We start from the raw sequence: 58,619 nt of genomic DNA, 5'->3' as shown, positions 1-58,619 counted from the left end.
AAACGCCATTAGGCGAGATTTTCTCATACAAACAACAATTGGGCATTGGCACACAGGGCGCCAGCTGACGCTGCCGATGTGGCTGGGCTGGGCGTGTGGACGGGGCAGGGGATGTGGCACAGTGGGTGTTGGACAGAATACTTTTCTGCTTCTGCTGTTTTTTGTTTTTGTTTCTGTTCTCTTTCTTTTATTTGCGCATTTTGCACAAGCTACGAGGGGGTTGGGCCTCGTCTCACCCAAACGAAAACAATTTGGGCAGCAAGTGGCAACATTTGTTGCTGCCGCTGCTCCGCTGCTCCTGCTGCTGCGACAAATTGAATGAAATCACGGCAATTTGGCTGGCACACAAACAAACCTACAGCTGTGACCAGACCGAGCATTCTCTAAAGAGGAGAAGAGGGAGGAAGGAAGAAAGAGAGAGAGAGAGAGAGAGGGGGGGGGGGGGAGGGAGAGAGCTAGTCCGCATGGTCAGTGCCGCAAATGTGGATGCATAATTGAATTATTAATTTTTATTTTAAATAACAGTGTATGACAGATACTCAGCAATTGCTGCCGCCCATCCTCCTCCTTCTCATCCTCCCGTGCATGAACGACCTCGGGCTGGGCACATTTATCTGACTGCGGCGTGTATCGTGGCGATAAAGAAGTTGTTTACTCAGCGCCAATTCAGCAGCAGCAACTTATACCATACCAAGCCCAGCCAGCCCGAAAGCCACCCCTTAAGCTCAGCCACCCACACCCACTCCTGTGTGCGACCCCCATTAGGGCAGCAGGTCAAAATGAAGCTGTTGCCCTGACTCTCTGTGTGTGGGTTTCTGCGACGCGGTATTGACTGACTTTTGATAATAAGCTGGCGGAGTGGGTAACAGCCAACAGTCAACTGCCAACTGCCAACTGCCAACTGAGTGCGAGCAGATAACACACTCCCACTCCCAGCGGCATTAAAAGTGCTAAGGATGTCGAGCGGCCCAGAGCTTGGGCGTCAATTTGTTTATGGTCACAAGTCTCACACTCACTAGCGCACGGACACATAGACACACAAGCAGACAAACTATGCTGTCATGTTGGGGGCCACCACCTGTGGCATCCCAAAATAGTTGCTCCGCGTCATCGTCTTATTGCGTCAGTCCCGATTGCTCGAGCCAAACAATAACAAGTTGAGACTGCTCGACTAGGAGATACCCTGAACCCTCTAAGCTGATATTCTACTCATTCTGCACTTCTTTTATCCACACATACATGCACACACTAATTAGCACGCGGTCTGCGAAGTAAGCAGCGACTTCGCTTAGGCTGCGCTGCAGTGTGGGCAATATTATGAGAATTTATTTGTTGATTAATTTCTTTTGTAGTAGGACTATCTTCTTGCAACTTTCAAAAAAAAGTTTTTATTTTTATACCCTTAACCAATTTTCAATGGAAAATCAGGGTATAATGGTTTTGTTGAAATGTATGTAACAGGCAGAAGGAGGCTTGGCAGACCTCAAAAAGTATATATATTCTTGATCAGGGGCACGAGCTGAGTCGATATAGTCCTGTTCGTCTGTCCGTCCGTCCGTATGAGCAAAAGAATCTCAAAAGATATAAGACCTAGAGAACTGAAATTTGGCATGCATACTTGTGTATACCATAGGTAGTACAATTTTATCATAGTTTTTCGTTAACTCATTTGATAACTTTTTTATCGAGAATAATCGATTGTTTTTTAGACCTTAAGACTTCAAATTTGCGTTGTATATAAAGTTAATGGATACAAAGATGTTGTAATTTACAGATTTTGGATACCACGCCCCCTTCGCCACCCCATTTGCAAAAAAACGCATTTCAAGTACTAGAGACTTGTGCTTTGGAATGTAGACACATTTTTACCATATGATTACGCTTTGAAGTTTCATTAAGATTGTATGTCTACAAAAGAAATTAATCAACAAATAAATTCTCATAATATTGCTCACACTGCAGCGCAGCCCAAGCGCAGTCGCTGCTTACTGCGCAGTTAGCAGAGCGCGTTGTTATACACGCGTCTGGATGCATGTGTATGTATGTGTGCATAGAAGAAGTGCAGAATGATTAGAATATCAGCTTAGAGGGTTCAGGGTATCTCCTAGTCGAGCAGTCTCGACTGGAGCCTTCTTACTTGTCTTTGTCTTAGCTTTCAGTTGAGCTTGTTTTGCTTTTATATGCTGTTTCCAGGTAAGCCGGCGGTCCAAGTGTACCCCCAGATATTTCACAGTTTCGCTAACTGGAATGGTAGTGCCATTGAGTGAAACTGTCGGACGGATTCCGCGTCTGAGCGAGAATGTGACTTGCACAGACTTTTGGGCGTTCACCACTATTCTCCACCTTTTTAACCATACTTCTTGAAGTAGCTTGGCTGCAACAGTTGGGTCATTGTTCGTAGCAATGATTGCGGTGTCGTCAGCATATGTTGCTATGTGAACAGCATTTGTACTAGGCAAGTCTGCTGTGAAGACAGTGTGCAGAACAGGGCCTAAAACACTGCCTTGACGGACTCCAGCATCAACAGTGCATATAGTGGACGATTCATCCTGTTCTTGAACATAGAATATCCTGTTTTCTAAGTAGGATTTTATTATTAAGAAGTACGGAGCGGACAACCCTTTTTTAATTTTGTACAGCAGTCCTACATGCCACACTCTATCGAAGGCCTATTTGACATCCAAAAATACTCCAGTGCAATATTTTTGCTTTAAAACGCATTTAGAATTTCCTGCGTAATGCGATGGCATTGTTCGATCGTACCATTTCCCCTTCTGAACCCAAACTGATGTTCGGGTATAATATTTAGCTCGTCCAGTACAAGTAACATTCTACTCAAAAGTATACGTTCAAATACTTTAGAGAACGTCACCAGCAAACTAATGGGACGGTACGATGATGCGCAGCCTTCCGGTTTGTTGGGCTTTGGAATCATTATAACCTCCGCGCATTTCCACTGACTTGGAAAGTATTCGAGTCGAAGCATAGCATTATATATATATGTCAGCAGCCGGATGCATTTTTTTGGGAGAATTCTAATAGTGTTTGCATAAATTTTATCGTATCCAGGAGATTTTTTCTTATTTATTTAGCTTTTTCATTTCCTCTTTTACCTCTGAAACAGTCGTTTGGCTTATCGGCAGGCTCATTTGACAGGCTGATTCCAGAAAATGATTTACCTCGTCTACTGTATCAGTATCGGTTTCCGCATTAGTCTTAAAAACTGAGCTTAAATGTTCTGCAAATACTTCAGCCTTCTCAAGATTGTTTCTGCAGCGTTGGCCGTTGCTGTCAGTAATTATGGTTGCTCATCTGGCAGGTCTCTTTAGATATTTTGTAGCTCTCCATAGGCTATAATCTAGGTCACTACTGTATGGGTCAAGATTTCTTAGATAATCTGCCGTCGCTTCATTTTTAATTTCCCATAGTTTAATGTTTAATTCCTTTGCAGCCTTGTTGAAATTTCTTTTGTCTGTTGGGCTTCGAGTTGTTTGCCATATTTTGCGAAGCCTTCTCTTAGTAGCTATTTGAGCTCTTAGTTCTAGAGGTAGGAAAGTTTGGGTACATAAATTTTCATCTGGTGGAGGTGTAAAGCTATGTCCAGCTACATGAATAAAGTTAGTCAATGTTTCAACTGCTGTGTCAATCTCTTCCCCTGTTCTTAGGGATATGTCTAGACTCGTTTTCTGTTCAAGTCAATTTTTAAATGCGCTTATATTAGTTTTGGCATTAGTAATTCTATAAGGCTTTTGCTTGAAGCAAACTGTAGAGCCATATGTCAAAATAATGGGTGAGTGATCAGAGCTCAAGTCTCGATCCCCACCAGGGGTGTTTTGCGTTGTAGTCGCCTCCAGCAATAAACTGTCTACCCAGTCCTTGAAAAAGTGTGTTAAAATTATCTAACTTGCAGGGATATCTAGGTGGCACATACACTGCAGCAACATGCATTAAATTTGTGCTGATGCTGTGCAGAGTTTTATAAATAAGAGTATCTTTAACTATAACGGCACTTCCCCCTTGTGCTCGGCCAGATGGGTGATACGCATTTATAATATCATACCCTTTAATAACTATGTAAATTTTCCTTGTAAAGTGAATTTCTGATATTAATAATATATCAATGTTGTTGTTTTTAATGAATAAAATTATTTCATTTCGATACTTGGAAAGCCCATTGGCATTCCATATAGGAAAGTGGTTAGCCGAGCTAGAAGGTCTGTCTATGGCCATGACTTTTCTCGCTTATCAGTAAGTCTATTTATAGATTAGGCGGCCGCTTCTTTGCTGTAAGTATTTCTTGTTGTTGTTGTGGTTGTTGTTTTCACGCCGTTATTCGTGCACTGTTTGTCCGTCTGCTCGATTAACGTTGTGCTACTGCCAACGCGTAAACTACGACCATTTTGTATATAAGTACAAAATATTCCCAAGAAATAATGAATAGAGCAAAGCAACGTTTGCCAGTTCAGGTAGTTTCAAATATTTCAATACTGTTTAATTATTATACTCATTCACGAAAGTGAATCAGTATATTGGTTTTGTGCAATGTCCGTCTTGCTGTCCGTCCGTCTGTCCGTCTGTCCGTCCGTCCGTCTGTCCGTATGAACGCAATCTATTTCGGCGCTATTGAAGCTAGAGACTTGAAATTTGGAACACATACTCGTGTATATCTCCGATTTATAAAGTGTTAAAATTTGTCCGATCCGCCCACTAGGGGCGTGGCAAATCGGAAAATGCATTTTCCGATATACCAGAAATCATGTTTGTTGAAGAGCTAGAAAGCTGAAATTTGGTATGTAGGTCCGCGTCGACCACCCAAGATCACGAGCTATGGCGGATATATCTCCGCCCATTGGGGGCGTGGCAAATCGGATAAAACTGTGTCTCCTAAAGTTGTAAACCTAGAAAGCTGAAATTTTGCATGTCAGCTAATGTTATGATTCTATAAAGTCTACGCCCATTAGAGGCGTGGCAAATCGGACCTGAAGATATAGTGATTTTTCGAATTCTGCTATATTTTTAACGCTATTGATGCCAGAGATCTCAAATTTTGTATATATACTCGGTCTGATCACCCAAGACCAAAAAGCTTTGTCGGATATATGTCCGCCCACAGAGGGCGTGGCAAACCGCAAAAGTTTATATCTCCTAAAGTATAATAGCTAGAAGCTTCAAATTTGGATAGTTGAGTTACTGGTAGCCTCCTCTACGATTCCCCAAAAAATAATTTTTACGCTTCTTTAGGGGCGTGGCATATCGAAAAATACCCTGTAATTTTCACTTTTTTTGAGAGTAAGCATTCAAATTTTGCAGTTAGGGTACTGTTATCTCGTTCTAAAAACTGACCAAAAATGAGGTGTCTACGCCCAGTTGGGGCGTGGCAAATCGTAAAACCCTGTATATTCTACAGTATTAGAGCGAAACTTAACTACTAAATTGTTGATGGGATGTGAATGAGTATTCCGCAGTCGGTAACGCCCGACTGCAACGTTCTCACTTGTTTTAAATTAGGTTACTTTCCGTGTTATAGAGAAACTACTTCATTAGGTACTTATTCACACCTTAAATATTTCTAGCACCTGCGATGAGCGCAAGTGCAAGTACGAGAAAAGCTCCTCTGGCGGCTCTCATGGCGGAGTTGTTGCACTTTTCCTCTGATTGCTCCACATAGTTGAGGTACTGGAGGTTTAGCATTTCGTTGAACTTGTTATGGATGAAGATCTTCTGCTCGTCAGTCAGGTGGCGATTACGTGTCCAGACTTTGGAGAGCGGAAGGCTCGTTCTATCTGAGATGCCACAGAACAAGGCGTAGGAAGTAAGGTCCGTTTCAAGCAACTTATAGGTGACGGTCTTACTGCTAGACTCCTCGATATTCCATGTGAAGATGCCATTCTTGGCATTATCATCCCAGAGCAACGACGTGGATTTCCTGACGCTATCCCATTTGCTGTTGGCGGCATCCACATACTCAAGCTGCAGCTCCACCATGTTCTTGTCAGTGGGGCTGTCTGGCACTGTGTAATTCAGGCATTCCATTTTATCCAGGTTATAGCCGCGAGCCGTCTCAAACCACAAGCCGGAAAGCTGAGCAAGAGATAGAGTATTAAATAGTCTCTCCTACGAATACGGTGCTCTAACTTACGCCTTTCAGATCTACTTCAGTGCCCTCAAACCGAGGGCAGTAATAGAATGGAATCTTAAAAGTAGTACTCTCTGTGGTTTCTGGGATATCCGTTGTTTGCGCCCGAGCAGAACTCAGCGTACAACTTAAGAGGATCAGTACTATGCAAATATTCCTTTTCATTTCAACTGAGACGAGTACTAATCTATTCCAGGTTCGTTCGACAACTGGCCCACGCTGGTAACAAAATCGGAATATACTTACCTTATAATCGCTTAACTGATAAGCATTTATTTGGTTTTTTTTATAGCCACTTCACGCATGACAACATAATACACCGAAAAAAATTCACTCATAGAACATTGGAATCAATTGATTTATTAATTTACAAAAATTGTATAAGCTAAAATTTTATGAATAAATATTATATGTGAAATTATCTAAATAGAATATATTAATTATGAATAAATATATTGTTTTGATAAAGTGGAAATTTTTAGAGTAATAAAATAACAAATAATAAAGCTCTAGTCGAAGTTGCCCGACTTCGAAATCCCCTGAACCCTTCGAGCAACTGATATTTCAATAATCATTCGCACATGCACACACACACGCACACACACAGCCATACGCATGCATGCATAAACACGGAGATATAGTGATTATTTAAATTCTGCTATATTTGGGGCTGACCACCAAAGAGCAAAGAGATATATGTCCGCCCACAGGGGGCGTGGCAAACCGCAAACGTTTATATCTCCTAAAGTACAATAGCTAGAAGCTATGGATAGTTGAGTTACTGGTAGCCTCCTCTATCGATGCCCCACAGATAATTTTTGCGCCTCTCTATGGGCGTGATATATCAAAAAATACCCTGTCATTTTTACATTTTTGGAGCGTAAGCATTTAGCTCGTTCTAAGAACTGACTGAAAATAAGGTGTCTACGCCCAGTAGGGGCGTAGCAAATCGGGAAAAACTGAATTCTCTACAGTAGCTAAGCCTAGCTACTAAATTGCTGATGGGGTGTGAAAAAGTATTCCGCAGTCGGTAGCGCCCGACTTCAACGTTCTTCCTTGTTTATCTTCAGTTTATTAAAAATAATAATACTTCAAAAAAATTAAGTATGCTCTAATAGGGGGTCCCCAATCAGGAAATACATTAGACCTCGACCGATCTGAGTTTATACTATATATTACAATAAATATATGCATAGCTTAATAGAAATACAAAACCCAGGGAGTTGCACTTGTTACTCTTGACATACTGCTCCACCTCGCATAAACGAAGTCGCATGGCTGTACCAAAGCACCGCTTCACTTTGAAAAAGCAATTCGTCGCAGTCGTCAATCGAGGTCGAGATATGCCCCAGTTTAGCCAGAGAACACTATCCCCGAACTGAAACAATGGAAAAATAAAAAATACGGAATGAGACGAAAGTTAAAATAGGAAAAGAGTCTTATTCCAAGCTGACAAGGCTGACCTGGCTCGCAGACCTATAACTGATTATTAATGTGACTGACATCTGTCTGTATAAATAGTATTTATCTAATTTCATGGGAAGCGACAATAAATAAATAATTATTACCTTTATCAATATAAATGATATTTGCTCGGTTCTTGAAATTTGATAGCACAATAAAAGAAGATTTGTTGATATTCCGGTATTTGAATTAGTCACTCCGAAGCCACAGCAGTTTTTGACTAAATTTTTATTATTATACCCTGAACCCATTGAAAATGGGAAATCAGGGTATGATAATTCTGTGAAAAAGTATGTAACAGGCAGAAGGAATCATCGCAGACCTCATAAAGTATATATATTCTTGATCAGGACGACGAGCTGAGTTTCAATTGTTATTTTCAATTGTATACTGATTCTAATCTCTAATCAATAAATAAAATTATACGTTACAAAGCAAGTATTCCCTGATATCTATTATAGTCTTATTACAAATGGAATTTGAAGTGAAACAACTCAGTTATTTTTACTGTGTTTTGTATTTAAGTGAATAATAAAGTTAAAGGAAAAGAAAGCTACTGTCGATTAGCATTGCAATGACAGCGCTCAACTCATCGTAACAAGTGGCCAAGGTACAGTGATTCCTCGTTGCAGGACTCAGCGGTGGGCCTGCCCGAGGAGACGCGCAAAAATTGTCACCGTCAGAGACAGAGGCAGCAGGCGGCCAGAATTGGACACGCTGCTAGTTGTGCTCCTTTAAGTCACGAGGGAGCTGTAGGTGGGGGAGGCATTGAAGGCCCCAGCCGCGTCTGTTGCTGTCACTGACGGAAACTGAAGTGCGGACAAAGCAAAGTCTTTGACGCGGCCAAGACCGGGCGCATGTCCTCAGCACTTCATGGGATGCGCTTAAAAGCGGACAGCATTCATATTTCCTCACTTAATGGGAGCCGTCAAATACATTTTCTGTTATTCGCTGCTGATTCAGTCAGCTGCATATTGAATACAAAATTGTAAGGTTCGATGATTAGATTAAAAACGGAAAGCCCCGATAGTGAATGACTCATTGAAACAGCCAAAGGCTAATTTACTAGTTAATCATACCAGTCGAGGGTTCTCTGCTCTGTAGTCTGTTTCATATAATAAAATATATATATGCGACACATAGTGATGTACACTAGATATACACATACAAGACGCTACCAAGTAAACATAAATGCGCTTAAATTATGATCGGCCCCACATTTGGACTGCTTATATACAAGACGCGCGGGAATATCCGAGTCAGCGTTTGACCGCTTGGCAAGCCAACGGCTGTCGCTTGTATACTTTTATATACATTATATATATATATATATATATATATATATATATATATATATATATAATAAGAATAATAGGAAATATGTATATGTACTTTAGCTTAAGACTTCATTTGATTTCCAATATACATTCATTCAATAAAAACTGCTTAATAAACGCACAGGTTTGAGCTCCTGAGCTTTATTTATATTCAACAACTAATGCAAATAGCAACATCTACAGCTCTCTTCTTTGCTGTTTCTTTCCGAGATCTATCTGCGTCTATCTTTTTCTCTCTAATTATTTTATATTTTTTCCCTTCTCTTGCTTTATGATGATGATGATGAATATCTCCGGAGAATATCAATTTCTAGTAGAGGATACCCTACTTTATAAAGATTTGCATATTTTAAAATTGTGAAATATATTGATTGATTGTCATATTGAATCACACTGTATTGCCAGCTTCAGCAGTTTTGTTTTGTTCTTTGAGCTCGATCTTATATAGTATAATATAGATATTTGAAATGAAGAGAGATTTGAATTAATCGTCTAAGTGGATGTCAATTTTAGAAGACTTTGTATAGTCCACCTGCTTCGCTGCAATATCGAAGCTGTCATGTGCTCTGCAATATACAAAGGATATTCACAATCGGTTTGTTGTGCCGGGCGAAATCAACTGCCAGTTGCGATAGACAGACGTTTGGGTTAACCCACAGACAGCGGCCAACGCAAGTTGTCCAAAGAGCAAGCAGGCAGCAAATATTCTTATCGTTGTTGTTGTTGTTGTTGCTTTGGTTGCTGTTCGTGTTGTTGTTGTCGCTGTTACGTTGCGGCGAGTTGAGCCGCACCGAAACAAAAACTTGTGGCAGCATTAACAACAACAAAGAGCCAAAACTAAACTGCAAGGACAACAAAAAACGTTTAAGAAGGATGCGAGCGTGTGTGAGGGCTCAGCAATAGCTTGAGGTACAACAACAGCAACCGTTATTAAAGATTTTGAATACCTAATTATGAAAATGTCAGACGCAAATGTTTTTTGGGGGGAAAAGCACATAAGCAAAGCATGAGTAGAGTGAACGAAAGGCAGCAGAGAGAAATGAGTGGGCAGGAGAAAAAGTAAAAGAGAGAGTGAGACAGAGAGAGAGAGAGAGAGAGCGAGAGCGAGCTGCTGCTGTTGCTGCTGCTGTGGGTCGTCGGCTGCTGCTGCTTGCGTATTGTTGTTGTTTTAACTATTATTGCGGCTAACAGCAGCAACAACAGCGAATTGTGTTTGTGATGTGCCTGGCAGCCAAAACGTTTCACTTCTCTTTGCTTCTGCTTCTGCATCAGCAGCAACAGCACCAGCACCAGAACCAGCAGCAGCAGTTGTTGCTGTGCTGCAGCAGCACCAGCAAAATATGAAAAATTTCATTTTCATGTCACTCAATTGAATTTCCATTCAAGTTTTTCTTTTATTTTCCGCCTCTGCTACTGCTGCTGCTTTTTTCTTTTGCCACTGACTGACGACGAAGGCAGCCACAGCGCTGCTCTTGCGCCATTTCACATTTTCGCCACGTATGTGTGTGTGTGTCTGTATGTGTGCGTCTGTATGTGTGCGTGTGTGCATGTGCTTTGTATTTTTGGCTTTTTCAACTAAATTAATTGCCTACGGAATCGTAGTTAGTTTCCAGCGACCATTGTTGTTGGTGTTGAAAGCTCAAATACAAATACGAATACAAAATGTCAGCAGCACACACACACGAGCTCGAGCTATACACACAGTCACTCACACCTACACACTTATACACACACTCACACATGTGACTAGCCGACAATGGCAAGCCAAAAGTCCTTTTGCGAGTTTATGGCAAAAATAAATAAATTTGGGTTTATCTCAATGGCATACAAGTCATTTGCAGCAGAGTTTTTTCTGCTTTACATATGCTAGGCCTCGCTTGCTCCTCCTCTGGCACCCACCTCTCGCTGTACCAGTTTCTCCCCTGGTGCCTTCTCCCAAGGTGACACTCAATTGGGAGCCAAGAGGTGGCCAAGAGGTGGCCAAGGAGGGGCGGGCGGGACAACATGGGCACAATTGAAGCATGTCGAATGGATCTGTGTAACTGGACAGGGACACGAGCATTACGTCAGAGCCTCAGGTTAGCACTGAACTCCAAGGCTGCTTCCTTTGATGAATTGACCAAAATGCCAAAGCATATCTCTGAGAATGTGCGAGTGTTTGCGGGAGATCTCATGAGTCCACAATCAGCTGATCTACCTGGACATTCTTGCATCTGTCAACAGGCATTATACATATATTATCAGGTATTGATATATACATATATCTATTTGAATTTTTCTTGACATTCGTGTCAATAGATTCACCAATTAAATTATTTATGCATTTAGATAAACTAATATGGTTTGATATGCATATTTACCTTTCTTATCATTCTTCACACTAATCTCAGCTCCACCCATATTTGAATATGACAGTCGAACATAAGACAAGTAAGAGTGTTCTAGTCGAGACTGCTCGACTAGGAGATACCCTGAACCCTCTAAGCTGATATTCTACTCACTTCTTTTATGCACACATGCATACACATGCACGTATAATCACGCGCTCTGCTGACTGCGCTGTTAACAGCGACTGAGCTTGGGCTGCGCTGCAGTATGGGCGATATTATGAGAATTTACTTGTTGAGTAATGTAGTAGGACTATCTTCATGAAACTTCTGAACGTGATCATAAGGTTAAAATGTGTTTACATTCAAAAGCACAAGTCTTTAGTACTTTAAATACATTGTTTACAAATGGAGAGCAAAGGGGGCGTGGTACACGAAATCTTCGTATTCATTAACTTTGTATACAACGCAAATTTGAATTCTTCAGATCTAATAGTGTTCAAATTAGGCTGAAAAAAAAAAAAAAACGAAATCAATTATTCGATTATTCTTGATAAAAGCTTATCGGATGAGTTATCGAAAAAATATGATAAGCATGTACTGCATATGGTATACACGAGAATGCAGCATATAGCTCTTATTACTTCTGAGATCTAGGCGGACGGACAGACAGGACTATATGGATTCAGCTTGTCGTCCTGATCAAGAATATATATACTTTATGTGGTCTGGGCTGATTCCTTCTGCCTGTTACATACTTTTCACAAAACCATTAGACCCTGACTTCCCATTTCAATGGGTTCAGGGTATAAAAACACCAAGATAAGATACCAAATCAATATCTAGACAAAATATATTCTCCAATATGTTTACTCATCGGGCTTATATTGACAATTGCTTTGTGTTTCAGATAAGATTAAAACGCTTCGCTCGTGCCGAAATTTCTGCTAGCTGACATAGCTCGAGCAAACGCTATTAAAGACTTTTAAGGCCATACCCAGAATACACACACATACAGAGTTGTTGTGCTTTGGTGTGGCTTTTGTTTAGCTGCTGCCAACTGCAGCGACTGCTTGCAATGCTGCTGGAATCCAGCTGAAGGCGGCTTTCGGCTCGATTTTCACTTTTAAGCACATTTATTCAGAACAATTTAAATATAAATAAAAAATAAATTTAAAAAACTGACCAGCCGCTCCGCATTGGCGCCTGCTGCTGACAAGCTGACAGTCCTTGCCCCAGGCATGGCCGGCCCCACTCCGTTCCTCCACTCTGCTGACTGTCGACATTTGCAGTTGTCATGCTCTTGCTTGAGTAATTAAATATAATTTTCTTTTGCGTTTTACACGGTCAACAACAATGACAGTTGCTGCTGCTCAGTCAGCTATCAAATGCAGCGCCTGATGTCCGACAGCGGGTTGCTGCTGTTCCTGCTCCTCCTCCTGCTCCTCCTGCTGCTGCTGCTGCTGCGGCGGTGGCTATGGCTGTGGCTGGCAGCAGCTTTGACAGCAAAGGGATCTATGCGTAAGCGAGCCTTTAAGGCATTGCGCATACGCCGTGTACAGCGAGTCGTCAATAAATTTTATCAAATATTTGACAATGTTTTTTACAAGCCATAAATTGTGTGTGTGTGAGTGTTAGTGTGAATGCGGGAATGTGTGTGTATGTGGGCAGCTGCAGCAACACTGACAGCAACATCAGCAGCACTCGCATCAATTTTTTGTAACATGTTGCCAAACATGGCTAAAGCTACGCCCACGACGCCCACTCCCCACAGCTGCGGTGGCCACTTAAATGTCGTTATGTTGTCGGGTCACGCACGGCGCCATGTTCCATGTCCGAGAAGGGAGCAGCAACAGCAGCAGCAACAGTAACTTTATTGCCGCAGCAATTATGCGTACCTAATAAAAATGTGTGTGTTTTTGTGTTTTTTATTCATTTATTTTACACAACTATAAGCAGATTTGCCAAGAGAAGCCATCCTTTCGCTTCTATTGACCTCAACCATAATTGTTAGCTAACATGTAGGTTTGTGTGTGTGTCTGTGTATGTGTGCATGAGCAGAAAAACATTCAAATCGACATCGACAGCTTAGCGATTTATGAATGTTAAAATAATTAATGCGTTCGATTATTTCAAAACGTGTTTCGGCATTCAAATGAATTCACGAAATTCGTCGCCTCATGCGGATTAACCCATTGAGGACTAGAGCAAAAAACAATGCAATATAATAGGGTGAAGCGAGTGATGCTTTTTATCTTATCATCTCCAGATAACATATTTTTAGCATAGCATCTCATTAATTATTTCATATTTAATTAGATACTACTCGGAATGCACTGGCCAATTAGATTTGGTACCGAATCAGCCAATTTGGGTATAATGTTTTGGTTGAAATGTGTGTAACAGGCAGAAGGAGGCGTGGCAGGCCCCACATAAAAGCGACGTGCTGAGTTGATTTAGCCCATCTGTCCGTCCGTCCGTCCGTCCATCTGTCAGTATGTTTGATCGCGTCGATTTCAGAAGATATAAGGGCTAGAGACCTCAATTTTTTTTTTATTTTTTAAATGACCGTGTTACCACTCGGATATCGAGCTTTGTTTAAAAAATCGATAACTTGCCCCATTGTTTTTGTTATCGATAAAACCCTTATCGGAAATTATTTATAAAAGTATATCTCTACATCTTTAACGCTATAAAGCTTATAGCTTATAGAGCTTCGATTTTTGTCAATATTTACCCCCCATCCCTACATTCACCCCCTCACCAACATATTTGTAAAAGGCGTATTTCAAATACTAGAGACTTGTGCTTTGGCAAATACATGCATATCCATGTTATAATCACAATCAGAAGATTGTCCATGGACAAGAAAAGTTATTAAACACTTAAGTCTCATAGTGAGCGCACACTGCAGCCCATGCGTGTTTAGGCGTGGGTGCTTATGTGTGTGTGTGTGTGCTTGAGTGTGTGTGCGTGTGTCTTGTGTAAGCAGAAAGATGCGAAAAACTATTGAAATAGCTATTGCTCGAAGGGTTCAGGGGATCTCGTAGTCGAGCAGTCTCGACTAGAGCTTTCTAAATTGATCTATTTTCATTTGCCTGTTAAGAGCGAATGGTAATTACGGATGTCTTATGCTGAAGCTAATATATAAAATATATATATATATATATATATATATATATATATATATATATATATATATATATATATATATATATATATATATTTTGTATTTTGAAGTTGTATGTGAATAAAGATTTACTCTTGCAATTTATTGTTGATATTTTGCAATCTTGCTGTCTGGTTAACTGTCTGAGTTTGTTTGACAGTTTATCTGTTGATTGTCTGCCTATCTCTGTCTCTGTCTCTCCCCTCTTTTCCCTGTCGCACGTCCAGTTGTCTACCTGTCTAAGCAGGGACAGCATGCTTAAGCATGAAGTATGTATTTATATGAATACAACTGTGGAATAAGCATGTGTACCCTGTATCGCAGTACATAAGGGCTATGCTGATTGGAGTACAAGCATCTGGAAGCTTTGATTACTTATTTCAATCTATTGCAGTTATGAGACCTATATGAAATCAGCATATATGATATGAGGTCTATACAATCAGTTTCATTCATCGGAATCTATAGTTGCCAAAGGGTTAATCTGTAAGCGAGTGTCGCTCTGTCGATTCGCAAATATATTTTTCAGCAACAACGGCAAACGAACAAACTGCGCAAACAATGTGGACAACAGCAGCAAAACATAATAGAAGAAAGACTGAAAAAAGATGAGAGAAACCAAATATGTTAAGCGCCATTTAAGCGGCATCGTCCTGATGCCTGCTGCCTGCTGCATGAGATAATACCCTGCTCTGAGCTGATGTGTGTTTGTATATTTTTCTAAAAATTTGCACGCATTTCATTGTTGTTTCTGTTGTTGTTGTTGTTTGTTTGTTTGTTTGTCGCACATGTGTGCGGTTCCCAGCAGCAGCGCCCCAAAAAGTATGCAAAGCAAAAAAGCGGCGGACGCCACAAACACACCCGCACACCCACTCACACATTTACTTATATACAATTGTGTGAGTGTACTGAAGTGTGAGAAATGTGGGAAATGTAAACGGAATTGTTTTGCTTGCTCAGCGTGTGTATGTGTGTGTGTGTGTGTGTGTAAGGGGGGGGTGTGGCAAAGGGATAATGACAAGCTAGAGGGGAAGCATACAAGCTCCCCCATACACACACATACGCTCACACACACATTGCATTGGCAGGCGCAAGGTGATGACGTCGACGCTGACGTCGACTGCGCTACGTTGCGTGTCTTATCTACAATGCGGGAAAACACGCACGGAACCGAAGCAGGCGGGTTGACAACAGCAACAACAAGAACAACAACGAACGCAAAGCTGATTCCTGATGGTCCTTTTGCACTCAGAACGGGATGCGAGTATGGGCGACTGTTTAGTTGAAGCAATCACAAAGGATTTGCATTGTGGTCGAAAAGCGTTGTGCCATTGGCATTGTCCTTACCGCCTTGGTGTTTGCCATCGCAAATTAACTGAATGTCGAAAGTGTGCATTGTAAATGTGCCTAATAAGACAGATAATGCATGACTCCATCCCCACTACGCACACACACATCGAAATTATCCCTCTCTGTCTGCCGTGTCTTTGGGCACAGTCTTGTTCTTGGACTGAATGGGTGAATGAACAGCAAAGTGGGCATTCCAGTTAGCAGCAATCATTGGGAATAAGCTGTACAATTCAAGCATTGATTAATCCTTGTATTTTGGAATTATATATATAAATGAATGCCCTAAGGGGCTCAGCATTCATTAGCCCCAATAAAAGCTGACTCGAGTTGGCATGACATATGATATAAGATAATACAATGACAAACCAGTTTAACATTTCTAAAACGTTGAGCTCTATAAGGTATATCCCTTTTTATATTAATCTGGAAGCTCTGTATTCCTTATTATTATAAAGAGGCCAACAGAAGTGAATCACTGAGCTAGGTGATCCTACGAGGACTATATAAATCAATAGCGACTACGACTTTATAACACTTATAACACTTTATAGCAAAGCGACATTGTATAAAACAAAAATATACTCTTTCAGAATATGAATGAGAATAAAATATAATGCAGGAACATATAAATATTTATATAAATATATTGTGTGTAAGCATGGCAAGAGGCACGAGAAGAGCCAAACTAGCAAAGACAATTAGAATGAAGAGAAGCGCGCAGATTCGTAGTCAAAAGCCGTAGAGGAATTGACCGACAACGTCAACAAGTAAATCGAGCATTTACAGCACATTCCAAAGAGGTCATTGGTACATTGAACAAAGAATGCCCGCACTGCCATGCCTTCAAATTTAAAAATGAGCCGATCGGGATGTGCTGCTCATCAGGAAAAGTAATACTCCCAAAAACTGAAACACCGCCGGAACCATTGACGGCTTCTTTGGAACTGGTCCAGATTCTTCGCTGTTCTTGCAGTTAATGCGAAAATGCAATTCATGTTTTCAACTTACATCGTTTGGAGTAACGGAAATAGTTAAAAATACTGCTGCAAATGGTCAACAATTTAATTCCACATTCAAAATCAAAGGCCGATCGCGTGGATGCCCGTTGCAACTATAATAACTTCAATTCACCTTTTGCAACGCGCATCGTCAGCGAGCTGGACGCTCTGTTCGATGAGTACAATGATTTGTTCAGACCTACGCGACCTGCACACAAAATTTCGTGAGAATCGGTCGAACCGTTTCGGAGGAGTTTGGCAACAACACGACACGAGAATTTCATATATTGTATAAGATAAAACATACTTCGGTTGCTTACAACGGTTTCGACTATAACTGCATCGCCACACACTTATAGTAAATGAGATATTTTGTATTTAAGTACAAAATATTCCATAGAAATAATGGATAGAGCAAAGCAACGTTTGCCGGGTTGACTAGTCTAATATAATATAATATAACGTGCTTAGAGACTATGAAAAGGACGTTCAAAGCGAAAGATTAGCCAAAAATTCACGTCTATGCTTCAGTTCGAAGCATTTGAGCTCGATATTTCTTGGCGGTCCGCCAACAAATTTATCGAGTTGGAATACTCAGCTGATTGGCCGTCAATGTTTTACTCATTTTGGCACTGTAAGTATAAATCTCGAATTTGCCTAATATTCAAATGTATAGGTTATAAAAATTGTTTCTGGCAACGGAAAAATCGAGATCTCTTGCAAAAATACATTAATTTAGAATTTATACGTACTGGAAATTTGTTGCCTAACGGAATTATAGTCAATCACAGCTCACAATGACCTTAACAGAGAGCTGTTAATTTACAAGAAACCGCCGCTGCTGTTGAAGCAGTGCTGTTATGCTGCTCAGCTGATTCTGTAAGTCACCAAAACTGGCTTTTACAACACTGCATTCATTCAAAATACATTTTCGTTGGCATTTAAAACCAGCGCCATTGGCTTTTGTTTTGGTTTGAATCAATTTTATTATTATTGATTAAATTGATGAAGCAGTAAACATATTAATTTTTTTTACAATATTATAAGGCAGTAAAACAAGAAATATGTGGATATTCAAATAATTGCACTTTATTTACTTATTGTGAACTAGTGGAATATATGGACTATATCTAAGACAACGGCCACGCCCACTATTAAAGACGGCGGCAGTGATGATGACGACATTGATGCGACTAATTTAATGACTATTGTTTATTGACTCAGTTAAGAAGCGAAAGAAAGGGCTGATATATATATATATATATATATATATATATATACATATACATATATATTTCTATGTGGGTGTATGATACGGCAGGGACAAGTAGAATATGTTGCTAACTTAGTTTAAGTACTAATTATCACATAGTAACCTTATTGTGTAGGCGTTGAAATTTGCACTGATTTGCGCTTTGACTTTGCACTTGACTCGACTTTGACCTGGCCAAGAGCCATAGGTCAGCCATAGCCCAGCAGGTACTTGGGCAGGTAGGTGATGGACGTAATCAGACTGTAGCTGTGGGAAAAGAAGCAAAGCCACAAACCCGAAGTTTGCGTATTCATTTAATGTTACCAAAATTTATTTTCAAAGCTGATTTTACAATATATTCACCAGTAACCAGTTCAGTCTGCTTAAATACTATCTATAGTTATGTGTTGTTAGATACAATATTTACAGAGTTTGATGTGTTTGTTTCGCCTCAACCGAATACACCATAAACCACATCAGTGAAACCCAAGGCATTAGACTCTATGCCTTCCCGCTCCTCGGTGTGTTGCTCCCCAGTGCTGCCATTGAAATATGCCAAAGCAGAGAGAATGAGAGTGTATATACAGTTATATTGGGTACTGTGTATATTACAATTACAACAACAATATGACATCAATACAACTACAATGAACACCAAATGCTAGGCAATGAATCATCGCATGATCATCGCATGAGCATCGAGCCAACACCAAGCAGAACAAACAGTTAGCAAACTACATTAGCGATACATACGAGTTGGTGAGTCCTCGATAGAACCACGACTTCCACGACTTAGAGGACCCCTCATCGATTTTCGACTCGACATCCGCACAGAAGTGCCGGCGATCGTGGGAGCGTCCACTTTTGCAGTCGCACAACATCCGCTTCTTGCACTCCGCATCGCAGGTGGGTCGCGCCGGGGAGTTTTTCCAGTAGTTCCTGAATAAAAACAAATAAATATATTTGTATAATGATATATTACATCTATACTCACTTATAGTAAATTTCGAAAAGCTCCTGGTTGTCCGTCAGATCGTTGAGCAGCTTGTTCCAGTCGCTCGGTCGCAGAGCCTTCATATTGTACGCAGCCCTGGCTGTATATAGCTTATACCAAATCGGATAGCCGTAGAGATTTGCCTCCTTCAAGTTCATTATCCATGATTCATGGTCGATGACAAGACGAGTCGTTGTATCATGATCACCATCCACCTAGGGATTACATTGTACGACGAGTCATTAGTACATATACTAACTTAAGTAACTCTAGGGCTTCCTCAATAGTTTATACTGTCAAAAGAACATGTTTTACATAAAACCTCAACAAGATTTGAATTGGCAATTTATAGTGCCAAAGAATATTGATTATATTAATAAAAGATAATAATAATAATAAAAGATTTTTCGTCAAGAGTTTCTATTTAAAATTACTTACATAGTAAATACGATATCCCGGATTTAGATCATAGTAGGGCGACACGGAGGGTCCAATATAGGCAATGCTATTTGAATGCGCTGAGGGAACAAAGAAAATAATTTATCTTTTTTAAAATTCAGTTTCAATATGAATATTCCGTGTTAATAAGTAGAGGGAGACATCATTGTTAGATGATATTTTTGAAAAATGATATACTTTTTTTTGGTTAACATCCTCCTTGTAAGAGTCGCATATATATATACATATATTATATTAAGTCGGACAGAACATACTGACTAAAAACATAAACATACTCAAATCATGGGGATCGTAGAACATTTCGAACTCGTCGAAGTGGGTGTGGCCATAGAACTGGGCGGTAATGGTGCTCTCATAGCGCGAGATGATCTTATAAAAATTGCGTGACCAGACCTTCAGGCAGTCCGAATGACCCGGCGGAATGTGCCCAATTACATGAACCTTCTCATTGGAAAACTCGGCGCTCTGAAGCTCATAGATGAACCTAAATAGGATAAGAGTTTCGATTAATCAAATCAAATCGAGTCGAAAATATATCTCAATCGGTAGTCTTCAACTCGAACTCACCACTGCAACTCCGTCGCGGGATCTGTGGAGTTGAGGAGCAGCCACCAGTTCTTGTTGTTGCAGTAGTTCATGTTGAGTGAAATGATGCGGAAGCCGGGGCGCACAAGGACCGAGTAGAAGGCGCCACGCCGCACCGTGTGCGAGACGCTCTGCGGCAGCCAGCGACGCCACTGGACGTCGAGCTCGTCGTAGAGCCAGTTGATGGAGATATCGACCTGGTTGACATACGGAGGCGGGAAGCTGTTAACGGGCGCGCTCTCGTGGTTGCCCAAGGCCGGAAAGATTGGCACTCCGGGGAACTTCTCGGTCATTTGCTTGACCGTCTCTTTGATAATCTCGAGGTTCTCCTGCTTCGTTTGGTTCCACACATCGTGCGGCGGCAGGTCACCCGTCCAGAGGATGTAGTCAATGTCCTTGTGGGTGTCTGCAATGTGGGCGAGCATGTTGTCCACCGTCCGCTTCGGCGTGTCGCACTTGCGGTAGTCGCCCCACTTCCCGGCAGCGGCGTTGGGGCTGGCAGGCCGCCCGCTGCTCAGTCGGCAGCACAGCGGCTCATTGCAGTCCGCGTTCGCGCCCTCGACGTAGTGGGGATCGTAGTGGGTGTCGGAGATGTGGAGCACCTTAAAGAACGGGGCCGCCTCCAGCGGCACGGGCAGCTCAGGGAGACGCGGAGGCTTGGGCACCGGCGGGAAAATGACCTCCCATTCGTGGTACGGGTTGTAAACATCGCCGCAGCCGTCGCCTATGATGAAGCTGCACAGCTCGTCGGGGCCCAGGTTGACGCGCTGCAGCACGTAGATGACTTCGCTACCAAAGAGCTGGGCCACCCCCTCGCAGACGCGCGGGCTCTGGATGCTCAGGTTCGTGCAGTATTGCGCAATCATCTTCATGAGCTCCGCATCGGTCTTGCCGCTCTTGATGTAGTGCTGGAGCAGACCGGCTCCCGCCTTGCACGCGGTGCAGGAGACCTTGGACAGGACGCTGTTCTCGATCTCGAAGGCTACCTGCTTCAGATTAAACAGCTTCAGCGCTTTGTCCACGAATGGGGGATACGTGAGTCCATCGCCAGCTGCCGCGTCGTACCACAGCATTCGCGCCGAGCTGTGGTTCTGGCGCAGAGCCCGCAGGCGCTCCAGAAACTCCTCATCGCTGTCGGCGGTCTCGGTGCTGGTGCGGTTAGCGTGATACTTGAGCTCCACGTGCGGCACTACGCTGCGTGGCTGCACCTCAACCTTCCAGTCGTCCAGCTGCGGCTGCGTCCAGTTGATGGGCGCCCGCGCATTCGTGTAAAGAAAAGGTAGAGCTGCCCCAAGAGCGCATAATAGTAAAAAGGGTTCTGCTTTCGGGTGCACTTGCTCCACTTACCATCGCTCGCCGCCAGCCCGGCCACGGCCAGAGCCGCCATGAGCCAGCAAATGTGCCGACTCGGCCTGGGCCACGTCTGCTGCGACGTTGTCTGTGTCATAACTGTCGCTCAGCCACCACTAGCACCACCAGCGGCTGCCTGTCCACTTGACCTACAAAAGTCCAATCAAAAAGAAAATATGAACAGTCATTATTATGTTCAACTTGTTTCAACTGCAAATACACATACAAACGATGTGGTCTTTACGTATGCCCAAGATATGGGTGCGTGCTCTTCTTATTGCTCAGTCATCGGACTTGCGTTTCACGGATACTGAGACATAATTTGGGATAGATTTAGGGCACAGAATAAATTGTACGGAATTTCGTTGTTTATTTCCAGCCTATTATCGAATTTTATATAACTTTCATTATTAAAAAAAAAAAGAACAACAAAAATTGTTCATTTGTATTGAAAGTACTCAAGACATGAATGGACAAGAGTCAAAACGAGTTTTCAGATGCCTTGCTCAACAGAGCAGAGGGGCTTTTAAATATATGAAGATGTATCGATTGCTTTCTCAGACAAATAAGAAAGCTCTAGTTGAGACTGTTCGACTACGAGATCCCCTGAACCCTTCGAGCAATAGCTATTTCAATCATTTTTCGCGTAATTCAGCTTACACAAGACACATGCACACACACATACACACATACACACACGCATACACGCATACACACACATACACGCACACAAGCACCCACGCCAAAACACGCATGGGCTGCAGTGTGCGCTTACCATGAGAACTTAATCGTTTAATAACTTTTCTTGTGGATGTACTTTCTTCATGAAACTTTCAGATTATGATTATAGCTTGGATATGCATGCATTTGCATTTGGGGGGTAAATTTTGACAAAAATCTAAATTCTATATAGTACATATTAATCTACATTAAAAAATTCGTGACTATCCTTAAAAATGTAAATTAAATTTTATCGATAACAAAATAACGGGGCAAGCCATCAATCTTGGTATACACGGACATTTAAAAAAACAAATTTAGGTCTCTAGCTCATATATCTTATGAAACCGACGCGTTCAAACATAAGGGCAGACGGACGGACGGACAGACAGACAGACGGACAGGACTAAATCAACTCAGGTCGTCGCCCTGATCAAGAATATATATACCTTGTGGGGTCTGCCACGCCTTCTTCTGCCTGTTACATATATTTAACAAAACCAGTTCAGGGTATACAAATAAATAAATAATATTATGTAAGAACGTTGTTATTTTCTTAATAAATATTTCTGAGTTCATAGCTATAGTGAATCCACTATTCAAGACAGGATTGATGCTGGGATTGAAACTGCCAATTAAGATCTCAGCTTAATATTTTGCCTGCTATCAGGTTGTACTCCTCATCTTGGCTTATCAAGTTTTTATACAGATCATGTTTCGAATTCCACCAATGCGCATTTTAATCACAAAATATTGCTGATAGCAGTTAATTGGCTGATAAGACTTTAAGCATAAGTAGAACAGCAAAATCAATGAAAATATTTCAAATGAAACGGAATAGATTTAAAAAACAAACATGTTTTTCATTTGATGTGAGGATCCAGTCTACGCTGCTGTGCGGTAAATGACACTAAATAGACCCCAAAAATAGACAAAAACAAAAAAAAAAAAGTTTTAAAAAAATACATAAATAGGCCCGCAAGACAAAACTCAATAAGACTGCTCGACTTGTGAAAATAATTAACACCGCACAATCCCTGAGTTGATATTCCTAAGCAAAGGATCAAATTCAATTGCAACTACGATACTCCGAATAGAAGAAAATCTAGGAATTTTAATTAAAAATAGGAAATACGCGTTCCACGCAGTGCTGTCACTTTCTAGACTTTCTGACGGATTTTAATGAATTATCGCTTCTGAGCTCTGTACAAAACTTTAGAATTATTAATGTTTCGGCATCATAATTTACAAGTCTCACTCTTAGGGTTAAGCTGACACAGATTGAATAAAATAATTCAATAATTCACCACAGAGACAATATTACGTGCTCTCTTCAGTATTTGCATTCAACGTAAACATGGCACCTATTGTCACACATTGTAGTTCCTAATCACCTAGTACTCCAATGTACTTTTGTTTATCGATCGGACAGCTATAAACAAACCCTCAGCTTACATTTTCTCTCAATAATAACTGTATACAATGCTGGTTTTGATTTGCATTAACCACAGTACTAGCCAAATTCGAGCAAATTGAAACACAGAACATTTAAACCATTTGTGGATCAATATATACATATCAATTTGTCAATTCTTGGACTTTGCGAGTGCATCCCAAAATTGACGGCACTTAAAAAGTCATTAACTGTAAAATGTATACCACGTTTAAGCGCCTACAGTACACTAGTCAACGTTGTATCTGTGTGTGTGTATGTGAGTGGATGCTGTCAACTGCTAGTGGCCATTAGAGGCAACAGCACCTGCAACAGCAACTGCAACAACAACTAATTAACGCGATTTATCTTCGACTGTTGTTCATTGGTATACCCTGAACCTATTGAAAATGGAGAATCGTGGCATAATAGCTTTATGAAGGGGCAGCAGGAAACCTGGGAAATCCCATAAAGCAAATACAGCATATATCACAGCATATATATATATATATATATATATATATATATATATATATATATATATATATATATATATATATATATATATATATATATATATATATATGTATATGTATATATTGTATATAGTGTTTTTATATATAAATGAAATATGGGATTCGTTTGTTTTGGCATCTGGCGGTTAACCTTAAGACCGTTTGTGTGTGCCCATTATGCATAAATTCAATGTAGTCACCGATAAAGTGGGGCCATCGTGGGGCTCGGTCGACGGGGGCTAGCAGCGGGTGTTGATTGTTGGCGCGGTGCTCAATGCCGCGCAGCATTTGCGCAGCTCGCATGGTAATTGCTAATTGGTTGCTCATCGCAGTTGCGTTATGCCTAACGGACTGGACACACACACAGTGAGAGAAAGGAGGAGGGAGGCGGGATGGCGTTTCAAAGAGGGAAAAGAGATACGCCAGTACATTGGCCCCTTCACATATGGAGACTCGTAGACTCTGAGGCACGCAGACTCGCAGTGAAATCGTCAACGAGATGGCGTGTATTGAGAAATAAATAAGTAAGTAGGGCTTGCTGGCAGAGAAAAAGAGGAAAATCACAAGATGAGTAACAACAGCGGGCTGAAAAGAAAATGAACCGTATCTCTTATTGTTGCAAATTGTAAACTGTGTTTTTGCTGTTCATGTTGTGATTTCGATTTATGCGAAAATCGAAAGTGTCTGCGGCAAAACAAAGCTAAATACAAAGCCAAGTTCAGTGGGCTCCGTGAAAAACGTAAAATTTCCACAAACAAAAGCATCGATATATATATAAAACCAGTTTGAACTTTGAATATATTTTTTGAGTAAGGTTATGGCCTCCTGTTCAAAGAGTTTCTTTAGCAGGGCAAACCTCTGACAAATATGTATTAAGGTTGGTTCCGTTCCGTAACCGTTGTCATTCCCCTCTTTGTCTTCAGATTTTCATTATTAATTCAAAGCACTCGACTTTGAAGCTCAGGTAATTACTCACAAAAATCCCATTGAGCCCACAAAGACCCTCTAAAAGGCCGCAACGCTATCAAATAACTTGCGCGCCCCATAAAAAAAACCAACACAAAAAACTTTCACTTTCTTCAGAAATTATATACACATATATATAAATACATTTTTTTTTTTTTCCAAAATATGTTTTGGAGAAATGTGCTAAATACCTATATAACCCAGTGCCAGTCTCTCTCGATTATGCAGCCGTCTTATCATCATTATTATTATTTTTGTTTTTGTTTCTTTATTTACTTTTGTTTTGTTGCTATTAAATAACGGTGCAGTCGTCACGCTGCTTCTCAAAGCATTTTCTTGGTTTATAATTATGAAGAGCCAGTGAAAAGGAAAGTGATTTCCGTGGTGTGGGGATGCTCAACATAATGTGCCTCTCCTTAACTAGAAATGCATTCTGTAGTGTAGCATTAATTTTATTTTCACATATTATGAAATCACATACATACATACTTATGATATTCGTATTCAGATCGACAAAAGTAAACATTCCACAAGAGAAGGTTATTGCTGTACATTAAGAATTCTACCGAAAAAAATATAAATGTATATTTATATATTTATGAACGTAAAAATTTAAAATTATTCTGTTATCCCTATTATATTGTTCAAATGTTCAAAATATTATTTGTATACCAAAAAAGGTTTATCTAGAAATTCTAAAAAAAAATATATAATAATATCATAGTATAATTTTCAACTTTTACGGAAATCGCAAACAAATAAACTTGTTTTATACAGTTAAATGAAAAAAAAAAAAAAAAAAAAACCTACCGCATTTATTTAAACCGAAAAAGTGTTATATTTTAAGAAGCATTGATGTCTACGATTCTGCAAAGTCGCAGCAGATAATTGATAATTGAAACTCACAACTCAGCCCAGTTGTGTAAAAATATACATATAAGGGATAGATTATGTAAAATAGCATCAATAATATTTAATTTGAATTCTCACCTATGAATCTAATAAGCTTATTAAAGATGTAAGAGTCAAACAGTCTAACGTGTCAGTAATGCATAAAAACTTATAAGTGGTTTGTATAATGAGGTTAAACGACTCAAGCTTAAAGTTTTTATTTAAGAGTACACAGGCGGAATAGCATTAGTCCCCATCAGACATTCTTTATATATTTGATATTTGACTCACGTATTGTAGACTTTATACTCTACAATCTATAGTCTACACTCTGCAATTTACAGTATAAAAACAAGTAAGAGTGCTCGACCAGAAGATACCCTAAACCCTCTAAGCTGATATTCTAATCATTCTGCACTTCTTCTATGTAAAAATACAAACACATGCATCTACACGCACGCATAAGCCCGCGCTCGGCTAAGTGCGCAGTAAGCAGCGACTGCGCTTGGGCTGCTCTGCAGTGTGGGCAATACTATGAGAATTTACTTGTTGAACAGTTTCTCTTGCAGTGGGACTATCTTCATGAAACTTTTAGAACGTGATCATAATATTCAAATGTATGTATATTCCGAAGCACAAGTCTCTAGTACTTAAAATACAAATTGGGGGCGAAGGGCCGAAATCTGTAAATTACAAAATCTTTGTATTCATCAAATATATACATATATACGCAGTAATTCTTAAGTCTCTAGGTCTAATAGTATTTCTATTGAAACAGCACAGCAAAAAACAGAAAAAACCAAATTAATTTATCGATTATTCTCGATAAAAACGTTATCGGATGAGTTATCGAAAAAATAGGATAAATTTGCAAAATTGCAGCTCTCTAACTGATATCCTCTGAGATCGGTTTGCTCATACGGAGAAACGTGCGGACGTACGGATGGACAGACAGACGGACAGGGCTATATCGGCTCAGCTTGTCGTTCCGATCAAGAATATATATGCTTTATGGGGTCTGCGATGCCTCCTTCTGGCTGTTACATAATTTTTCCATAAAAACATTATACCCTGATTTCCCATTTTCAATGGGAATAAATGTTAGCATACATTTGTAATTCCAATAATTTACAGTAAGAATATATATGGGTTTTGTTCTACTAAGTAATATCTGGGTTTTGTTCCTATAAAAATATGTAAAGCATAGAGGACGTGGAAAAGCTTACAAGCTTTCACGGCTTTCTAGTTATTGGCTTAAAAATACCCTGTAATAGATCCTTATCCCCCTCGTTTATAGATTGTCGAAATTTTTTTTGGGTGGACAATTCCTTAAAAGATCGGATGGTTGAGTTAGTGCAAACTCCTTGTCGACGTATATTCAAACGTGTCTTGAAGGAGTCTTATGCAGTCAGTAGCTGTCGACTGTAATAGATTGATCTATATCAGATTGATTTCAGTTAGCATTAGCTAATTATGCAGGCGGCCACTGAAAGAGAAGTAACACACGGCTGATATAGAAAGAGAAACAGAAACGGAAAAATGAAAACAGAAAATAAATCGAGAGACAGACGGCAACTGACCGAAATGCCAAAGGCGGCTAAAACAAATGAAAGCGCTGCGTAACCAGGCCCGAAGACGTCTTGCGTATGCTTTGTACGCTGCATGACAAACGGCACTTGGCTGGCAGAGCACCGTGCGAGTGCGAGCGAGAGGGCGCGAGGAAGCTTTAGAATGTCAAGCCAAACAATACGGTTGTTTGACAGCCAAAGAAGAAAAGTGAAACAGTTGCAGCAGCAGCTACGATAGCTTCGCGACGCCAGTGCCTCTGCCGCTGTTAGCGTCGCCGTCGACGTCGACGTCGGTATACCGTAATTCAGATTTTGCAAGGCGTCGCCAGCGCTAAAAAGTTTCGGCACGACAGCTGCGCATGCGTGTGGCTGGGACGGCAGGCATTGGCCAAGTGAAACGCGGGAACGTGTTTTGGTTTTATTACTTCTTTTTTGATTTTTTGTTTTTACTTATTCGGACCATGTTTTATTTTGTTGCACTGAAAAAATGTGTATCAAACGCAACTGGTTTGCGCTTTGATTGGGGTTCACGCTTGCAGAAGTGGCTTACTTAAATTTGGTATTTTACCTGAGACAAATTGAATTGAAGTCAATTTGATAATTGAATGCCGTGAGCTTTCGTCGCTTTTCGTTCTCGTTCTCGTTCCTCAGGCTTTGTTTTTCTTCCCTTCTTTTTTTTCCTTGGTTAGCCCCCGCTTGGGTATTTATAAACTGGTGTGTGCCATAATACGCGAATCTCTTTTGTCGTCTGGCCTTATTTATTTTCATTTACATTTCGCTTTGTTTGATTTTGTATTATTTTTTATACTATTTTCTCACTAATTTTCGTACACTTTTAGCATGCATTAAAATAGCGAACGACGAACACCGATTAAAGAAGACACGGCAAGCTCACCGTTGTTGTTGTTATTATTGCTATTGTTGTCGTCGTCGTTGATTTCACCCGACTGGCTGCCTTTTATCTGTCAACGGTCTAAGCGCGCCAAAGATTCGTGCCAACTGCTCAACCCGAGACGCCATCAACAACTGAGCAAGAGACCTGATGCAGCTTTTGAGTCGAGCTTGCGAGCAGCACAAGCAGCTGTTTACAGCAAACAGCAGAGAAAGAGAGAGAGGGATAGGGAGCAAGAGCCAGAGAGAGTGCGAGCTTTTGTTATGCTCTTTGCATTGAATTCACAATAGGAGCGTGATAGATCGTTTTGCAGCTTGTGTTCGCTTTTTGACATTAATTAGAGTGATGTTATCTAAAAACAAATCCAGAGCCGCATTGTTCTAAAACGGAAATTGTATTAAATGGAGATGTGTATGCACGTACAATTATATTAATTAATCAGATACATTGGGAATATAGTTTGGCTGAGACAAAATACAGAGTCACAATAAAACTGAATTAAATTTGTTTCTAAAAGTCATTCTTTATTTAACTTTTGCTATTTGTGCAACTTACTTTCATCTAGAATATACATTCAATAGTTCAATTCATTAATTGGGGAGCATAATTTGTCAGAGCTAAGATATACATATTCTTGAGACGTGTATAGGGTAACATAAGGGTTCTACAAATAAATAATATGCAAGAGCTATTTTCATATATTATGTGCATGGAATATATGAATTCAATTGAACCCAATATTGTATATACTCATTCACTAAGTGCAAAGATTATTTACAAGATTTTGTAAAATATCAATTTTGATGACATGGTTAGCATGAGCTAGAATAATTATGTTTATATTATTTAAATGAATAAATTTTCCAAGAATTAAAAGTGTTAGCATCAAATATGTAACACGAGCTTTAACAGTTTACCCCTCATATTGAACCCCTCATATTGAAAATCCGTGCACTTCAAGTGCTGTATCAGTAGCTTTATTTAAAATTTATTACAATTCCCAAAGCACGAGCTTGCGTTGAGGCATATCAGCAGAATGAATGATCTCTGGCACCCTTCGAGCTGTCAGCAACAGTTCATTGCCTGGCCTTATATATGTAAGTAAATTAATCAATACACCATTACCATCAGGTCACATTTGATTGATGACGCCTCAGCCTAGAGATTTTATGGACACTGGCGAAGGCAGCGAGCGCCCATGGGAGATGCTGAGGTCCTTGAAGACTTCCTTAGAGAGGCTGCTGCTGGCAATGGAAGGCAGCTCTATGATGGAGACTGGCTCTTTGGCTGCGGGTACCATCTGCTGCGTCCTCAACTTCAGTTGGCAGCGCCAGGTGACGTGGAGGCCAAAGCAAAGACCACGAGCCGCCTGCTCTGGCGCCTCGCTGGGCATGGGAGCATCCGACTCCAAGTTTGCGGCACGTCCGCAGCAGAGTAGCCGGCAGAGCATGAGCTTGAGCTGCGACAGCACTCGAAGCGTCTGGGGCAGAAAGGTGTAGAAGAGCGGATTCAGGGCGCAGCTGGTCAAATTGAGCAGCCCGAAGCTGAAGTAGAACATCCAGGACAAGGGCGAGGAGAATGACCCGTACACGCGCATCATCAGGAAGATCCAGGCGGGCAGGCGCAAGCAGATAAAGGCGCCCATCATTAGCAGCACGACCTTCACCATGCGACGATGCCGCGCCACACGTGCCACAGCCGCAGGAGTCATCTTTCTCTCTTGCTGCGGCTGCTGCGTCATCTGCGCGGCGCTCGTGTGAACGCAGGCTGCCACGCTGAAGGCGCTCATTACGGCGTAGGCGGTCTCCCGGTTACCCAGTGGGTAGTCAAGCCACATCGGCTGCTGCTGCTGCTGCCTTTTCAAGCTGCGCAGCTGATGGCGGCGCTGCCACAGCTGCTGCGCAATCGTCACGTGAAGAAAGATGAAAGCCACAATGCAGGGCACAAAGACGAGGCTGAGTGTGACTCCGTTGTAGATGCCGACCTGAGTCTGGGGGCACGAGCAAATGGAAATTAATGAAAGTGAATCAATAGATTTTCCGATTAGATAGGAAACACATGTAAACAGCATGTAAGGCTAGTACGCAGATCAGATAATAAAAGCACGCCAATGAGTGGACGGCGCTGCTACACCTACAATTATGGCCAGCAACTGTCGAATATCTGTTCTAGACTGTGAAGTTCAGTGTGTTTAATATATATATATATATATTATGAAGCCGCATCTCATAGCTAAAGGGTATAGTTTTAGTTGAATTCTACAGTACTGCGATAGGATAGCAATAATCTAATATATATATATACATATATTTATTTTGAATGTAATATTGTTTTGACATGCTCGTGGAACCTCTTAAAAGATTATATATAAATACTATATATATATGTATATATATTTTCACTTCAGTTGTTTATACCCTGAAGCGATTGAAAAGCCATTGACAGATCCCATTGTGTCTATATATTCTTGATATGGGCCTGTTTCGCTTCTTTTTATACCCTGAACCCATTGAAATCATATCGAATTTTTCTCCCAAAATCGATAACTACTCCCGATGTTTGGTTATCGATTAAAAGCCTTATCGAACACTAGGTTTTTAATTATATCTTATACCTTTGGAGCTACAGTCTCCAAACTTGAAATGTATACTTATATGTATTTAATACAATTTCGATTTCGATGTAATTTAACCTCCACCCCCTCATCCACGTATTTCAAATATTATGTTATGATCACGATCTACAAGTTTCATGGAGGTAGTCCATCGACAAGAAAAGCTATTAAGCAATTAAGTTCCCATGCGTGTTTATGCGTGCATGCCTATGTGTGTGATTCTTGTGTAAGCAACTTGTTTACTATTTTATTGTTATCGACTAATGTTAAGATGAAGATTTGCAAATGATTCATATAGGTACTCTATATATAGATATCCTTAATAGGGCTTATTAAACAAAGAAATTCTCATACTATAGCAAATAAAATAGTTTAAGCAAAATCGATGAATATGTGTGTGTGTGCATGTCTTATTACTTGTGTATGCACAAACAAATGAAAACTTATTGGAATATTAGGAGTACAGGGAATCTCGCAGTCGAAGTCTCGGCTACAGCGCTCTCACATTTATTATTTGGAATTATTCCCGCGCATTGCATAGCCCATATTTTTTATTAACGAGGTAAATCTCACTCACCCTTCTGCCCACGCACATCGTCACCTGCTGTATTTCGCTCACTATCAGCTCGTCCGTGGTCTGTATGTAAACGCGGATCGGCCTGTAGATGAAGAAGAGAGGGACTGCCACGCCCATGCAGGCCAGCCAAATGCCACCGATGCAGAGTACGCAGAGTAGCCAGTGGGGAGTCCAGATGCCAACAGCCGCGCGCCTTATCGACATATAGCGATCCAGCGCAATGGCCACGAGCATACAGCTGCTGCACAGCACTGTGGTAGTGTTGACAAACGGGATAAGGTAGCACATGAAGGGGCCAAGGATCTAAAACAGAAACATTCAGTCGAAACTCGGAGAGGATTCAATGGGAGCTAAGGGTCGCACCCAGTACTCAAGGTAGTCCGCCCGGAATAACGCTATGTTGGAAGTGGTGAAGTTGATGCAGTACATGAGGTCGCTGCAGGCCAGCGAGATGAGGCAGGCGCGGAAGAAGGGTCTCAGCTTCCTGCTCGAATTCACATACAGCGCACTTAGGTTGCCCACAAGGGTGCACACGAAGAGCACCGAGACCAGGAACAGGAAGATGTAGCGTGGCGTGCTGTGTATCTGGCACAGGTCGCTTGCATTCAGCAGCGGTTGGAACTCGTCCGATGTGTCGATGATTAGCATTCGCGATGCCATTTAAGTTCCGCCCGAAAGTATGCAACACAAAAGGTTTAGCTGCCCGTGCGTCAATCAGGGCGATTGCTCAGGGACTGACAACTGAAATATCTGACAGCAATTCGCCTTGTGGCAGGCACCTGCCACCTGCTACTAGTGTGTGTTGAGCGTTTAGCTAATGATTATCACCAGCTATCGTCGACCGTTATCAGTCGCTTAGCAGCGCAGTTGATTGCTATCGGCTGTCGCAAAGGTTCGCATCGCCGGAACTCACACGCGAGCGACTGACCACGCTGATATAGCGCCAGATGTCAAATAAATTTATGTGCATAATAACGCATATCTTTACATAAATACTTATACGTATATAAATAAATATAATAGCCTGCGGCTCATTCGCTTGGTTCACATTGTAAATAATTGGGCAATCACACTGATACCATCGCAAATCACATTGCAATGCCTTGCAATGGTCAACAACTGCTAAAATAAAAGCGCGGTGTTTTGCTTATGTTTTATTATTCTGCCGAACAAAAAATGTATAGGAGAGTATTTTATTTGAGGGCTAGACACCTTCGGACTTCTAGCGCTAGACTGCTGGATGAGGTTTTCCAATAAAAAGCCGAACAAAATTCAGGTGTTAACTTCGATTATATTGAAAAACATTAGCTTTTCATTCACACAGATACAAGTAAGAACGTTGCAGTCCGGCGTTACCGACTGCGGAATACTCATTCACATCCCATCAATAATTTTGTAGTTAAATTTCGCTCTAATACTGTAGAAAATATAAAATTTCAGCGCTCTAGCTGTAAAACTCTTGGGGATACATTTTTTTTATCCGATTTTCCACGCCCCCAATGGGCGGAGATATATCTGCCATAGACCTACATACCAAATTTCAGCTTTCTAGCTTTTCAATTAACATGATTTCTGGTATATCGGAAACTGCATTTTCCGATTTCCCACGCCCCAAGTGGGGCCCCCACACTTTATAATTCGGAGATATACACGAGTATGTGTACCAAATTTCTAGTCTCTAGCTTCAATAGCGCCGAAATAGATTGCGTTCATACGGACAGGCGGACGGACAGCAAGACGGACATTGCACAAAACCAATATACTAATTCACTTTCGTGAATGAGTATAATAATTCACTTTCGTGAATGAGTATAAAAACAGACGCAACGGCGAAAAGCCTTAGTAATATATATGTACCTTATATGTGCCTTAGAGGTTTACGGATAACTTCTCTTATACAGTCCTCATTATACTCTTTCACGAAGGTAAAAGAAGTATATTGTCTTGGTTCAATGTCCGCTTTCCTGTCCGTGTGTCCGTATGAGCGCAAATCAGCGTTTGAGCTGTGAATTAGTATTCTGTGGGCAGTACGCCCGACTGCACCCTTATTACTTGAATTCTGTTAATATTGTCTGATCACATTAGACCCTAAATAAGGATAAAATGAACTTGTTAAAACGATGCTCAAATAAAGTGTCGATCTAGAGCTGAGATTTGCACTACTCTAATTCTAATCTAATTCGGTTTAGATTTGCTGGATTCGAGCTTTCCGCATAGCTTACACAGAAGGCTGTTAGCTTGACAAAAATTCTTTTCGATGAAAAATTTTTCCGTTCGATAGTGAAAATTGAAAATTAATTGAATGTAAAAGTCTACACGACTACTCTAAAACTATCAGGGGTATAATTATATATAATATATACATATACAACTGTATACCTATACATTAGTGAGTTGACATTTCCTAAGATGGCCGCATTCTTCAGCTAAACATTTATGGGCGAGCTCATTTTCTTCAGTTCATATTCGGACGAAAGAGACAGAGAGAGAGAGAGAGAGAAAGAGAGAGAGAGTTAAACCCTTGTTGATACTAAAGTACTCATATATCTATCTACATTTTGCGAGACTAAGACTCAGATATCGTTACTCGCCATTAAAGTAGCGAAAGTGTGCTTAGCTTATGCTTATATTAGAATAACTTACATTTGTATCTCAATCTAAATATATAAATTATTTGCTTTAAAGTTTTGTTTTCACTGATTTCTTTATTCATACAATATAATTCGGCGAATATTTCGAATATGCATTGGCGAATTGTATAACTACTTAGCACTTGTTATTGTCCATTAGTGTATAGTTTGCTTTATAAAGGTTTTTTGTTTTTAATCATGAGTTCGTGATTCGCTCAAGTCACTTCAAAAAATACATAGCGTACATTTATGGCCATTATTTGTATATATAGAGATTCTTCGTATATTTATGCTTACCTAAATTATAATTAGTATACATTAAAAGTATGTAACGGTAAACTTAACTTAACAGCAAGAGCTTATGCATAAATTTAAGCTAAATTAAAAAATTATTGCAAGACTTAAACAATGAACATCGAAAACAACCGTAATTAAAACAAAAAAAAAAATTTTTTTTTAAACAATAATTAAACTTTAATTAGGAAAATACTTGGAATTTGTTGGCACAAAGGCATCCACGGCCACGCCCACTCACACACACTCTTATATTTGTTTGCCTAAATTATAGTCTTTTAAGCTTATCGCAAAAACCCGCATAGTTATAGTAAAGTATGGTATTGCATAATTTCATTTAGTGTAATTTAGTTTAGTTTAGATCTGTTTTGTTTAGTGAATTAGGTAGCTTTATAACGACGGATAGTTTTTCATTTGTTTCTTCATGTATATCGATAGGCGCATTGCGCATACGCACAGTTAGCCCATAGCCACGCACGTGTGGCGCTACTCGTACTCGGACTGATCCTGCGAGTCCAGCTCCAAGCACTGGCTGCCCATGTGCACGGTCAGCGTCTGATACGGCAGCGGCTTGCCTATGCTTAGGTTGGCGGTGACATAGATCAAGTAGCTGTCTCCGGGCGTCAGGCTGAGTATCGTCTCTGTCTCTAGCTTGTCCACATTGCTGGGATTGAAATAAAAATACAAGTTAAGCGATCGAAGTGCCATTCGACTGTCCATTCGACTGCTTACCTCGGCAGCTTCTCGCGGCAGCGAATGTACTTAAAGCTCTTGTGCTGCGTTACCCGCACCGCTCCAAAGTCCATGCAGTAGTTGGTGAACTCCGCAACGCTTCGCTGCGGCAGACTAAACACAATCACGCAGTAGCTATCGCACATGATAATACAGATACATGTTATAAACACGTTAAATAATATTACAAGAAATTATTCAATATAATAAAAATGCAAGCGTTAAAGAACAGGCCTCTTAGCTTTCCCATTGCACTGTATACCGACAGTGTAGAATGCCTCGGTTTTCACGCTTCATTTGAGTGAACCTATCTATGCAAGTGTTACGAATCGGTACAAAGGTGGAGCAAGCACAGATTTTGATAAGAATATTTCATTTCATTTAACCCGTGACGACAGGTCGGCTTGCCCCAAATCATAACCAAATATAACCTACAATATTATTCGACTGAAAGATGCTCTAAATTTAAAAACTTGATATGAAACCCGACTACATTTCTAAGCCAAGGGACCACACAGTCAGCTTTAGCTATAGTTAGTCTTCCAAACTATAAATATAATAAATATATATAATAAATAAATAAATAAATGAATATATATGCAAATAAATCAACAACTAAGAAAGTTCTAGTCGAGTCTGCTCGACTACGAGATCTTCCGAACCCTTGGAGAAACTGATATTCCAATAATTCTTGGCGTCTTTTTGCTTACACAAGGAAACACACACTCTCACAGGAACACATAAACACATAAGCATGCAGTATAAACGCGCATGGGCTGCAGAGTGGGCTTACTATGGGAACTCAATTGCTTAATAACTTTTCTTGTCGATAGACTATCTTCATGAAACTTTTATATCGTGATTATAACATTAAAAAGCGTGCATGTGCTAAAGCAGAAGTCTCTAGTATCTGAAATACGCATCTTACAAATATAAGAGCAAGGGGGTGGATATTATTGGCTAAATTAAAACAAAACCTGAAATTCTATAAAATACTTGTAAATCTACATTTAAAATCTGGAGATTCTATCTTAAAAGATGTGGGAAACATAATTAAATAACTTATCGATAAGAGTAGTTATCGATTTTTTGAGAAACGCTCGAAATACACGTGATATACATAGACCTAGGAAAAATATTTCAAGCCTCCAGATCTTATATCTTCTGAGATCGACGTGTTCCCATTTTCAATGGGTTCAGGCTATAATAATAAAGTCTAAAGATTGCAGCTTAGTCGAAAGTATAATAATAATATAATAATAATAATGTTGTCTTTTAAGTTGATCAATGATTATACAAAGGGAATTACTATGAAAATATATATTACGAATGTAAGACAGTAAGAACCATTTCAACGAAAATGAGTTAAGTGCAAATATATTGATTTAAAATTAAAGATTTTTATACCCTGAACCCATTGAAAATGGGAAATCAAGGTATAATGGTTTCGTAAAAAGTATGTAGCAGGCAGAAAGAATCATATGCTTGATCAGGGCGACGAGCAGAGTCGATATAGCCCTGTCCATCTGTCCGTCCGCCCGTCCGTCCGTCCGTATGAGCAGAGCCGATCTCAGAAGATATAAGAGCTAGAGAGATGAAATTTGGCATGCATACTTGTGTATGCCATAGGCAAAACAAGTTTATCTTATTTTTTCTATAACTCGTTCGATAACTTTTTTATCGAGAATAATCGAAAAATCGACAATAATTTTTTTTAGCCTTATTTGAACACGTTTAGATGTGGAAATTTTCGTTGTATTTATCAAATTGTAAAAAACGTATTTCTAGTACTAGAGACTTGTGCTGTGGAATGCATACACATTCTGACCATAGAGTTTCGTAAAGATAGTTCATCTACAAGAGAAGTTATTCAAATAATAAATTATTATAATATTGCTCACACTGCCGCGCAGCGCAGTTGGCAGAGCGCGTGCTTATACGTACGTGTGGAAGCATGTGTATTTATGTGTGTATAAAAGAAGTGTAGAATGAGTAGAATATCAGCTTGGAGGGTTCAGGGTATCTTCTAGTCGAGCAGTCTCGACTGTAGCCACCTTACTTGTTTTGATTAACTCTATGGAGATTAGGTCAACGACTGAAAAAATTTGTGCAAATATTTGTGCTGCTGTTAATTTGCCAGTCAAAAAACCTATATACGATTAGGTGAACATGTTCATGAATAATACTCCAATATAGGAAATATATGTTTTCGAATAAGAAAGACAAAGTCTTCGAGAGTGCGCTCCCTCTCTCTGCAGCACTATACATTAGTATGATCGCGGTATATGTATTTGAAATAGGAGCCAAACAGTACTTGTATTCTAGAAAGCAGTTCTATCCAATTCTTTCAGGAGCCAATGATTTTACCGGATATCTTAACTTTGAAAATGGTTATACTCTATCAGAAATCAGCTGGACCTACCTCAGGGCGCGCTCGTCTGGCGATCCGTGCCATGCAATTGTTACGCTGGTGCAGCGCGTTCGGACATTAAATACCGTTATGTTATCTGGCAGCTCCGGCAGGTCGCGGAAGAGGCGGTCCGTGCTGATAGCCAGCTGCAAGAGATAGAAGAGAAGGAATTGAACATAACGAAAACTCTGGGCCCTTTCGGGCATCGGATGCTGACGACATACGCGAACTTTCTGGGCTCGCAGCGCCTCGTCCTCGTTGCTGGGTTGGAAGCGCATCAGATAGCGCTCGCCAGGCTGCACGCCCTCCAACTTGATGTAGGTGGGCAAGTAGATGTTGCCCACGTTGGCCACCTGTCGGTGCTGGCGCAGAAGCTTCACTCGTATCTCGCTGCCGGCACAGGGCAGCAGCAGGTAGCGCATGAAACTGGGCGGTGGTGAGGTCGCGGGCACCTTATAGCTGTACACCTGGACGCCATGCAGACCCCCGATCTTGAGCAGCGCCAGCGCGTGCTGCCGCAGCTCCGTTGGATGGGTGCGGTTGAAGTGCACCTGGACGCTGGCCAGGCCCAGCGTCAGGTTCTGCAGTCGCTGGTGCACGCCGAACAGCTGCAATCTGTAGCTGCTGTTCGGCTGCAGTCCGCGCAACTGCTGCTGTGTCCGGGCGCCGGTGCAGACAATGTGCAGCCGGTGCTGCGGATTCAGGTGACGCGCTCGCTTCGGCGCCCTTGACCATACCAGGTCCCAGCTGCTGCTGGCGCCCGGGCACGGCCCGGCAGAGCCTCGCGAGTGCGTCTGCTGCTGTCGCGTGTAGGCGTATACGGCTTCGCAGAAGCTGTGGAAGTCCTGGCCGGAGTTGGTGGCGCTGTCGACTCGGTGAACCACCAGGCAGTAGTGCATGGCATGGTAATCAAATTTACTGTGAAGATTGTGAAAGTGAAAGAAAAACTGATTCAGAAACTCAGAATTCGATTTACATATTTGCATATCATCCATCATAAGAGACTACGTCATATAATATATTGTAGGGTAACATGCTATAATATTATAATATAACATATTTGTATATTAAAATACAATTCAGCTATAATATCATCATAGGAGACTACTTAATATACAGTACTTATATGGAATACTTAATATTGACTACTTATTATACAACACTCATAGGTCTAGCTGTGCATGAAGTAATCTACATAAATTAGTAAATGAATAGGGGTCAATAGGTCAACTGAATAATCATGTGCAATCCTTTCCCTTTCTCAACGCTATGTTTAACCCACCTGCGCTCCCATTTGACGATCAGCTGACGCTTGCGCACTCGGTTCTGGGTGCGGATGGCGATGCGATGGGTGTGATTGAGCAGGGGCCACGACTGGTGTGGGTGCTTGGCCTGGGCCTCCAGCTTGAGGGCGCCGGCCTGGCGTGCCTGCACGAAGAGATCGTATTGACCGCGCAGGGCGCAGGGCAGGACCAGCCGGCCCAAGGTGGGGCCCTTGGCGGGCGCGGCGAGGCGCAGCAGGTTTGCTGCGAATGCAAATGCGGAGATCGATGCAGATGGCAGAGGATGGAGGGATGGGAAGATGCAAGCTTACCTGTCTGATTGTAGAAGAGCTGACGTGCCACGGGCATCGAGAAGAGAATCGTCAGCGGCGTCGAGTTGTTCAGCTGCAGCACAAATCTGCAAAACAAGACGCAAAACGAGCGGGTGAAGTGGTGCCGAGTGCTGCCAAGTGGGCCGGAGTGGGGCCGAGTGGGGCGGAGTAAGTGAGCTGTTGACGCCCTTTGTCAAAAATCATGACACTAAATTATCGCATGCAATTTGTCTCGCCTGTGTCCGAGCGAGTGAGTCAGCGCCTTTGGCAGCCGGCGCTGCAACAAAGTTGCCGTCGCGGCGTGCAGCTTTCTGCAGCTACAACATGCATGTACTCACATATATTACGTATAATATATACATATGTATATACTTATTCCGTTCCAGCGGCTGCCCCAGCCCCAGCCCTGGCCATTCGCTGTGCCAAAAGCCTTGCTTTGTAATTAAATGCTTAATTTATGAGCAATATTTCTAATGACAAAGGACCAAGACAAATGAGCCACAGTTAAGGGACTCCCACACACGCGCAGACACACAGACACACAGACACACTCATACACACGCGTACATATACAAAGAGCCGAGAGGAATCTCGATTGCGGCCAAGTGACTCATTGACTTGGCTTATGGCCGGCCATCTCAAGTTTTATGAGCCGCTACTTCCGGCTAACGCCATTTGCCAATAGAGCCACGCCCCCGCTCGCCCGCCGACATGCTCCCACATGGCCAGCCAGTTGATGGAGTGCTTTAATGCACTCCATTGTTGGCGGCCATTTTCGACTGGCGACGCGGCGACTGCACAAATATTTGCTTTAATTTGCGCCTTGCATGTTTCAGCTGCAGTTGCAGTTGCAGTTGCAGTTGCACTTGCCCTGGCACTTGCAGTGGCAGTCGCAGGCCTTTCGTGCTGTTATTGCAATTACTGCTGTTGGTATTGCTGCTGCCTGCCGATGACAGCAGTCAATTATATAACGCAAACATCATGCTGTGAAAGCTGAAGTCCTTCAAGCTCTTGTCGAATTCAGAATGCCCTAATCGAGCGTGGAGCTATATTATATTATAAAAATATTTCAATTTGCGATCCTATTCTGAGCAACAATTAGAACTAATTCTGCAAATGGCTCATCTTTTCTTAGAGCATTATAAATATTTATATTTATATATAATGCAAATAGAGAGTGCCAAGGTATTTGATTACAGCAATTACATATGCATCCATATATTACTGTTACCCAATGTTTAGCAAGAGTCTTCAAGGTTGCACTGTATGGTCTTGGAGTCTGGGACTGTGGAATATATAGGGTATTTTCGAATGCCAGAGCGTAAAGGGTGTCGAGTTTCGAGCATAGAGCACAGGGCACATGCATGTCGATATGGCTGCAGCTGGTCAGCCCACAGCAAACAAACCACCATGCGAAGAGTTGGCTTGGTTCAGTTGGTTGTCCATCGTTCAGTCAGACGAACACAGAATGCGGCCAAATGTTCCGAAAGTGGCGCAACGGCGACTGCACTTGCTAATGTGGCTGCTGCAGCTGCCAATTGGTGGTCAGGGCATAGTAAATCCGTCGAATGAGTCAGCCAATATGGTTGTCTACATGCTGCCCGCGGGGGATGTGGGCCCGCGCACCTGGCAGGTGGGCGTCGACTGCCTGGACAGCTTCTCGCAAATCTTCTTTTATCGGAACCCGCTGGAACGCTTCACGCGCTCTTACAACCTGATGCTGACGAATGTGTTCAACATGACCCTGCCCGCCGATCTCATACAGCAGGGCTTCAGCCAGCGCATCAACGAGGCCATCAGCGACCCGGAGCCGCACCCCGACAGGCAGCTCTTCCAGCTGCGAGTCATCTCCGATCACTTGAACACCACGAAGTTCTTCGGCGAGCTGCTGCTGGCGGACAACTACGTGATTGTCGTGGACAGTGTGGAGCGCCTGCACATGCTGATGAGTCACCACGTGAGCAAGAGCCGCTCGTGGAACCCTGGAGCTCGCTTCCTGGTGCTCTTCAACAATGCCCAGATGTGGGAGAGACCCTGGACAGTCGCCTCGCAGATCTTCAACGATCTGATGAGCAACTTCTACGTGCACCGTGTGGCTCTCATCTTCTCCGACTCCCTCTCCAACTACAACCTCCTGGTGAACGACTACTACAGCAACGTCGATTGCCGGGTGCTGAGTGTCCAGAGCGTGGGCCAGTGCAAGGACGGCCAGCTGTTCCCTTCGGCCCATGCTGTCCACGTCGCTATGTCGGACTACATCAGTGGCTTCAGCCCGAAGAACTGCACCTTCTACGTATGCGCCGCCATCGCGGCGCCCTTCGTCGAGGAAGACTGCATCTTGGGCATCGAGATGCGAATCCTGGGCTTCATGCGCAACCGCTTGCAGTTCTTGGTGGGTAATCAATTCTTATTATCTGGATATACTCACATTCCTCCTCACTAAGGGTATTACTGCCTTCTTATATAATTTCCTCAGCCATTGGAAAATATAAGGAACAATAATCTCGAAGGATAGCTTATTTCAAGGTGAATTTGATCTATTTGAAAAAAATTTAAGATCCATTCAACAATTCGAAGAACTCGTATATTTCAGCAACAATGCGATTCAGTTCAAGGGCATTCGAAAGTATTTGTGCAGGATGGGGACACCATGGAAACATTTATAACTAAAAGAATAAACATTTTAAATGAAATACGCCATGCTCGAAACGGGTATAAATTCACCTCAGAGTTCAGCAAGTTGCTATTCATCTGGCCCTTCTATACACTCTAGGTATCCCCCACTACTGGGGAGGTACTCAGAGAAACTGCCTGAGCCTCTCACATGCACAACACTTTATTCCCTTTATGCCAACATTTACATCTATATAATATTGACATATTCTATAGAACTTGCAAAGAGCAAACAAGTAAGAAGGCTCCAGTCGAGACTGCTCGACTAGGAGATACCCTGAACCCTCCAAGCTGATATTCTAATCATTCTGCATTTCTTTTATGCACACATACATACACACGCATCCACACGTACGTATAAGCACGCGCTCTGCCAACTGCGCAGTAGGCAACGGCTGCGCTGCAATGTGGGCAATATTATGGGAATTTATTTGTTGAATAATTTCTTTTGTAGACATACAATCTTAATGAAACTTTTAGAACGTAATCATAATGTTCAAATGTATGTACATTCTAAAGCACAAGTCTCTAGTACTTGAAATGCGTTTTTCCCAAATTGGGGGCGAAGGGGGCGTGGTATCCAAAATCTGTAAATGACAAAATCTATGTATCCATTAACTTTATATACAACGTAAATTTGAAGTCTACAGGTCAAAAAGTGTTCAAACTAGGCTGAAAAAACCAAGTCGATTTTTCGATTATTCTCGATAAAAAAGTTATCGGATGAGTTATCGAAAAAATAAAGCAAACTTGTACTGCCTATGGTATACACGAGTATGCATGCCAAATTTCAGCTCTCTAGCTCTTATATCTTCTGAGATCCTTTTGCTCATACGGACGGATGGACGGACGGACGGACGGACAGACGGACAGGGCTATATCAACTCAGCTCGTCGCGCTGATCAAGAATATATATACTTTATGGGGTCTGCGATGATTCCTTCTGCCTGTTACATACTTTTCACAAAACCATTATACCCTGATTTCCCATTTTCAATGGGTTCAGGGTATAATAAAAAAAAATTTTAAGAAAATTAATATTTTGAATAGGAGCCTCTAAAAATGTGAATTTATGATGAATATGAAACTCCTTCCATATATAAGGTATGCTTTACATATATGATTTCTTCTTAAGAATTCATTGAAATTAAAGGCTTATTGTCTCTCATGTAGAATTGTTTGCTCGATTCTTAACGGACAATTGCTTGATTATCGTGTTTATATGCACTTTGTATAATTGCAAATTGTCTATTCATATTCATATTCTCTACTAGCAGGATGGACATTGCGCAAAACCAATATACTCTCCACAATTTTCAGAATGAGTATTGAGAATCGCACGTTTCGTTGTAGGTGAATCAAACATGCACTCGAGACACGCGAGGCGAGGTGGATGAGGTCGGCAAATGGAATGGCCTGCTGGGCAAATTGGAGGACGGCGAGTGCGACTTTATCATGGGCGGCTTCTACCCGGACAACGAGGTGGTGGGCATCTTCTGGGGCAGTGACTGCTACCTGCAGGACGCGCACGCGTGGTTCACCAAGCTAGCGGACCGTCGGCCCGCCTGGCAGGCCATGGTCGGCATCTTCAGGCCGTATACCTGGATATGCTTTCTGCTGGTTCTGCTGCTGAGTTGGCTATGCTGGTACGCGTTGGTGTGCCTCCTGCCAGAGCCACAGTACTTCCAGCCGCTCAGCTTGACGGGCATCAATGCCTTGGCGGTGTCCATATGCATATCAGTGCAGGAGCGACCCGTGTGCGAGTCGACGCGCGTGTTCTTCGTGATACTGGCGCTCTACGGAGTGAATGTGGTGGCCGTATACACCTCGAAGATGATATCTACGTTCCAGGACCCGGGCCACCTGCACCAGATGGACACGCTGCAGGAGGTGGTGGCTGCGGGCGTACCCTTTGGCGGCGTGGAGGAGAGTCGCGACTGGTTCGAGAACGAGGAAGACCTGTGGATATTCAAGGCATACAACTCCTCGCCCGAGTTCAGGCCGCGCACCCAGAACCTGAAGAACGTGCAGCAGGGCCAGCGCAGCATTCTGAGCAGCCGCATGTACATCATGCAGAATCTCTATGCGGACGACATCTACGCCTTTCCCCAGAACGTCTTCGTCAGCCCCATGCAGCTGATCATGAAGGCGGGCTTCCCCTTCCTCTACGAGATGAACATGATCATTCGCTACATGCGTGATGTGGGCATCATTCACAAGATCGACTCGGACTTCCGCTACAACAACACCTATCTGAACCGCATCTCCAAGATGCGCCCGGACTTTGCAGCCACCGTCATCGTCTTGACCACGGAGCATTTGAAAGGTCCTTTTGGCATCCTGATCGTGGGCATCTGCAGTGCCATGCTGACCTTTCTCGGCGAACTGCTCTGCGGCTACAGAAGCCACAGGCGTCGACAGCGACGCACCAGGCGACGCAGCAAGTGGCGCAGGGAGCGGCAGCAGCTGCACCGAGCGGTGGCTCCGGTGGTGCGCTTCACGCCCGTTAAGCGCCGCAAAGTCCTGTAAGCAAGGAGCCGCCCAGGCAGACAAAACAAGCCAACTAGCTTCGCCATAAAAATTTACTCAATTCACATAAATTTGCAATTTGCAATTGAAGGAACTCAGTGACAGCATCAACAACGACCACGACTACGTCCATGTGGCTATGACTCTTGGGGTCGTCGTTGTCTTCTTTGTCGCGCAGTTGCAGTTGTTGTTGTTGTTGGCTTCCTTGTCTGGTCTGGTCGCGTCTGGTAGTTGTAGTTTTCACGCGAAATACTTAAAATCTGAGACCAAATTCTATTTTTGCAACTATCAAAAGGGACGGCATGAAAAACAAGGAGACAGTCAGGCAGGCAGTCAGTTGGTCTGTTGGTCTCCGGTCTCCGGTCTTCGGTCTGGCTCTCGCTTCCTTTACTCCCTCTCTGCACAAATTGACAATCAACTCTGAATGAATGAATCTGCCAGTGCAAATAAACCGCGCGCTCTACTGTCGCTGATAATATTGTTATAAGTAGCATATTTACCCACTCTCGGCCCAGTCAGAGTCAACTACCAAAATAAAGTTCGCAAAATACTGCTGGCAAAATAATGAGAGCTATAAAAGCTGAAGACCAAAACTTTGCGCTTACAACTTTACCACTTCACGATTTTTTATCCAATGCGTACAGATTAGCGATAGAGCGACAAAAAATACAAATAAAAGTACATTAAATATATTAAATTAGAGATAAAAGAATGAAATGATTTCACGCAACATCAACAACAACAAATCAGCTTAGAATTAAAAAAAAATAAATCACTCGGAACTTTTTTTTTTATCATATTCCGCTTCACTTACGGCTCTTCACTTAACTGATTAACTGATTCAAGAATAGCTAAATATTTTCAGTAAGACTCCTAGGCATAGACGAGCAACCATGGGTAATCGGTCAATGTTTGTAGAGCTTGTTTCAGGAACCCTTTCAAGGGCAGCCATGAGCCCAAACTCAATGAAAAATCAAGGCGTTGGCCAACAAACATATTTGAGCAGGACTAACTCTGGGTTCCCCCTAAGATTGGGGCCAATCAGCAACAGTTGCTGATTTAGATTTACAGCAAATTTAATATTCATTTCCGTTATATATGGATCAAAAGTATTTCTAATTTAAAATGTGCAAAATAAAATTATTAAACTGCGAGAATAAAAATTAATGAAATTATTCTTAGAATTTGCTGTCAGTGGCCACAGCTTGTGCCACGTGTGAATGATTCAAGCAATGCGCATCGTCCGAACTCTGAAATAAACATTCACATTCGCATTCGCATTCGTCTTTGCGTTCACATTCACATTCACATTCACATTCACACTTACTCGATTACTCACAGAACACTCGCCAAATGGGCACAGCACGCACTTAGTGACTCTCTCTGTATGTGTGTGTGTGCATGTGCATGTGTGTGTGTGTGTGTGTGTGTGTGTGTGTGTGTGTGCATGTGTGTTCATTTGAGTTTTCGTGAAATTTTAGACTATTGAACTATGGCGTTTCGAACAGCGTCTGATGGGCTGACTAAGCGACTAACTGCGTCTGTCTCGCCAGGCCGCGACGCCCAACTGTCTGTCTGTGACGCAGATGCAGATGCAGATGCAGTTGGGGATGCTGATGCTGATGCTGATGCAGTTGCCGTGGCAGTTGCAGTAGCTGCTGCGACAAGTCGGGCTAAAAATACGAAACTATGAGTTTATTTGAGGCAAGGCGAAAAAGTCGTCAAATGAAGGTCTGCGCAGTGCGCAGTTTGCTGGCTAAGAATTATGCAGCGCGTTTTTATGATCAAAACAATTTTTAGTTGTTTTTGCTGTTGCTGTTGCTGTTGCTCTGGCTGCTGCTGCTGCTGAGTTGCTGTTGTTGTTGCTATTTTATTGTTTCTTCTTTGATATGCTTACAAATAAATAGTTTCACGCCATAAAGCAGCGCATAGGATGGAAGCGTGGGCCATAAAAGTTGTTTACAACTTGAGCCTGCGGCGTACATAAAAATGCACCAACAACATCAATAACAACATCAGCTACAACACATTAACAACAATTTGTTGTTTTGCAGTTTGTTTTGATTTTCGGGCCACTGGCGAATTGTGCGTATGGGCTACAGGTGGTCAATGGTCCGCAACCGCGTGGCCCAGTCCTAGATCCCGTTCCCACTTGCCAGTGCTCAGTGCCCACTTTGAGTTTATCACTCATATGCTCTATACGTATGTATATGTATTATATATTTGCTTGTGTGTGTGTATCGAATTAAGCCGTTAAATTAATATTTACGATTTGTTTGTACAGAGCAATATTAACAAGCAACTGCAGTTGCGTCTTGATTGCGCCTGCGCAGGAATCGGCAACTAGCTCGCGTTTAGCTCCTCCTCCTGCTCCAGCCCTCCCCCAGATTGTGTGAGAGAGAGGTAAAGAGAGATCACTTAATTCTTGCCCAACTCTTAATGACTGCACGCGCCATAAATTTGTAGCACACATTTCGCTCCTTTTCACACGCTCCGCGAACATCGAGAGGAACACGAGAAGCGACACTGGATCCAGCTGGCTGCAGCCGTTGCTCGCAGCAATCGGAGCACTTGCAACTCTTGGGGCTATAGCGGCTTTTAGAACTGTGGGAGCTTGTCGCGCGACAATAAAACCAACAGAGCAATCTCACATAGAGCAGCAAGCGCTCACATTTATTTGAATGCTTGACATTCTATGCCAGCAGTGATCAAAGTTATTCGAACACGGCTCACACAGCCAACAGGCAACAGCCGAACATAAAAAGAAGTGAGACTGCTGCGGTTGAGTGCTACCGACTGCCCAATACATATTCAAATCGGTCCGAAATCAACTCGATATTTGCTAGCACCTAAAACAGGAGGGACTCGACAGAAACTGAACTGATCTATTTGGATAAGGAATACAGGGAACCTCAATACGATCCACTCCCTCAATAGGTTAGATCATCTGAGGATGGCTTATCTATATGTGGAGTCTAGACTAATGGAACTGTTCAATGTATGACCTCAGGCTCTAAATATATACTGCATACTTTTTTAAATGGAGTTTTTATTCACGAGTATATTCACAAAAGATGGTCGTTGCCGAAAACTAATATACTCTTTCAGTTCAAGAATAAGTTTAACAAAACCAACGAGTTTGCACGTTCTCAAACGAAATAAAAGCCAGAAATGTTTCAAGAAATTAGAGAGGAAAATTTAATTTCTGTATCGAATTTCGTATACTCTAGGCCAATCAGCTAAGAGTAAGCCCATTAAATTTAACTGTTGTAGTTTCTGTACACTATGATAGAGCTGGATACTATAAAGCATTGTTTAATAAGAAATGGAATTTGATAAGCGCCTATTTTTATATGAGAAATCACTTTATAAAAAACTAAGCCAATTTTTCGTTTGGGCTTAAAATAGTTTTATTAAAATGCATGCAAGGACGTCTGGAATATACAAAGTAAATATATTCTCGATCACGGCGACGAGCTGATTGGATGTGGCTTCAGAGCGTCAGAGCTTAAAAGTGCTAGAGACTTACTCTTCCTATCAATCCAAGAGTGGACTTTTATCACAATTCAATCATCAAATTATATCTACTTCATCTTTAGAGCTTGAGTCAATTTTATTTTGTTTACTTTAATTAAGGTCCCGGGAATATCATAGGACACCGCCTATAACGATTGCTTACTGGTGTCAATTTCATTGATTTCACTCTTGTAATCTTTATATATTACTTATAAACTGCCTGACTATGTAAATATGCCCAAGGTCAAGTAAGAGTATCTTAGTCGAGAAGACAAAATGCCTGCCAAGCGCGTGCTGAGCGAAAACGTGACAGCTTCTCTTGACCCAGGCCCAGACTCAAACAAGTGCAAAATACGACAGCTCTAGTGGGGAGGACCCGACTAGGAAATACTTTGGATGCCGATCTATCCGAGTCTTTAAGCTTGCATCTACACATATGGTAGTGCTATAGATTTGATAGTATGTGAATATAAATATATCTGAATCAATAAAATATGCAATTTAAATTCTCATTTCTACAATCAAATAAGTAATAGAATAAGTAATAGAATAAAGAATAATTTATATTTGAATCAAAGATGACAGGACTTCAGTGCTTCCTCGGGAGGAAGCAACTTCGACTCAGAAGATCCGGTTATCTATTTAAGAAAAATTCCACCAATTTGTATAATGAAAAACTCTCTCTACGATACTTACTGCATTACGGATAATGGATATCTGCTAATGAAAATTGAAAATGGAATATATTGAAAATGAACCTCAATCGAGCTATTTGTAAGCTCAACAAAATCAGCATACCCCGAATACGTGTTTATAATGTGTTCGACACCTAAAAAACCAGCCACATAACAAAAAACTTGAAAAAGTTGCTCATACGCCACGTGCAACGCGGCCACAGCTGTGGGCCTAGAAGAAGCACAAATACAAATACAAACGTGCACGCACACAACTTTGACGAATATATATATATGGCACACACACATGGCACACGCACATTGGCAATATTTATGGCAACTGTAAAAATCTGGCGCTGGTTTTTGTTTGGCCAGCCACACGTCGTGGTTATAAATTATTTTTGTTGGTTTCTATATTTTTCTTTCGCTAAATTCGCATACACCTCGCTCCCCTGGAGCTCCCTTGGAGATTGGAGTCTGGCTGGACGTGTCCTACTCGTCCTCTGGCTGGCGCATTTCGTTATTGTTTAGACATAATTTGATTTGTGTGACAGGCGGCGTCGCCAGCGCACTTAGGCGCATTACTCGGATTGCGGGCATACATAGGACATACGAGTCCTGGCTGGTGGGACTTACCGCTTCTTCTGGCGCTGCTCGAGTGCAATGTGTATGGGCACGTCCACATAGAGATCCTCGACGTCATCGATGCTGCCCAGCATCTTTTCGTAGGCCAGGCGCTGCGGGCAGCTGGACGGCGGCGGGACATACGAGTCCTGGCTGATGCGATTGCTGGCCAGCGGCGTATGCGCAATCTCTGCACTCAGCTGCACGAAGTCCTGCAGGAACAGCAACACCAGCGCCAGCACTTGCCCAAGCACAGGTCCCGACTGCCGTCGCATGTTTTATGTTCTCTCGCTTCTGTTACTTGATAATTTGGCTCTTAAGTTTTATGGCCCGTTAACGGTTCGTAATTGCCCTAAATTGAATTAGTTAAGAAATTTACTTGTTAGTTTCGGCTTTCAGTTGAGATTCAGTCTCTGTTTCAGTTTCAGTGTGTGTGTGCGTGGCTCTTTCTGCATGGGTGCACATTAGGAATCATAAATTGTGGATTTAGCTTTACTTTTAATATACTTTTCATTATCTACTTGCAGATGTATTAAAATCTTTTAGATTTATAAACTCAAAATTTCGTCACATTTTATATAGAATACACTTCCATAAACTTTTGTTGATATTCCAGTAGTGTGCAACTTTATTGAACCACAATGATTTAACTGTCTTGGAAATACGTATATTTATTCATGAATTACTGTAGAATGACTGGATCTTAAAACATATGAGCAAATGAGAGAGAAAATAGTTAAATACCAAATGAAAATATAAATTATTCTATTACCCAAAGATTTCCCTGCATTTGAAGTCAGGATATTAGAATTAAAAAAGACTTTATATATTGAACATCTGTTGTCGTGAGCCTAAACATAATTAACAGTTATTACTTTACACAGAATAAAATAGAAATTGAGCTTTAAAAAATTCACCGGCTACGGAATTTGTCTTTTTAAATCGATTCGATACTTTAGAAAAAATAATTTCTATCTGCTCAGTATATAAATTCGAAAGTCGAACTATGGAATCGAATCTAGGGAGTATGATATAAAAGTTGGGGTTCCACGATTCTCTCTTTGGGGTTTATTTGCCATACCTTATCTATCAGATGAAACTATCTATCTAGCTTTTAAGCTGTTGCTAATGTCAAAGCCTAACCCAAATGAACTTCATTTCTTGCTATAAATCATTCCCGTTGACTTTGCTAATCCCCCAAAGCTAAGCAATTGTTTTTGTTTTTTATCCGGCTGCTTTAACTCTTCTGCTTGGTCACTTCGACATCTTTGGGACCCCCATCAGCACAGCTTGACAAAACCAATGCCAACTCCCCCTCTCGCTACTGCTGCTGCCTACTGTCTGCTGCCTCATCTTCTTCTTGCTACAATTAAGGCCTGTCAAACCTTTGACACACGTCGCTGCTGCTGTTGCCATTGCCATTGCCTCTGCCTGTGACAACTTCTTTAGCTGACTGAAATGACTAAAAAAAAATAAAGGAAATCATTTTTGGCAGCGCAGCGCGGCAGCTTTTCAAGTGTTTGGCTTCGAGTGTTTTCTCCCTTCATTTAGTTCATCGGATGGGGCAGCCAATTAATTTTTTTGGCTGCACTGAATCAATTCCTGGAACTGTTAGATTTTGATAATTGCGGTCCACACGCCCCCTACGCAACATCTTCTTCTTGTTAGGGCTGTGCCTCGCGGCAATTAATGTTCTGCGAATTCGCGTGCGGCGCAGCAAGTGGGCAACGCTATCAAAGGCGACTGGGACTGCCCAAGCAGGAGTTGCCACCTGTTGTTGCCATGCTGAGCAATTAACGACACATGCGTCCCATAAACACAGGAACACATACGCATAGAGCACCCGCGCACACACATACACACATGCACATTCATAGCCACTAACAGAAACACTCACTTTGCTACAGTTTGGTGTTGGCAATTTTTTGAGCGCGCATCGTTTGTCTCGCACTGTGTTTTGTTCGTCCCGTTAGCAGCGGTGTTTGTTTTTGCAGACGGTATGGCAAAGCTTTGCCTCTGCTTTTGCTACACACACATGCAAGGACACACTGCGACACACATACACGCACTAGAAAGCTCTGGCACGCGCGTAGTTCGGAAGCTGAGGCTGATGCTTCCGTCTGCCTTGACGAGCAAACTCAAAATGAGAGTCGTGCGCAAAGCAAACGAAAATCCGAGCGCATCTGACGCCAGCTGCGCCGCCAACAGCGGCAGCGCCCTCTGCGACTGCGGGCAGCATTGCCGAAGATGCCGCCCCAACCGCACGAAGACATTAACCGAAGTGGCCAGCTGCGCTTCAAGCAGGCGCACACATGCAAGCACGCTTCCCCTGCATGTATTTGTGTGCTTGTCTGTTTATATATAGCTTCTTATGTTTTTATTTTATTTTTTGTTTTTCTGTTTTTTGCTCTTTTTGCCTTAATTAATGTGCCTGCTTCGGGGGCTGCCCCATTGATGAGGCTGCCAACTTCGACTCATGCCTTGCCCTCTTGCCTACGCCCTTCTGCCCATTAATCCTTCTTCTATGCTGCTCTGCCTGTGTTTGTTTTTTCCTTTTTTCTTTTCATTTGCTTTTGTTTTAGTCGCGCCAATGTTTTCGATTTTTGAATTTTAAACTCATTGAAAGCAGCAACAACAACAAGCAAAATATTAAATGCGTTTGTTTAATGCATGGCACGTGACTTTCAATCAAACACAAAATAAAAATAAGAAAATTATAAATAAAGCAAAAACCGAGCGCCACTCAGCCGCAACATCTTCAGCTCTGAGTCAAATGTAATCCGAGAGAGGCCATGAAAAAACACGGAAGACAAACAATTGACTCAGACGCTGGCTCAGCCGCCAAATGCAGGCGCTCAGCCGCTGCTTGGGCCACGTCTGCTGCTGCTGCTGCTAGACACGGCCTCTGGACTCTCGATTTCAATGCACTTGCAGATCGTGTCCATGTCTCAGTTTCGCTTTCAGCCTCTTTCAGTCATTTCCTCCGTCCGCTCCCCACTCGCCGCCCCTTGGCCCTTCACTCCCCAACTTAAAAACCAAAACATTGTGAAATTCACACACGGCTCTCGAGTTGTGAATTTTGCTGATGGCAACGATTTAGGTACATGTGTTTTAATTCCACTCTGTTCTTTGCTTGTTTGTTTTTATTTACTTTTTCTGTTTTCTTATATATATAAACACTGGGGAGAACTACAATATGACCATTTCATTCAGTTCCAGCCCCTGGCATATATACATACATATGTATAAATATCATATCAAACTTTGTAGATAGAACTGCTTTCAAAATACAATATAAGTATATACATATAATTCTACTTGTAATCATTATATTCACCTGAATCGCATAGCAAGGGCATTAATTAATAATGTATCAAATAATATTATCTAATATATGATATTTATATAATAATTATTTATATAATATTTAATATACATATAATAGACATTATAATTTATTTGCAATATTATTAATATCTTAAATAATTAGGACTTAATCCTAATTTGCCTTAAAGTTCTATCAGCTCATACTCGTAAGGGCTGCATGAAATGAACCAACTATATTAGATATTGACTGATATACTTTTGTTAGAGTATTCAAGTACTTTGCTGACTATTTATTGCTGATATTCTCAGTTCGGGGATTTGTTGCGTTACTTAATAGCATATTTCGTTACGTTGTGCATTCAGTATTATTTCCACAAAGTGCTTAAAGAATGCTGACGTTGACTTAGAATCAATTCGCTCAGTCTGTCGGTGTGTTTGTCTGTCTGCTTGGTGGTCCGTCGGTCTGTCTGAGTAGCCAAGTAGCCAAACTGGCTGTGCAATTTGTGTTTGCCTGTTGTTTCGGTGGGGTGTTCCCGGAATTCTGACAACGCCAAAAAGCTGTTGCGTATGCGCTGCGGCGGGCAGGAAATGAACTTTTTTGGGGCCCGGCTGCAGCTCGTAGCTGCAAATTAACAGCCAAATTAGTTAGAAAAGCAGTGAAAAATGTAAGCGACTTAATCAGCCAGACAACGTTGCCCAAGCCGCCAGCAGCTCAGCACAGGGCCGAGCAAGGCAAAGGGGGAGGGGGAAGCGGGAAGGGGTCAACCTTGGAGGCGCCCCTAAAGCGCATAACTCAAGGGCCACGCGGAAAGCAGACAGATCCCAACTAGGCCCCCGTTCCGGCTAGCCCCAGCCAGGCAACGAGGAGAGCCCCACCAAGCCAAGCCAGACTCATGCATAATGCAAGGCGCTGCTCGGCCTTTCAGCCCCGACTTTGGCTCTGGTGGTGGCCCAGCGGCGTTGCGTTGCATTTTTCAACAATTTAATTATTGACAAAAAGGTGGAATGAGTGACTGACAGAATGAGTATTTGAGTGTATATGTGCGTGTGAGTGAGTGTGTGTGTATGTCTTTTATGTCTGCGGGATGGGAACATTGATTGAAAATGAAAGAATGATCATTCCTTTAAAGTGATATTTAACATATAGGGAAATCGAATAATATAGGAACATTTTTTTGATACTCCTAGTCTGTTTTCAAATTTGTCTCCTTCATCAGCTTCTGCTTTTGCTATGTCTCGGTAGTGAATGACCATTATCCATTATCTACTGTAAAATTCCTCTTAATTTTAAGATTTTATGCTCGGAGGGATTTAGTTATGCTTTTACTATAAATCTCGATTGTTTTTTTTTTTTTTAACTGGGGTTTATTCCACTGGAATAGGTAGATCATTCACTTTGGCCTCTGAGCTCTCAGCTTCTATTTATATACCTGAATGAATCCTGCAACATTTCCTGCTGCACACTATTTCAACTCCAATTTTTTTCTAGTCAAGTTCCTCTATTGTCGCTACTACTCGAACTCCATCTGCTGCTCCAGATTGCATTCGCGCTGCTACTCCAACGACGTCCGCTCCACTTTTTGGTCGCATCCAACTTATTGGTACAACATTTTTGCCTCACACTCGCACTTCATCAACGCGAAATGATTGGCATGCCAACGTCAATGGCTGTAGCAAGGCGGGAGCAGCAGGAGGAGCAGCAGAGGTAGAAGCAGAAAGGGCATCAGGAGGAGTAGCAGCGGGAGCAAAGACTGCTGACTGCTGGATGCAGCGGCGACAGCCTCCGACATGTGTAAAAGAATCGTTTAAAATAAATGACAGCCGAGCCCCCTGTGCGCAGCCTTCTCTCCCTCACTTGCTCGCTCTCGCCCTCTCTTTTACGCTCTAGCTGCTTCTTCAGCTTGCCTGCATAATTACCCACAGAGCCGAAGCCCACGGCAGATCACAATAATCAATACGGCGATGTAGTATGCCACAGCAGCCTGGCCGAGTTTTTATACTTTCTGATTTTGAATTTTGTTTGCCTTCCTCTCTGCATACCCTGTAAAGCTGCGAGCTAAACGTAAAAGTGTATAAGAGCGTAGAGAACTACAAAAGAAAGTGTCGAATATTTTAAATTCTTAAATGAAACAGGATTTGTCAAGTTTATGAATAATTAAAGATACAATTTTTATACCCTGAACCCATTGAAAATGGGAAGTCAGGGTCTAATGGTTTTGTGAAAAGTATGTAACAGGCAGAAGGAATCATCAATCATCTCAGAAGATATAAGAGCTAGAGGGCTCAAATTTGGCAGGCATACTCGTGTATACCATACGCAGTTTATCTTATTTGTTCGATAACTTATCCGATAACTTTTTTATCGAGAGTAATCGAAAAGACGACTTTGTTTTTCAGCCTAATTTGATTACTTTTAGACCTGGAGACTTCAGATTAACTGTGTATATACAGTTGATCGATACGAAGATTTTGTATACCACGCCCCCTTCGCCCCCAATATGTAAAAACGCATTTGCAGCAATAGACACTTGTGCTATGGAATGTACACACATGTCCTAAAAGTTTCATAAAGATAGTCCATCTACAAAAGAAACTATTCAATAAATAAATTCTCATAACAACAACCGCAGTCGCTGCTAACTGCGCAGTCAACAGAGTGCGTGCTTATACGTGCTTGTGAATGCGTGTGTATGCATGTGTAAAAGAATGAGTAGAGTATCAGCTTGGAGGGTTCAGGGTATCTCCTAGTCGAGCAGTCTCGACTGGAGCCTTCTTACTTGCTAATTTTTATTTATTGTAATATACAAATTTATATATTTTTCATTTGATATCCGCTCATAGTCATTTTTCTATTGACTTAGGCCTTTGGTGGACTTCATTCATTCTGAGTGGAGTCCACCAAAACTTGAAGGATATCTTCAAGTCGATCAATATCACCTTAGGCACTCGTACTTGTTTTGTTTTTACCTCTCAGTGAGTGTGTGTGGTCCAGTGTTTCACATGTTTTCGGTTGCTTCGTTTGAACTGAGCCCTGGACCTAGCTCCGAGACTCCAGTGCCCATCTTTCAGCTACCAGTTCCCAGCTCGGTTCTTTCTAGCTTCCAGTTGCCATGTCCACATTCCCAGCTGGCAGGCGTACCTAGATTATTTGTTTACACGCATCCATTGAGCGATGCAAATCCATCATTCATCATTCTGCGTATGCACTAAGCATCGACTCAAACCTAGGGCGTGGCGGGGACTGCGGAGTCTTTAGCGCATTACAACACCTTCTTTGCCGAAAGAGCGCCCCAGGGCCCCTCCAGAAAGTGTTGCACACACGCCAAGGCAGGCCTGCAACACCTGGCCACGGGACGGGCCTAGAGACAACTGTTGCGGCCGACCACCCGACTGCCCCCGGCTACCCCCGGCCGCCTGCTGCCTGCCTCGCTGACGGACTGACAGCTGGGCGTCGCATGAGCAGTGGGCAAAGTCGATGTGGGGCGGAAAACTTTAGCCTCGTCCTGCTAAGCGACTTTGTCCTTGGCCCTTCGCAAGTTGAGAGGACGCGAATAGAAGGAGGGGAAACAAATTGTCAACTTGGCACGCATTTTATTAAATGAAAGAATGTTTTAAACTGAAGCAAGTGGGGACAGTGAGCAGGGCTCAGCTGCTGTCAAACTTATGCCAAGCAAATCGAAAGAGCACGCACACACACACATTTATACATATATACAACTCCTTGTACAATGTCGACAAAGTGAAAATTTTTTAATTGCATTTTTGCCAACTGTCGCTGCAGATTATTGGCATTGGGAAAGCGATTCATTCCGCTGGAAATTGCAGCGGAAAATTTTATGCGCTTTGCGCAACAAGAAACTTGCATTAGGCAGGAATCAGGAAGCAGAAGACGCAGATGAAGGCAGAGGAAGTGAAAGGGGTGGAGGGACGTGGTGGGCAGCAGAGAAGGGCAACTTGTATTCTGAAGGAATGTAAGGACAGAAAGGATATTGGATAAGGATACTTATGCCAATAAGCATTTGCTACAGAAACAGCAGCTATAGAAAAATCACACGAACAGCTTCTAATTGAAGGTGTACATACATATATATATATATATATAAATCTATGCATGTATATATGTATATATCTGTGTATTAGAACCAACACAGTCAAGGATATGGAATCCTGGAAATTGAAATTGATTCGAGATTTAAATACAGAGTTTTAGCATTATATCAAATGTTGATCTCATATTTCATTGTAGTTTCATTGCAATCAATTTTATCATCATATGATGATGATCTATGTATTAAAATAAAAAATCCCAATTTTTGTTTCACCTACGATAATATAATTTATGTATATAACATTTACAAAGAACAACTCATATTGATATATTGAACATCAAAATAAAAGACAATTTTTGATATTAATATTTTTTAATTATATGAAATAAACAACAGGATTTGGGTTCAGACATTGCTAAAATACACCTATACTAGAACATTGAATAGTATTCACAAAATAAGATCAATCCTAAATGAATTTAATTTGAAGACAAATAAATACATATAAACAGATTAATTATTATAAGCAATGGAGGAGTAACTAAAGTGTTACAAAGTTTACTACAGTATTAGTGAAAATACTAAAGCTTGACTACTTTATTTATTTTAAATAAAATATTTTTTTAATTAGGTCAACTCACAGCGAAACAATAAAAGTATTTAACATATATTTTTATACCCTGAACCCATTTTCAATGGGAAATCAGGGTAATGGTTTTGTTAAATGTATGTAGCAGGCAGAAGGAGGCGTGGCAGACCCCATAAAGTATATATATTCTTTATCAGGGCGACAAGCTGAGTCGATTTAGCCCTGACCGTCCGTATGTTTGAACGCGTCGATCTCAGAAGATATTAGAGCTAGAGACTTGAAATTTTTTTCCTAGGTCCGTGTATAGCACGCGCTTTAAATATCGATAACTTGCCCCGTTATTTTGTTATCGATTAAAAACATTATCGGAAACCAGTAATAAATTTATATCTGCTACATCTTTAAAGCTAAATACTCCAAATTTTTTATGTATACTAATATGCATTTTATACAATTTCGATTTTTGTCAAAATTTACCCCCACCTCTAATTCACCCCCTCACCATCACATTTTTAAAAAGCGTATTTCAAATACTAGGGACTTGTGCTTTGGCAAATACATTAATATCTATGTTATTTTCATCTGAAAGTTTCATGAAAATGAAAAGTTATTAAACAATTAAGTTCCCATAGTAAGCCAACACTGTAGCCAATGCGTGCTGATGCATGCGTACGTATGTCTGTGTGTGTGTGTGTATGTATTCATATGCCAATAATTATTGAAATATCAGTTGCTCGTAGGGTTCAGGGGATCTCGTAGTCGAGCAGTCTCGACTTGAGCTTTCTTACTTGTTTGTTTCTCAATTTAATGTGGAGTAAAGCGCATTACACTCATTTTAACACTTTCTGACCATTTGCTTGAGTTGAAATGAAAAAAAAAAAAAAAAACAAATTGTATTAATTATATTGTTTCTGCCTAACAATATTACTAATATTTAATTATGAATATTAGTATTAGGCAAAAACTGAACTTATTTATATATAAATAAATATATATGTATATATGTAAGCTATGTGTACATGTAGTTCACTGATCATATGTTTGTAAGCTTTACATACATGCATATGTGAGCCACATGTCGATGAATACAAATAACCTATCGAATAGGATCAGCTGGGAAGTAACAATACTAAATAATAATTGAAGTCTCAACTGAATGAAGAAAAGGAGCATGAACATCTAATTGTTGATTTTTAGGTTAGTAGCCACGCGTAATCATCTTTTCATTGTAATAAAAAACTCTTATTTTAGACGAATCAAATTGTGTTGTTGGTCCAAGGGAGTCCCATCATATACATTTATATATATATATATATATATATATATATATATATATATATATATATATATATATATATATATATATATATATATTTTATATA

The 58,619-nt window shown here is 41.5% G+C and overlaps 5 protein-coding genes across 8 annotated transcripts; 1 reads left to right on the top strand and 4 right to left on the bottom strand.

Annotated features, from left to right (window-relative positions):
• Window positions 1-5,497: 5,497 nt before the first annotated feature.
• LOC6581143 lies at window positions 5,498-6,360 on the bottom strand. Of its 2 annotated transcripts, XM_002006858.4 has the most exons (3): window positions 6,140-6,360; window positions 5,853-6,081; window positions 5,498-5,783 (listed from the first exon to the last, which is right to left on the bottom strand). In XM_002006858.4, exons 1-3 carry the CDS (start codon window positions 6,299-6,301, stop codon window positions 5,560-5,562), a joined length of 615 nt encoding a protein of 204 aa, XP_002006894.2. In that variant the 5' UTR covers window positions 6,302-6,360; the 3' UTR covers window positions 5,498-5,559. The 2 variants fall into 2 exon arrangements, with proteins under 2 accessions (XP_002006894.2, XP_032586209.1); XM_032730318.2 differs by having other exon boundaries at window positions 5,498-6,081; window positions 6,140-6,359.
• An 11,488-nt stretch (window positions 6,361-17,848) lies between these two features.
• Window positions 17,849-28,549, bottom strand: LOC6581142 (sphingomyelin phosphodiesterase). Of its 3 annotated transcripts, none has more exons than XM_002006857.4 (8): window positions 28,082-28,549; window positions 21,419-21,570; window positions 20,054-21,356; window positions 19,762-19,970; window positions 19,466-19,545; window positions 19,028-19,242; window positions 18,787-18,972; window positions 17,849-18,300 (listed from the first exon to the last, which is right to left on the bottom strand). In XM_002006857.4, the coding sequence occupies exons 2-8, from the start codon at window positions 21,516-21,518 to the stop codon at window positions 18,243-18,245; spliced, it is 2,151 nt and encodes a 716-aa protein (XP_002006893.1). In that variant the 5' UTR covers window positions 21,519-21,570; window positions 28,082-28,549; the 3' UTR covers window positions 17,849-18,242. The 3 variants fall into 3 exon arrangements, with proteins under 3 accessions (XP_002006893.1, XP_015020110.1, XP_032585696.1); XM_015164624.3 differs by lacking the exon at window positions 17,849-18,300 and adding an exon at window positions 18,347-18,572; XM_032729805.2 differs by lacking the exon at window positions 17,849-18,300 and adding an exon at window positions 18,347-18,572 and having other exon boundaries at window positions 28,409-28,549.
• Window positions 28,550-29,360: 811 nt separating this feature from the next.
• On the bottom strand, window positions 29,361-32,954 carry LOC6581141 (RYamide receptor). Its single transcript, XM_002006856.3, has 3 exons — window positions 31,960-32,954; window positions 31,597-31,899; window positions 29,361-30,395 (listed from the first exon to the last, which is right to left on the bottom strand). The coding sequence occupies exons 1-3, from the start codon at window positions 32,254-32,256 to the stop codon at window positions 29,559-29,561; spliced, it is 1,437 nt and encodes a 478-aa protein (XP_002006892.1). The 5' UTR covers window positions 32,257-32,954; the 3' UTR covers window positions 29,361-29,558.
• A 1,327-nt stretch (window positions 32,955-34,281) lies between these two features.
• LOC6581139 (protein NDNF) lies at window positions 34,282-51,418 on the bottom strand. The gene is made up of 8 exons (XM_002006854.4): window positions 51,170-51,418; window positions 49,285-49,624; window positions 39,257-39,342; window positions 38,945-39,188; window positions 37,887-38,580; window positions 37,675-37,808; window positions 35,253-35,387; window positions 34,282-35,184 (listed from the first exon to the last, which is right to left on the bottom strand). The coding sequence occupies exons 2-8, from the start codon at window positions 49,545-49,547 to the stop codon at window positions 35,007-35,009; spliced, it is 1,734 nt and encodes a 577-aa protein (XP_002006890.1). The 5' UTR covers window positions 49,548-49,624; window positions 51,170-51,418; the 3' UTR covers window positions 34,282-35,006.
• LOC6581140 lies at window positions 40,629-46,243 on the top strand. Its single transcript, XM_002006855.4, has 2 exons — window positions 40,629-41,648; window positions 43,283-46,243. Exons 1-2 carry the CDS (start codon window positions 40,629-40,631, stop codon window positions 44,456-44,458), a joined length of 2,196 nt encoding a protein of 731 aa, XP_002006891.4. The 3' UTR covers window positions 44,459-46,243.
• Window positions 51,419-58,619: the final 7,201 nt, after the last annotated feature.

The sequence above is a fragment of the Drosophila mojavensis genome, unplaced genomic scaffold, assembly GCF_018153725.1.
Source record: "Drosophila mojavensis isolate 15081-1352.22 unplaced genomic scaffold, ASM1815372v1 contig_82, whole genome shotgun sequence".
NCBI classification, from domain to species: Eukaryota; Metazoa; Arthropoda; class Insecta; order Diptera; family Drosophilidae; genus Drosophila; species Drosophila mojavensis.
This window is presented reverse-complemented; position numbering and strand designations above follow the sequence as displayed.

What these genes read in the sequence shown, in the direction of transcription:
- LOC6581140 (XM_002006855.4), top strand. Translation starts at nt 40,629, where the DNA reads ATGGCTGCAGCTGGTCAGCCCACAGCAAACAAACCACCATGCGAAGAG. An exon ending in GCAACCGCTTGCAGTTCTTG is followed by an intron (nt 41,649 to 43,282) that starts GTGGGTAATCAA and finishes GTTTCGTTGTAG; the next exon opens with GTGAATCAAACATGCACTCG.
- LOC6581142 (XM_015164624.3), bottom strand. Translation starts at nt 21,518, where the DNA reads ATGACACAGACAACGTCGCAGCAGACGTGGCCCAGGCCGAGTCGGCAC. An exon ending in CCCGCGACGGAGTTGCAGTG is followed by an intron (nt 19,971 to 20,053) that starts GTGAGTTCGAGT and finishes TATCCTATTTAG; the next exon opens with GTTCATCTATGAGCTTCAGA. An exon ending in TATCGAGGACTCACCAACTC is followed by an intron (nt 18,573 to 18,786) that starts GTATGTATCGCT and finishes TTTCAATGGCAG; the next exon opens with CACTGGGGAGCAACACACCG.
- LOC6581139 (XM_002006854.4), bottom strand. Translation starts at nt 49,547, where the DNA reads ATGCGACGGCAGTCGGGACCTGTGCTTGGGCAAGTGCTGGCGCTGGTG. An exon ending in ATCGTCAAATGGGAGCGCAG is followed by an intron (nt 38,581 to 38,944) that starts GTGGGTTAAACA and finishes CAATCTTCACAG; the next exon opens with TAAATTTGATTACCATGCCA. An exon ending in CCAGACGAGCGCGCCCTGAG is followed by an intron (nt 35,388 to 37,674) that starts GTAGGTCCAGCT and finishes CATGTGCGATAG; the next exon opens with CTACTGCGTGATTGTGTTTA.
- LOC6581141 (XM_002006856.3), bottom strand. Translation starts at nt 32,256, where the DNA reads ATGGCATCGCGAATGCTAATCATCGACACATCGGACGAGTTCCAACCG. An exon ending in CGGACTACCTTGAGTACTGG is followed by an intron (nt 31,900 to 31,959) that starts GTGCGACCCTTA and finishes TTTCTGTTTTAG; the next exon opens with ATCCTTGGCCCCTTCATGTG. An exon ending in CGATGTGCGTGGGCAGAAGG is followed by an intron (nt 30,396 to 31,596) that starts GTGAGTGAGATT and finishes TCGTGCCCCCAG; the next exon opens with ACTCAGGTCGGCATCTACAA.
- LOC6581143 (XM_032730318.2), bottom strand. Translation starts at nt 6,301, where the DNA reads ATGAAAAGGAATATTTGCATAGTACTGATCCTCTTAAGTTGTACGCTG. An exon ending in CTGAAGTAGATCTGAAAGGC is followed by an intron (nt 6,082 to 6,139) that starts GTAAGTTAGAGC and finishes TCTCTTGCTCAG; the next exon opens with CTTTCCGGCTTGTGGTTTGA.